At 38.7% G+C, this 72,089-nt stretch overlaps 1 pseudogene; it reads left to right on the plus strand.

Annotated features, from left to right (window-relative positions):
• Positions 1 to 12,448: 12,448 nt before the first annotated feature.
• Positions 12,449 to 41,972, plus strand: LOC141419473 (talin-1 pseudogene; annotated as a pseudogene).
• The last annotated feature ends 30,117 nt before the right edge of the window (positions 41,973 to 72,089 follow it).

Raw genomic sequence — 72,089 nt, forward strand, 5'->3', positions numbered from 1 at the left:
CATTCTGCTGAGGGGACTTCCAACTGCATTTTAATTTTGATTTATGGAGCTTTTTACTTCCAGAGATTGAATTTTTTCAGGCTTTCTATATCTTTCTTGAATTCCCCTTTCATGTCTCGTATTGTCTTCCATAGTTCACTTAGGTGTTTATTTGTACCTTCCTTGAATTCACTCAGATGTTTATTTGTAGCTTGAGTTCATTCAGTTTCTTTGCATTACCATTGAATTTATTTAGCTGTTTATTCATATTTTTTGATTTCATTGACTTGTTTTTGAAAGTCATTAGTCATCAGCATCCTTATGAAGTTGAAAATTGAGATTTCATCCCTTTCACTATCCATCAGATCCTCATTTTTTTTCGTGCTTGCTGACCATTGAAGGGTCATTCCCCATTTCTTTTCATATTTCTTATGCCTCTATTTTGAGATTTGTTCCTCTACAGTCAATTAGTTGGTTGGGGTTTTAGTCACCTGAAGTCTTTCCCTAGAGTTAATGTCTATGATCTTTCAGAACTGGTCATTGGCTAGATTGTTGTGTTACTTCTGACCACTGTGCTAGGTATATAACTTCGCATTGACAAATTTACCAATTAAATATCAAACCAGGTATTTACATGAAGTGGAATACTTTTGGTATATTATCTATATTCAGTAGGGAGTTAGAAAAATCAAAGCTGTTGGCATACAAGTTGAAATTTAGGAAGTATAAATAATGGGAGCAGGGGAGGAAATAAGGAAGAAGGAAGATGGGGGTTGGGAAGAAGTGGTGTGAAGTGTGAAGGCTGCAGGTAAGCAAGACCCTAGTGTGGAGAGATATAGTTCAATTGTTGTGGAAAAGAGTGCTATTATTATGGATTGCAGAAGGATAGAAATGTTGGGAGTAATACAAAGAGACAGACTAAACCACCAGGTAAATGGTTTGTAAATGAGAGCAGAAGAGAAGAAAATTTTTAAGAAAAAGAAGAAAACATTGCCAATATAAGATACACCATTTTTTTATTATTATTCATTTATTCACATATGCATACATTGTTTGGGGTATTTCTTCCTCCTGCCCATGCACTCAGCCCCTCTCCCATCCTCCCCCCTCCCTTCCAGGCAGAACCTGTTCTGCAGTTTTCTCCAGTTCCATTGAAGAGTAGCAATAATCAATAATAAGAAAGACATAACATTTTGCTTGTTGAGATAAGAACAGCTACACAGAGAGATTCCTAGCATTGTTTTCATGTACAAATGTGTTACAACTCAGGTTGATTCATCTCTGACTGATCTTTACACCAGTTCCTGATCCCCTTCTCATGTTGACCTCTGTCACTTTAAGGTTTCTGTGTTAATTCCTCTGGAGTGGGGATATCAAATGCTTTCTTGTTTTGAGTTTTCTATCTAAACCCGTACCTCCCGTATATGTGCTCCCCTTATCATGTAACCCAAGTGCTACAACATTGCTATATTTGCCCTAGATGTAAAGACCACATATGAGGGAGAACATATGATTTTTGGTCTTCTGGGCCTGGCTAACCTCACTGAGAATGATGTTCTCCAGTTCCATCCATTTACTTGCAAATGATAAGATTTCATTTTTTTTCATGGCTGAGTAAAATTCCAGTGTGCATAAATATCACATTTTCTTGATCCATTTGTCAGTAGCGGGGCATCTTGGTTGTTTCCATAACTCATGTATTGCAAATAGTGCTGCAATAAACATGGGTGTGTAGGTGCCTTTGGGGTAACCTGTGTCGCATTCCTTTGTTTATATCCCCAGGAATGGGATTGCGGGACCATATGGCACATCTATGTTTAGATTTTTAAGAAGCCTCCAAATGTTTTTCCAGACTGGTTGCACCAGCTTGCATTTCCACCAGCAGTTTACAAGGGTTCCTTTTCCCCCACATCCTCACCAACACCTGTTGTTGGTGGTGTTTCTATTCTAACAGGGGTGAGGTGGAATCTTAGTGTGGTTTTGATTTGCATTTCCTTTATGGCTACAGATGGTGAGAATTTTTTCATGTGTTTTTTGGCCATTTGAATTTCTTCTTTTGAGAAAGTTCTACTTAGTTCAGTTGCCCATTTTGTAATGGGTTCATTGATTTTGGGAGATTTTAGTTTCTTATGTTCCCTGTATATTCTGGTTATCAGTCCTTTGTCTGATGTTTACCTAGCAAATATTTTCTCCCACTCTCTGTGTGATCTCTTTAGTTTAGAGACCATTTCTTTTGTTGTGCAGAATCTTTTGAATTTTATGAAATCCTATTTGTCTATTCTTTCTCTTAGTTGTTGGGCTGCTGGGGTTCTATTGAGGAAGTCCTTGTCTATACCTGTTAGTTCCAGAGTGTTTCTTGCTCCTTCTTGTGCTAACTTCAGAGTTTCGGGTCTAATATTAAGGTCCCTGATTCATTTACTAGTAGAGGGTGATAGCATTGGATCTAGTTTTAGTTTCTTGCAGATGGATAACCACTTTTCCCAGAAGCATTTGTTGAAGAGGCTATCTTTTCTCCATCATATATTTTTGGCCCCTTTGTCAAAAATAAGGTGGGTATAGTTGTATGGATTCATATCGGTGTTCTCTATTCTGTTCCACTGGTCTTCATGTCTGTTTTTGTGCCAGTTCCATGCTGTTTTTATTGCTATTGCTTTGTAATATAGTTTGAAGTCAGGTATTGTGATACCGCCAGCACTGCTCTTTTTGCTGAGTATTGCCTTGGCTGTTCATGATCTCTTGTGTTTCCAAATGAACTTTAGGGTAGACTTTTCAATCTCTGTGATGAATGTCATTGGGATTTTGATGGGAATTGCATTAAACATGTACATTGCTTTTGGTAGTATAGCCATTTTTACTATGTTGATTCTTCCAATCCATGAGCATGGGAGATCTTTCCATCTTCTGTAGTCTTCCTTGATCTCTTTCTTCAGGGGTTTGTAATTCTCCTTGTAGAAGTCATTCACATCTTTTGTTAGGTTTACTCCTAGGTATTTGATTTTTTTTGAGGCTATTGTAAATGGAACTGTTTCCATGCATTCCTCCTCAGTTTGTTCATTGTTGGTGTATAGAAAAGTTAATGATTTTTGTAAGTTGATTTTGTATCCTGCCACCTTGCTATACCGGTTTATGGTGTCTAACAGTTTTTGGGTAGAATTTTTTGGGTCTTTAAGGCATAGGATCATATCATCTGCAAATAGGGATATTTTGACAGTTTCTTTACCTATTTGTATTCCTTTTATTCCCTGTTCTTGCCTAATTGCTCTGGCTAGAAATTCCAATACTGTGTTGAAAAGGAGTGGCGATAGCAGGCACCTTTGTCTCATTCCTGATTTTAGGGGAAATGGTTTCAGTTTTTCCCCATTAAGTATGATGTTGGCTATAGGTCTGTCATATATAGCCTTTACAATGTTGAGGTACTTTCCTTCTGCTCTTAGTTTTCTTAGAGCTTTTATCATGAAGTGGTGTTGGATTGGTGAAGGCTTTCTCTGCGTCCATTGAGATGATCAAGCAGTCTTTGTCTTGGCTTCTATTAATGTCCTGTATTACATGTATAGATTTGCATATGTTGAACCACCCCTGCACACTGGGGATGAAGCCAACTTGGTCGTGGTGTGTGCTCTTTCTGATGTGTTCTTGGATTCAGTTTGCCATTATTTTATTGAGGATTTTTGCATTGATATTCATTAAGGAGATTGGCCTATAGTTCTCCTTTTTGGAGGTGTCTTTGTCTGGTTTTGGGATGAGAGTAATGTTGGCTTCATAAAACAAGTTAGGCAGTGTTCCTTCCCTTTCTATTTCATGGAACCATTTAAGGAGGATTGGTATTATTTCTTCTTTAAACATCTGATAGAATTCAGCAGTGAATCCATCAGGTCCTGGACTTTTCTTTTTGAGGAGACTCTTAATTTCTGCTTCAATTTCATTTTGTATTATAGATCTATTCAGGCTCTTAATGTCCTCTTGGTTCAGGTTTGGATGTTCCTAAGTATCTAGAAATCTGTATATTTCTTCAAAATTTTCAAATTTATTACAGTATAGGCTCTCAAAGTAGTCTCTGATGATTTCCTTGGATTTCTGTGGTGTTTGTTGTTATCTCCCCTTTTGCATTTCTGATTTTACTGATTTGAGTTTTTTCTTTCCTCATTTTAGTCAGGTTTGCCAAAGGTCTGTGAATCTTATTTATTTTTTCAAAGAACCAGCTTTTTGTTTCATTAATTCTTTGTATGTTTTTTTGTGTCTATTTCATTGATTTCAGAAATATTTTTATTATTTCTGTCCTTTTCTTGTTTTGAGGTTTGCTTGTTCTTGTTTTCCTAGGAGTTTGAGCTGTAGTATTAGATCATTGATTTGAGAGCTTTCTGACCTTTTAATATATGCACTCGTGGCTATCAACTTTCCTCTTAGAACAGCCTTTGCTGTGTCCTGTAGGTCCTGATAGGTTGTGTTTTCAGTTTCATTAACTTCCAGGAACTTTTTAATTGCCTCTTTGGTTCATCAATGACCCACTGATCACTGAGCAATATGTTGTTGAGCTTCCAGTTGTTTGCATGCTTTTTACTGCTGTTTTAGTTGTTGATTTCTAGTTTTAATGCATTGTGTTCAGATAGAATGCATGGGATTATTTCCATTTTCTTATGTTTGCTGAGGCATGCTTTGTGCCCTAAGATGTGACCAATTTTAGAGAAGGTTCCATGAGATGCTGAGAAGAATGTATATTGTGCTGCGGTTGGGTGAAATGTTCTGTAGCCATCAGCTAGGTCCATTTGGTCTGTGGTGTGATTTAGTTCTAGAATTTCTTTATTGATTTTTTGTTTGGATGACCTATCTATTGGTGATAGGCGGGTATTAAGGTCTCCCACTATCACTGTGCTGGAATTTATATATGTTTTTAGATTCTTCAGAGTATGTTTGATGAAATTGGGTGCATTGACATTCGGTGCATATGGGTTGATAATTGTTGTTTCCTTTTGGTGTATTTCCCCTTTTATTAGTATAGAGTGTCCTTCTTTATCTCATTTGATCAATGTATGCTTGAAGTCTACTTTATTTGAGATAATTATTGCTTCTCTGCCCATTTATGGGGGCCTTTGGCTTGGTAGATCTTCTTCCAGCCTTTCACTCTCAGTCAGTGCTTGTTTCTTTCGATGCAGTGGGTCTCTTGTAGGCAGTAACTTGTTGGATCTTTCCTTTTAATCCAGTTTGCCAATTGGTGTCTTTTGATGGGGGAATTAAGTCCATTAATGTTTAGCATTAGTATTGATAGGTATTGCTGATATCTGTCATTTAGTTGTTTTGTTGTTTAAGGGTTTGATTGTGTGTAGCTGAATCAGTGTTACTGTCTACTTTCTTGTCTTTTCTTCTCCTGTGGTTTGATATTGCCTCCCTTTTCATGGTTTTGTTTGCTTTCACTTTCTGTGTGCAGAATTCCTAGGAGAATCTTCTGTAGTCATGGCTTGGTGGTCATAGATTTTTAGTTTCTGCTTATTATGGAGGACTTATTGCTCCATCTATTTTGAATGATAGTTTTGCTGGGTAGAGTACCCTAGGGTTGAACTTATTTTCATTTAGTGCCTGGAAGACCTCACTCCATGCTCTTCTTGCTTTGAAGGTTTCTATGGAGAAATCTACTGTGATTTTGATGGGTTTACCTTTGTACGTTATTTGTTTTTTCTCTCATACAGCCTTTAATATTCTTTCTCTTGTCTCTGTGCTTGTTGTTTAAATAATAATATGTTGTGTGCTCGTTTTATTTTGGTCAAGTCTGTTTGGTGTTCTTGAGGCTTCCTGTATCTGGATGGGCATAGTTTTCTCTAGACTTGGGAAATTTTCTGTTATTATTTTATTCAATATGTTATGCATTCCTTTTGCTTGCACCTATTCTCCTTCTTCCGTGCCCATGATTCTCAGGTTTTGGTCTTTTAATGTAGTCTGTGAGTTCTTGCATGTTTCTTTCACAGGTCTTGAGTTGTTTGACCAATAGGTCTTTTATTTTTCCTTTAATTGCCTTTTCATCTTTGAGTTCTGAGATTCTGTCTTCTGTTTTTTTTATTCTGCTGGAATGGCCTTCCGTTTTGTTTTGTACTTCTGTTTCATTATTTTTTCTGAGGTTTTCCATGTCATGGGTTACTTCCTCTTTAATGCTGTCAATTTTCATTGGTTTTTATTTAGGGCTCGTATGATTTCATTTATTTGTTTTTCTGTTTTCTCATATTCTTTATTTTTGTCCTCTTGGAATTTCTTGAGTGCCTTTTGTGTGTTTTGGTCGACCATGTCTAGTAACATCTCCATGATATTGTCAGTGACTACTTGCAGGATTTCTTCCTTCAGGATGTACTTTGGGTTCTTTGGCATAGTTTTCTTTGTTTTGTTGAAGTCTGGATCTGGGTATCTGTTTTCTTCATTTCCCTTTGAATCCTGTACTAACTTATTTTTGGGGGGAGAATTGTTTCCAATCATTTTTCGTTTTCCCATATTTCCACTTGGTGCCATTTCTGTCCCTGGACTATGTGTAATTTAGTGTCAGCTGAGTTACAATAGTGAAACTAACACAATCAAGGAAGAAGGAGAATATAGAGAAAGCAAGAGAAGTAGAAGGAAAAAAACAGAAAAAAGAAAAAAAAAGCGAGTACCAACGAAATCAGCAGGGAGAGATGGTGGACGATCAAAGAGCAAACCAGACAGCCAAACCTTTAAAGGAAGGGAAATAAAAAAAATTTTTAAATGAAAAATTATATTAAAAAATAGAAAAAAAATTCACCAATTCAGGAACAGTGGAATGTCAGTCTTAGTAGTTCTTTTCTTACTCCTTTAGCATCTAGACCTGTCTGTGTCCCCTAGGCAGGTTTGGAGCCCTCCTGTGGCAGGTGACAGGTGAGTGGGGTCCTACAGGCCTGCGGGTGGAGGCCTGTCATTGAGGTGATCTAGCAGGCCTTTGGAGCATGGGCCTGGCGTGCCTGAAGGTCACAGGCCCGGTGGAGTGGAGATTGTGCGTGCCTGTGGATCACTGGCTTAGCTGGCCTTAGGTCATGGTCCTGGCAGAGATCGTGCTGTGCCTGTGGATCGCCAGCCCACTGAAGATCATGCCGGCCTGTGCAGACGTGTGAGGCACTGCCCGGTGGAGATCGTGAATCTCTGTGGCGGAGATCATGCTGTGCCTGTGGGCACAGCCCACTGAAGATCATGCCGGCCTGTGCATACGTGTGAGGCACTGCCCGGCGGAGATCGTGAATCTCTGTGGATCTCCAGCTTGGCAGGCCTGAGGGATGCGACCAAGCGGAGATCGTGCAGGCCTGTGCAGGTGTGAGGGTCACTGCCTGGCGGAGATTTGTGAATGTCTGTAGATCACCGGCTTGGCAGGCCTGGGAGGTGCAGCCAAGTGGAGATCGTGAAATGCCTGTGGATCACCGACTTGGCAGGACTTAGGGGAGTGCCCCGGCTGAGGGGAGATCATGCATGCCAGTGGATCCCCAGCTTGGCAGGCCTTAGGGGCTTGGTCCAGTGGAGATTGTGCAGGTCTGAGGGGTGGGAGTTTGGGGGAGCGTGGCTCTGGTGGGGCTGAGGAGTGGGCCCAAAGATCGGAGATCCCACGGCCTGAGGAGCAGCAGCTCCGCAGGAATATGGGGCAGGGTTTTGCATGCAGTGCTGGCTGTTCTTTTAGTAAATTGTGGCATGGAGAAGACTTCCACGAGCTAGGGGTTCAGAGTGGTGATGTTTCAGCTCTCCTTGGTGCTTTGCCTCAGCCAAGCATGTCTCCAGTGTCTCAGCAAAGTCCTTGGTTCACGGAGCTCACGTGGGCTGCAGCTGTGTCCCAGTCACCATCTTGGATCCACCTCTAATCTTGTTTTACTTCTATTATTAAGCTTACTTTTAAAAATCTTAGATGAGAATAAAACTTTTGTGCTACAAGTTTTCCTTAAGAAACCTTTTTGGTGCATCTATGGGCAGGAGACTGGGGCTTGGAGAGGACGGGAACAGCGTGGATTCTGTTTAGTCATCCATTATCCAGGAGATCTGTCTCGGGATAGACAAATTAAATCTTTTAAAAATTCAGTATTTTCTCCATATTGAGGAGAAAATTGGATGTCTTCTGTGCTTTGTCCGTACACTGGATACTCCCCTCCAATCTCTAGTCCTCAGGTTTTTGTCTGTAGTTCTCCTGATTTATTTACTCACATGTCCCCTCAGGACCCTAGATTGCTTAGGAGTAATCTGGATTGGGGGTCTCTGAATTTGGGCAGCTGCTAGAGTGAGGTGGGGCAGTTCCAGGTGTGTGAATTAGGCATTGTGGGTTGACTGTGGTTTGTCAAAACACAGCTAGTGGGTTATATAGCACTCTACTTTTGGAGCCTTCACTTTTCCCTACTCAGGGAATTCAATGGCTGTTCTGGCATGTCCATGACAAGCTTTTTCTCTTTTTCCCAATTTCCACCCTGGCCTCCAATTAATATTTCATTTGGAGAGTGAAGGTTAATTGCTCCTGTCACTTGTTTATATGTGTATACTGCTGGGTTGATGGTAGGTTAAGGTTTCTAGCTAGCTAGCCAGCTCACCTAGGTGTACTCATTATTTTGGGTAGTCATCTGGGTGCTGAACTCCAGCCAGCAGGCCTGCTGGCTCCCCACCTCTACTTTGGATAGAGATGCTGAACTGAATGGATTCAGCACTCCCCTTTTGGTCTTGTCTGAGAGCCTTCTATCAGTCAGCTTAGCCAAAGGTTTTCTCAGAGGAGAGGTTCAGATGGATTATTTTCTGAGAGCTAAGCTGGCCTGTGCAGCAACCTGCTGGCTCCCTCTCTCTCCTATGGATAGAGATGCTGGGCTGAGTGGCTTCAACTCTGGCTGGGCCAGTCTGGAAGTGGAGCCTCCTTCAATCTGCTTAGGCAAAGGTTTTCTCAGGGGAGAAGTGTTCAGATTCAGCCTATTTAGCCACAAGATGTCTTGGGGATTGGAGAATTACCTCTTATGAGCTGAGCTGTCCTGTGCAGTAACCCTCAGGACTGAAAGCAGTTAAGTCACCTAACTCATTCACAGATCCATTTCTGTGGTATCAGAGAAAACACAAGTCAGTGGTTGGATACTGTTCCAAGGGCAAGGCTCTTTGCTCTCTATGTCATTGTTTTGCATGCAAGGTGGTTCTTGTGAGTGGGAAGCAAGTCAGGTCCAGGCAGGAAAAAAGCAAATAAAACAAAAACAACCAACAGAACTCAGGCAGGGGTGCAGGATGAAGCAGGTCTGAGTTCTGCCCATGTACCTGCAGAGGATTTGCACTTTTAGAGGCTTAGTTACAAGTTGGTAACTCTAGCTATGATCTGTTACTATATTGGCATCCTCTTTTTTTCTCAAGCATACTATTGTGCCCATCAAACCTTGAAGCCATGAACCTGAGGTTTTCTTTCAAGTTCCTGGAGAATTGGGGAAGGGGTGACTGTCAACAATCCTCTATTTTGTGTCTCCTCATGTGTTCTCTTGAAATTTATTGTTTTCTGACCTCACATGCTTGTGTCTGTCTTTCTTCCTTTTGTCTATGTGTAGGATTCCTTTAAATGTCACCTGAAATGCTGGATTAGTGGCATTTAGTTTTTGCTTACTTTGGAAAGGCCTTCTCTGTCAATTTTAAAGGATAAATTGGTGAATATAATATTCTCACTTGGCAATTATTTCCTCTTGGGGCTTGAATTACATCATTTTAGCCTTTCCTGGCTTTCAGGGTTTCTGCTCAGAGGTCTGATATAAATCTGAATTTCCCTCTGTAAGTAAGTTGGCAATTTTTCTTACAGCTTTCATTATACTTTCTTTGTTCTCTAGTTTCTGTTTTACCCTCTCATCAAGTCTATTTGAGGGATGGTAGGGAGATGGGGGCAAGATGGTGGATCGGTGGCATCTATAAATCCCTGCGGCATCTAACTACCTTGAAGAAGGAAGACACTGGATACCCCAAAGGACACCTAAGAGGTCTCATAACCAGCAAGAAGCAGACCGCTCTTTGAATCCTCAAAGAGAGAAGCAACTAACTACATGAATAAATTACTCACAGGTCAAAATTACAGATTCCTTGCCCCTGAAGTCTCTGCGGTTCCACTCCTCCATGCTTCATGGTAAGTCCTGCTTCCTAGCACACAGAGACACCCTGAGCTCACCTCCCTTGTGCTCCATGACTTGTCACACCATGCCCTCAAATGCTGAAGAAATCTCACCCCTACACAAGCAGACCCCAGAACCCTTGCTTCTCTGCAGGCACCAGAAGGCACACACATGCCAGCTTTGTTTTCCTATGTCCCACAGCAGCTGCTTTGCTCAGCACCTGGAAGCCTTCTCCCCCACACAAACAGGCACTGGCCCCTGCTGACCCACGGGTGCCAGAAGGCACACACCAGCCGGCTTTGCTGCCCTACAGGTACCTGACAACTTGCTACTCAGTGCCGGGAACCCATTGCCACATGCAAGTGTACCAACACTACACACTTTGCTACTCTGAGGGGACTAGGAGGCCTGCTTCCTCACAGTGCACAGAGGCCAGCACTCCCCACTATGCCTGCCTGAGAGGTTCCACTCCCTCCTCACTTAGTAGGAGTGTCAGCTCCTCCACTGAGGGGAGGAAAGCAGTAATCTGCACCACAAGAACCTTGTGCAGTGTAAGGTGTCCAGCATGCCTCTCTCTGAGGAGTGTTGATGGAACCCCATAAGAAAAAACTGGTGAGGTACACGTGGCTGCCTTTGAACAAAGACCTTCCTGGGCTGTGTGAACACAGGACCCTCTACAGTGAAGCCCTGCAAGGAACTGCTGATGTGGGAGTCTTCTGTCCATGAGGACACCTAGCAAAAGCTTGCCTCTGAGCATAACTATAGACTGTAAGTACTGGGGATCTGGGATAGGGGAAAGCTGTGACAGATGATGTCTTTGAGACTGGCTACTTGACAAGAGAGCCAGCTTATATCTCCAAACACCCCCTTCTCCCCGCCAACAGGCACCACACGGCTCCAGAGACAAATATCCAATTAGAGTGGACTGAAAGACCCAGTCACGAAGGAGGAGGGGCATAAGTCACTCTCAAGAGCACCAGAAAATTTGCACTCTTTTGTTTGACCTGTTAAGACTGTGATGTAGATTTTATATTCATCTACTTGTATCTTCTCATGCTGTGTACTCCAACAACAGCTATGCATTTTTGCACCCCAATTTTCTCTCAAGCCCTGTCCTTCCCCCTTCCCACTCTGGACCATCATCACAGGAGAGAATTTCAGTCACTAACCTTAAACCACACCGTCTCCCCCTTTCTATCATCCTCCCCAACTCACACTTTCCACCAAACGACAACCACGATCTCTCCTTAGGTCTTCATTTCCTCTTCTATTTTTCACTCACCCATAATCTTCCTTCACTATTAGTGGTTAAAACTGAATCCCACATCAATCTTTCAGTTTTGTTGTGTCCATATGTGTCTGTTTGTCTGTCCAACTTTCCCTATTGTTATCCCCTCCTTCTCACCAATTTCAGCATCTACTGACTCTCTTCATCATATCCCTGCCTCTTTATTCATCGCCTTCTGATACACAAGCTACCATCCTTTCCTGCTACATAAACATTTCATCTTATATAACCTTTCCCTCTGTCTCCCTCTGATCACCATCCCTACTACCTTTAGCCTTTCTGGACCATGGAGACACATACTTCCTCTAATTCACAATCAAGAGCCTGGAACAGCAGCGATAACTGATCTTCATGAGGGATTACTGTAATTTCAAGGCTGCAGTTTAACAACTGTAGCAGCTTTAATAGCTAACCCTCCCTACCCTAAGTGGAACAAGGGGTAGAGTCCAGCACCACAATAATAATAATAATAAGAGAATACTATCAAGCCTCTACCTCACCATTTACAGAAAAGAAAACACATCAGAGCTCAACCATGTCCAGTCCTGTACAATCGTTCATAAAACCCCAGCCACCAGGCACAAGTGACTGGCACCCCAATCACTTACTCATTTACCATATGAGTAAATCTCAATGCAGAAACGTGAAGCAGCAAGACAACAGCTCTCCCTCAAAAGCTAACTCTACAACTAGGGATGTAAATATCTGTGAAGAAGAAAAAATATCAAATACTGAATTCCAAAAAATAATGGTAAGAATGATTAATGAGCTCAAAGAAGAGACACAAAAACTAGTGACTGATTTCAAAGAGGAGATGAGTAAACAACTAAATGAGCTCAAAGAGAATACAAACAAACAGATGAATGAAATTAAGAAGACTATGCAGGATATGAAAGAAAAAATCAATAAAGATATGGAAGTCCTGAAAAATAATCAATCTGAAATAAACAGCACAATATCCAAAATAAAAATCTCAATAGAAAGCTTGGCAAACAGAGTGGAGCAAGTTGAAAATAGAATATGAGGAAAAGAAGACAAACTAGAGGAAGTAGATCAAACAGGAAAATGTCTCAAAAACATGCTAAGAAAATATGAACGGAACATGCAAGACATCAGAGACACCATGAAAAGAACAAACCTACGAATCATGGCTATAGAAGTAGGAGAAGAGATAGCCATCAACAGCCTATTCAATGTAATAATAGCTAAAAACTTCCCTAATCTCAAGAAAGAGAGAGTCATCCAGGTGCAGGAAGCTTACAGAACACCAAACCATCAGGGCCAAAAAAGAAATACCCCCAGACATATCATAATCAAAACACTCAACATTCAGAACAAAGAAAGAATACAGAAAGTTGCAAAAGACAAAAAACAAGTCACATACAAGGGCAAACCCATTAGAACAACAGCAGGTTTCTCAACACAAACTCTAAACACAAGAAGGTCATGGAAAGACAACCTAGAATGGTCTACCAGCAAAACTCTCCTTCCTAATTGAAGGAGAAACTAAAACCTTCCACAACAAGCAAAAACTGAGGGAATTCATGGCCAGCAAACCAGCACTGCTGAAAATACTTAATGAACTCTTACACACAGAAGAAGAAAGTAGAGTGAGACAGAAGAAAGAACAAACCCTTTGACCAAGCAGACCAGTAAGCAAGGAATAGGTAAAAAGTAAACAACAGGGGAATAACAATGACTGGAAACAGTACACACCCCTCAATACTAGCACTACATGTCAATGGTCTCAATGCCCCAATCAAAAGACATAGAATAGCAAACTGGGTTAAAAAAACAAGGCCCAACTATATGTTGCTTACAAAAGACTCATCTCGTTAAAAAAAAAAAAAAACACTGCCTTCAAGTCAAAGGGTGGAAAAAGATTTTCCAAGCAAATGGACTCCATTAAAAGGCAGGAGTGGCTATACTCATATCTCACAAAATAGACTTCAGACTAAAATCAGTCAGAAGAGACAATGTAGGTCACTTCATATTAATTAAAGGAACAATTCATCAAGAGGAAATATCAATTCTTAACATACGTGCACCTAACTTAGAGGTACTCACCTACATTTTTAAAAAACACTAATAGACCTAAGCACACAGATAGACCCAAACACAGTGATAGTGAGAGACCTGAATACCTCACTGTCACCAATAAATAGGTCATCCAGGGCAAAGATCAACAAAGAAACTTCAGAGCTATGGAACACATAAGACCAAATGGAGATAGTAGACATCTGCAGAGTATTTCACCCAACAACCAGAAAATGCACATTCTTTTATGTAGCTCATGGAAACTTCTCCAAACTAGATCATATTTTAGGGCACAAAGTAAGTCTGGAAGAATTCAAGAAAATGGAAATTACACCCTGTAACATATCAGATCATGATGGAATAAAACCAGACCTCAACAACAAAAGAAACCATAGAAAGTATTCAAACACAAGGAAACTGAACAACACACAGCTGAATGACCATTGGTTGATTAAAAAAAAAAAGTTTGAAGTCTAAAAGTGCTTAGGTTCTAATGAAAATGAAAACACAACCTACCAGAATCTGTGGGACACAGCAAAGGCTGTGTTATGGGGAAAGTTTATAGCTATAAGTGCCTACATTAAAAAAACAGAGACTTCTCAAATAAAGAACCTAATGATGCACCTTAAACTTCTAGAAAAGCAAGAACAAATCCAACCTCAAACCAGCAGATGGAGAGAAATAATAAAGATCAGGGCTGAGATCAATGAGATCAAGACCAAAAGGTATACAAAGAATCAATGAAATAAAAAGTTGGTTCTTTGAGAAGATTAACAAGATCAACAAACCCTCAGTCAACATGAGAAAACAGAGGAGGGAAAAGACACAAATCAATAAAATCAGATATGAAAAGGGTGACATAAACACAAATACTAACAAAATCCAGAGGATCATTAGAGGATACTTTGGAAACCTCTATTAAGTAAACTGGAAAATCTAGACGAAGTGGATACATTCCTAGTTGCATATAACCAACCGAAATTGAACCAAGAAGATATTAACCACCTAAATTGACCTGTTACAAGCAATGAAAGTAAAGCAGTAATAAAGAGCCTCCCAACAAAAGGAGCCCAGGACTTGGTGGACTGACAGCTGAATGTTAACAAACCTTTACAGAAGAACTAATACCAATAATCCTCAAACTTCTCCAGTAAATAGAAAGGGAAGGAGCACTACCAAACTCATTCTATCAAGCCAGCAATACGCTCATTCCCAACCCCAATAGAGATGCAACAAAAAAGAGAATTATAGACCAATATCTTTAATGAATATAGACAGAACGATTCTCAACAAAATACTGGCAACAGAATTCAACAACACATAACAGCATACAAAACAGCCAAATCAATTTCATTCCAGGGATACAAGGATGGTTCAACATATGTAAATCTATAAATGCAATACAACATATAAATAAAAGCAAAGACAAAACACATGTGATTCTTTCAATGACTGTAGATTTTCTGGATTTCAACAAAATCCAGCATCCTCTCATGATAAAAGCTCTGAAGAAACTAGGAATTGAAGGAATGCTCCTCAACATAATAAAGGCTATGACAAACCTATGGCCAACATTATACTAAAATGGAGAACAACTGAAACCATTCCCGTTAAAGTCAGGAATGAGACAGGGATGCCCAACTCCTATTCAGTATAGTTTTGGAATTCCTTGCCAGAGCAATAAGACAAGAACAAGAAATAAAACAGATTCAGATAGGGAAGGAAGAAGTCGAACTATCCCTATTTGCAGATGAGTTGATCCTAAACTTAAAAGACCCTAAAAACTCTACCAAAAATGATTAGAAATCATAAACTCTTTCGGCAAAGTAGCAGGATACAAAATTAACATACAAAAATCCGCAGCCTTCCTATACACCAACAATGAACATACTGAGAAAGAAATCAAGGAAACCATCCCATCTACAATAGACTCAAAAATAGTAAAGTAATCTGGAGTAAATATAATAAAGGAAACTGAAGACCTTTTAGATGCAAACTATAAACCACTGAGGAGAGAAATCAAAGAAGACATCAGAGGATGGAAAGATCTCCCATGTTCATAGATTGGTACAATCAACATTGTGAAAATGGTCATACTACCAAAAGCAATCTACACAATTCCAATCAAAATTCCAATGACATTCTGCACAGAAACAGACAAATCAATCCTGAAAAACGTATGGAAACACAAAAGACCTCAAATAGCCAAAGCAATTCTGAGCAAAAGGTCAGATGCTGGATGTATCACAATACCCAACTTCAAACTATACTACAGAGCCATAAAAATGAAAGCAGCATGGCATTGGCACAAGAACAGACAGCAAGACCAAAGGATTAGAAGAGAAGTCCCAGACATAAGCACACGCATCTACAGCCAACTGATCTTTGACAGAATCGCCCATAACACACAATGGAGAAAGACAGCTTCTTCAACAAACATTGCTGGGAAAACTGGATATTCACATGTACAAAACTGAAACTAGATCCATGCCTTTCACCCTGTATGAAAATCAACTCAAAGTGGATCAAGGACCTTAAGATAAAGCCTGAAACCTTGAACCAATTACAGGAAGTAGCAGGAAATACACTGGAATATATAGGCATAGGCAATGACTTCCTAAATAGAACTCTGATGGGTCAGCAACTAAGACAAAGATTGAAAAAATGGGACTGCATCAAACTAAAAAGCTTCTTCACAGAAAAAGAAACCGTCACTAAACTCAAGAGAATACCCACACAGAATGCTAAGCTGCCCAAGCATGAGTGGCCACAGAGTGACACAGCTGCCATCTGGTGAAATCAGCAACATATTAGACCACCTTGGAGCAACTGGTAGTGAGCTGAAAAGTGAGTGATCAGTAAGCTCAATTTCAGCTTGCCCTGTGGGCAGAAGGGATTGGTGACTGTTCACAAACCAGCTCCTGGCAGCACCACTTCAGGGAACCCACCTGCACCAGACAGCCCACCCCACCAATAAAAGCCTCAAACACACAGAGCCAACTCCCTCCAAAAGTATCTGATAAGGAGGGGCAACATCCATTGCCACATAGCCCAGCATACCAGCCTTAAAAAGGGACAGAGACACTGACAAAGCCCCTGTCAAAACTGTCAGCACCTGGATTTGAAATCAGAGGAAAATGTCTAGAACTTTCAGCAAACTAATTTTTTCTTTTTATTTACCATTTTTATTTTCATGGTTATTGTTTTTTACCTTTATTTTACTTTCTTCATTTTCTTACTTTTTCTACAATCTAGTGTTACCTATCTCCCTCTTCCATTCTGTCCAAACATTAATTTTCCTTAGCCCTCTCTTGCCCCACTTCCCTTTCTCTCCCCCAACTTTCTTTTTTCTTCTATTCTCTCCTCCTGTCTTCTCCTTTCCCTCTTCTCCTCCCTCTACCTTTCTCCCCACTGCCCCTACCTCCTCCACACTAACCACTCACTGAGTAGTCTACAGTACTAACTTTGCCAATTACCCACATCCTTCCTATCTCTCTGGAATCCCTGTCAATGGCACCTTCCCCTCCAATGACTGAACTACACCTTTACACACACTTGGACCTAATTACCCTACAGCCCCCACACCTCACACTTCTTTTGACCCTTGTCCCATCCCCCTTTCTGCCTCCTCTCCTAGCACTATCTTTTCAACTACCCAAGTATCTACCTCTATCCACACAGCTGTTATCTTCCCAATATCTGCTGTTGATAGACAATATTGCCAAGGCATTTCTCATGTATTATGTAAATAAAATAACTGGTTTGGCATTGAATTTGTGAATTTGTTATTGTGTAGTTATACATCCAAAATAGGGAGCAGAAATATTACGTCAAATTAGCTAACAACTATGCTATTCAGAATATAGAAATTAAGTCAAGGGAAAGAAAACAGGTGATTGAAACCCTAAACAAACTAATCAACAGCACACGAGCAAAGCATAAAGTAGTAATGTGGGGAGAAAAAGGAGAGGGGACCATGACTCCTCAAAAGGCTAATAATAACATAATAGAAGATCTAATGGAAAGAGAAGGGAATGAATCCCCAGATGCTCACCTCAAAAGAATTATGATAAGAAAGTTCAACAAGATTGAAGAGGAGCTTAAAGAAAACATGCAAAACATTCTATGACTATCAAGAGAACATGGATAAACAACTCAAGAAGGCACAAAAACAAGTAAATGAACTCAGAGAGAATTTCAACAAACTCCAAAATGAACTAAGGACACTATTAAAAAAAGGTATATGAAATAATGGAGACAACACAAGATACAAAAGAGGAGTATAACAAAGATATAGAAAGTCTCAGAAAAAAAATCAAACAGAAATCCTGGAAATAACAATCCCTTAAATCAACTAAAAAATACATTTGAAAGCCACTCCAGCAGACTGGAAAATGTAGAAGACAGAATTCAGGGCTTGAAGACAATATATATATATATATATATATATATATATATATATATATATAGCCAGAAGAATCCTTAGGTAAAATACTTGAGAGCTGTGAAAGAACACACAAGAATTCTGCAACTCCATCAAAAGAATAAACCTGCGAATCATGGGCACTGAAGAAGGAGAGGAGGTCCAAGTCAAAGGTATACATAATGTATTCAACAAGGTAATAGCAGAAAATTTCCCAAATCTTGAGAAAGAGAGGCCCATTCAGGTACAGGAGGCCCCCAGAACACCAAAATGGAACCACTCTACAGCATATTATAGTTCAAACAATTAGCACAGAGCATAAGGAAAGAATATTAAAGGCTGTAAGAGAGAAAAATCAAATAGCATATTATGGGAAACCCCTCAAAATAACAGCAGAGTTCTCCACAGAAACATTAAAAGCAAGAAGGGTATGGACTGTGGTATTTTGTGCACTGAAAGAAAACAATTTCAGTCCACTCTACCCAGCAAAGCTATCATTCAAAATTAAAGGAGAAATAAATACTTTTCATGATAAACAGAAATTAAACTGATACATGACCACTAAACCACCACTACAGAAGATTCTGAATGGAATACTATACACAGAAGATGAAAACAAACATAGCCATGAAAGGATGGGAATTATTAAACCTCAATAGAAGACCAGATAAGTAATCAGAGTAGCATACATTTAGTTACACACACACAAACCCTTACACAACAATAACAACAACAAAAAACCCAAAATGACATACCTCACAATATTAATACTGAATGTTATTGGATTCAATTCCCCTATCAAAAGACACTGATTGGCAAACTGAATTAAAAAGGAAGACCTGACTATCTGTTGTTTACAAGAAACCCACCTTACAGATAGAAACAAACATTGCCTTAGAGTGAAAGGACAGAAGAAGATTTACCAAGCCAATGGCTCCCCAAAACACGCAGGAGTAGCAATACTTACATCAGGTAAAGTAGACTTCAAACCTAAATTAGTCAGATGAGACAAAGACGGTCAATTCATACTAATAAAAGGAGCAATATATCAAGAAGAAATAACAATTGTTAACTTATGTGTCCAATGTCAGTGCATCCAACTTCATTAAACATACACTAATGGACTTAAAAACAGAGATAGACCCCAACATAGTGGTGGTGGGAGACTTCAATACTCCTCTATCGCCAATAGATAGGACAGCCAGACAAAAAAGTCAACAAAGAAACTCTAGAATCAAATGACCCCATAGATCTAATGAACCTAACAGATGTCTACAGAGTATTCCATCCTGCAACAGCACAATATACATTCTTCTCAGCACTCCAAGGGATGTTCTCCAAAATAGACCAGATTTCAGGACACAAACCAAGACTTAACAAATATAAGAAAATTGAAATAACCTGCTGCATACTGTCTGACCACAATGCAATAAAACTAGAACTCAGCAACAAAAGAAACAGCAGAAAATGCTCAGACAACTGGAGGATGAACAACACATTGATTTATGAGGAGTGGGTCATTGAAAAAATAAGGGAAGAAATAAAAAATTCCTGAAACTTAATGAGAATGAAAGTGCAACGTATCAGAACCTGTGGGACACAGCAAAGGCAGTCCTAAGGGGAAAGTTTATAGCCACGAGTCATACATTAAAAACACAAAGAGATCTCAAAAAAATGACATAATGCTACACCCCAAACTCCCAGAAAAACAAGAAGCTAAACCCAAAACAGACAGGAGAAAAAATAATAAAAACAAGGGCTGAAATCAATGAAACAGAGACCAATATGTATATATAATATATATATATATAAAGAATTAACAAAACAAAAAGCTGGTTCTTTAAAAATATAAACAAGATTGACCAATCCCTGGCAAATCTGACTAAAATGAGTAGGGAAAAGACCCAAATTAATAAAATTATTAATGAAAAAGAGGAGATAACAACAAACACCAAGGAAATCATCAGGGACATTGAAAAGCTATATTCAATTAAATTGGAAAATCTAGAAGAAATGGATAAATTTCTAGATACATATGACCATCCAAAACTGAACCAAGAGGATATTAAGCACCTAAACAGATCTATAACACATGCTGAAATCAAGGCATCAATAAAGAGTCTCCAAAAAAAGAAAAGTCAAGGAACTGACAGATTCACTGCTGAATTCTACCAGACCTTTAAAGAAGAACTAATAGCAACACTCCTTAAAAAATTTCCATGAAATAAAAAGGGAACATGGCCAAACACATTCTATGAAGCCAGTATTACACTCATCCTTAAGCCGGACAAGGAAATAACAATAAAAGAGAACTACAGGCAATCTTTTTAATGAACATAGATGCAAAAATCCTCAATAAAATATTGGCAAACTGAATTCAACAGCATATCAAAAAGATCATACACCATGAATAAGTTGTTTCATTCCAGGGATGCAGGGCTGGTTTGACATATGCAAATCATTAAATGTAATACAGCATATTAACAGAAGCAAAGACAAAAACCACTTAATGATCTCGATAGATGCAGAAAAAGCCCTCGATAAGATTCAACTTCCTTTCATGATAAAGCTGTAATGAAACTAGGGACAGAAGGAATGTACCTCAATATAATAAAGGCTATATAGGACAAGTCTATAGCCAACATCATACAAACAGGGAAAAACAGAAAACATTCCCCCTAAAGTCAAGAACAAGACAAGGGTGTTGACCCTCTTCACTCTTATTCAACATAGTCTTGGAATTCCTAGCAAGAGCAATAAGATAGGAAGAAGAAATAAAATGAATACAAATTGGAAAAGCGGTAGTCAAACTATCCCTATTTGCAGATGACATGACCTTATATCTAAAATCTCCAAAAACTCCTTTATACCATAAACAGTTTCAGCAGGGTTGCAGGATAGAAACTCAATCCACAAAAATCAGTAGGATATCTATACACCAATAATGAACAGATTGAGAAAGAATACAGGCAAATCTTTCCATTTACCGCAGCCTTGAAAGAATACCTAGCAATAAACTTAACAAAGGATGTGAAAGACCTCTACAAGAAAAACTATAAATTATTAAAGAAAGCAACTGAAGAAGACTATGGAAGGTGGAAAGATCACCCATGCACATGGATGGGAAGAATCAACATAGTGAAAATGGCTATATTACCAAAAGCAATTCACATGTGCAACACAATTCCCATCACAATCCCAATTGCATTCATCACAGAGCTAGAAAAATCAACCCCCAAAGTTCATTTGGAAGCACAAAAGATGACGAATACCCAAAGCAATACTGAGCAAAAAGAGCAGTGCTGGAGGTATCACAATACACGTCTTCACACTATACTACAGAGCCACAGCAATGAAAACAGCAGAGTACTGGCACAAAACAGACATGAATAGCAGCCATGGATAGAAGGATAGAAGATCCAGATACGGATCCACGCAGCTATGCCCACCTGATTTTTGACAAGGGTGCCAAAAATATACCATGGAGAAAAGACAGCCTCTTTAACAATGCTGTTGGGAAAACTGGATATCTGCATGAAACTATAGCCATGTTTGTCACCCTGTACAAGTACCAACTCAAAGTGCATTAAGGACCTTAATATAAGACCTGAAACTTTAAAGGTAGTGCAGGAAAGAGCAGGGAATACACTGGAATTAATAGGCATAGGCAATGACTTCCTCAATAAGATTCAAATGGCTCAGCAACTAAGGGAATGGATTGAGAAATTGGTCTATGACAAATTAAAAAGGTTCTGCCCAACAAAAGAAACGGTCTCTACATTGAAGAGGCTGCCCACAGAATGGGGGGAAGTCATTAGCAGCTGTTCATCTGACAAGGGTTTGATAACCAGAATATACAAGAAGCTCAAAAAAGTAAACTCCCCAAAATTCAATGACCCAATGAAGAAATGGGCAAAAGAACTGAACAGAACTCTCTTAAAGGAAGACGCCCAAATGGCTAAAACCCACTCGAAGAAATGCCCTCACCATCCCTGGCCATCAAGGAAATGCAATTTAAATCCATGTTAAGATTCCACCTCACTCCTGTTAGAATGGCGAGGATGTGGAGAAAACGGAACCCTCATTCACGGCTGGTCAGAATGTAAATTAGCAATCCACTATGGAAAACAGTATGGAGGCGCCTCAAAAAACTAAAAATAGAACTGCCATATGATCCAGGAATTCCATGGTTAGGGATATACCTGAAGGAATGTAAGTCAGGTTACAACAAAGGCACCTGCACACCCATGTTTATTGCAGCATTATTCACAATACCTAAGCTATGGAAACAGCCATGATGCTCCACTACTGATGAATGGATTAACAAAATGTGGTCCTTATACACAGTGGAATTCTATTCAGCCACAAAGAACAAAACTTTACCATTTCCAGGTAAATGGATGGAACTGGAGAACATCATCCTAATTGAAATTAGTCAGGCTCAGAAGGCAAAAAGTCACATGTTTTCTCTCATATGTCCAAAATAGACATAATAGAAATGCAGCAATATTATGAAAATGGACATGTGAATGGGAGGTCACACACAAGAGTGGAAGGGTATGAGAAGGAAGGTAAGGTGAATATGGTTGATGTCACGTTTATACAAGAATGAATATAGACTATTTAAAGTGGTTGAAACAACTATCGGAAAAGTACTAAAGTAGAAAGAAGAAAAATAGAGGAAATGAACCAAATTGGGCTATAATACATATATACATGGAAGTGCCACAAGGAAATTCCCTGTGTAACTATGTGAAACAAGCAAAAATGTCATTCCCTTTTTCTTTTGTTTGCAAAATTGAAAACAGGAAGGGAGACCAGGTCCTACTTGGGAGGGTTGATACCAGTGGGAAGGGGGAGGATGTGGAGAATGGGTGTAAGAGGGTCACTATGGTGGAAATACTGTCTACACATGAATGGAAATGAAAAAAGATACCTCTTGATAGTATTTATCAAGTGGGGGGAGAGGGGAGAAAAAGGCGAATGGTGGAGGGGGCAAATTCAAGTATGATACATTTGATATATTGTAAAAACCTTTGTAAATGCCACAAGGTACCACTATACAGCACAACAATAAAAATTTAAAAAGAGACTGCCCAAAGAATGGGACAGAATCTTTGCCAGCTCTTCAACAGATACAGGACTAATATCCAGAATCTATACGGAACTCAAAAAACTTAACTCCCAAAGAATCAACATCCCAATGAAGAAATGGGTACATGAATTAAACTGGGAAGTCTTAAAGGTAGAGGTACAAATGGCCAGTAAATACATGAAGAAATGTTCAACTTCACTGGTTATAAAAGAGATGCACATCAAAACTACACTATGATTTCATCTCACTCCAGTTAGAATGGCCATATTCAAGGGCAATAACAACAACAAATGCTGGCAAGGATGTGGTGAAACAGGAACCCTTATACACTGTTGGTGGGAATGCACATTAGTACAGCCATTATGGAAAGCAGTATTGACATTCCTCAAAAAGGCAATGATAGAATTGCCATATGATCCAGTAACCTCTCTTGGGCATCTACCCAAAGGAACGTAAGTCAGGATTCAATAGAGACATCTGTACATCAATGTTCATTGCAGCACTATTCACAATAGCCAAGCTATGGAAACAACCAAGATGCCACAAAATTGATGCATGGATCAAGAAATTGTGGTATACAGTAGATGCAGAAAAAGCCTTTGATAAGATCCAACACCACTTCCTGATAAAAGCGCTAAAAAAACTAAGAACAGAAGGAAAGTACCTCAACATTGTAAAGGCTATATATGACAGACCTATAGCCAACATCATACTTAATGGAGAAAAGCTGAAACCTTTTCCCTCAAAATCAGAAATGAGACAAGTGTGTCCACTATCCCCATTCCTATTCAACATAGTACTGGAATTCCTAGCCAGAACAATTAGGCAAGAAGAAGAAATAAAAGGAATACAAATAGGAAGAGAAACTGTCAAAATATCCCTATTTGCAGATGATATGATCCTACTTAAAGACCCAAAAAACTCTACCCCAAAAGTCCTAGACACCATAAACAGCTACAGCAAGGTTGCAGGACACAAAATCAACTTACAAAACTCATTAGCTTTTCTATACACCAATAATGAAAAAACTGAGAAAGAATATTTGAAAATAATTCCATTTCCAATAGACTAAAAAAAAAAATCAAATACTTAGGAGTAAACTAAACAAAGGATGTGAATGACCTCTACTGGGAGGACTACAAATCCTGAAAAAAGAGATCGAGGAAGGCTACAGAAGGTTGGAAGATCTCCTGTGCTCATGGATTGGTAGAATCAACAGAGTAAAAATGGCTATACTACCAAAAGCAATCTACATGTTTAATGCAATTCCCATAAAAATCCCAATGACATTCATCACAGAGATTGAAAAATCTACCCTAAAGTTTATTGTGAGACACAAGAGACCGTGAATATCAAAGGCAATACTCATCAAAAAGAGCAATTCTGGAGGTACCACAACACCTGACTTCAAACTATATTACAAAGCAATAGCAATAAAAACAGCATGGTACTGGTACAAAAACAGACATGAAGACCAGTGGAACAGAATAGAGGACACGGATATGAATCCACACATCTATGCCTACCTCAGTTTTGACAAAGGTGCCAAAACCATACGATGGAGAAAAGATAGTCTCTTCAACAAATGTTGCTGGGAAAAGTGGTTATCCATCTGCAGAAAACTGAAACTAGATCCATGTTTACCACCCTATACCAAGATCAACTCAAAATGGGTCAAGGACTTTAATATCAGAAGCAAAACCCTGACATTAATACTGGAAAGAGCAGGGAATAAAGGAAGTAATAGGTGTAGGCAAGGACTTCCACAGTAGAACCCAAGCAGCTCAGCAACTAAGAAAAAGGATGTACAAATGGGACTTCATAAAGTTTAAAAGCTTCTGCACAACAAAAAATAATGGTCTCTAAACTGAAGAGACCACCCACAGAGTGAGAGAAAATATTTGCCAGCTATATGTCAGACAAAGGACTGATAATCAGCATATGCAGGGAACTTAAAAAATGGAACACTCCCCAAATCAATGAACCAATAAAGAAATGGGCAGCTGAATTAAACAGAACTTTTTCAAAAGAAGAAATTCGAATGGGCAAAAAACACATGGAATAATGCTCACCAGCTCTAACCATAAAGGAAATGCAAGTCAAAACCACACTAAAATTCCACCTCACCCCATTAGAATAGCTATCATCAAAAACACCACCACCAACAGGTGTTGGCGAGGATGTGGGGACAAAGGAACCCTTGTACAGTGCTGGTGGGAATGCAAGCTTGTGCAACCACTCTGGAAAAATATATGGAGGCTTCTCAAAAATCTAAACATAGATCTGCCATATGATCCAGCAATTCCACTCCTGGGGATACACCCAAAAGAATGAGACACAGGTTACTGCAGAGGCACATGCACACCCATGTTTATTGCAGTGCTATTCACAATAGCCAAGTTATGGAAACAGCCAAGATGCCCCACAACTGATGAATGGATTAAGAAAATGTTGTACTTATATACAATGGAGTTTTACTTAGCCATGAAGAAGAATGAAATCTTATCATTCTCAAGTAAATGGATGGAACTGGAGAACGTCATTCTGAGCGAGGTTAGCCAGGCCCAGAAGACCAAAATCGTATGTTCTTCCTCATATGTGGACTTTAGATCTAGGGCAAATACAGCAATGTTTCTGGACTTGGGTCACATGCCAAAGGGAGAGCACATATGGGAGGAATGGGGATAGGTAGGCAACCCAAAACGTGAAAGTGTTTGATGTCCCCACTGCAAAGAAGATAATACAGAAACCTTAAAGCGACAGCCGTCAATATGGGAAGGTGATTAGGAACTAGTGAAAAGGTCAGGTGGAGATGGATCAGTTTGGGTTGTAACACACTTGTGCATGGAAGCAATGCTAGGAATCTCTCTGTATAGCTGTCCTTATCTCAACTAGCAAAAACGCTTTGTCTTTCTTATTATTGCTTATATCGTCTCTTCAAAAAATTTGGAGTTAAGGGAAGAACAGGTTCTGCCTGGAAGTGAGGGAGGGTGGGTGGATTGGGAAGAGGTGTGGGGCAGGCGTTAGAAATGGCCCAAACAATGTATGCACATATAAATAAATGAATAAAAAAAGAAATTGTGGTATATATACAAAATAGAGTTTTACTTAGCCATAAGGAATAATGACATGTGGTTTGAAGATAAATGGTTGCAATTGGAGGACCTCATATTAAGTGAAGTAAGGCAGGCTCAGAAAGGCAAAGACCACATGTTTTCTCTCATCCATGGAAGATAGAGCTGAAAGTAAACATATACACAAAACCAAACATGATCATATACAAACGCATATGTAGAACATGTGTGTAATAGTGGAACTACTCTATGGAACTCATGAAGGAGGGAAAGGAAAAGAGAATGATAGAACACCAACAATTTCGTAAAGCATAACATCTGTGAAGGTAGAGGATATAGGGATAGGTACTGAAAGCTATTGAAAAATGGGGGTTTGGTGGTAAAAGGGTAAGGGAGAGCAATGGAAGAGATTGAACTGACCAAAGTAAAATATACTCACAGTGGGGATACAGTGAGAAACCCCTTTGAACATATACTTAAATATTAATAACAAAAGACAGGACTGTAAAATGGGTACAGTGGGGGGATACATGTGAAAGGGGAGTGCATATAAAGGAGATTAAGGTGAGAGTATATGGTTAATGGACTTCATATACTTATTTAAAATAGTACAAAGGTACAAGGAAACCTCTCACAATTGCTTTAAGTGGGGCGGGAAGGGGGTTGAGGCGGAGACATGGTGGGGGTGATCTAACCAATGTACAATATAAGCACAACAAAGGAAACACTAGCATGCAGAGACAGCCTACAGAGGGGAGAATATCCAGGATCCAGGTATTCATTTGACAGCGAATTAATAACCATAATATATAAAGAGCTAAAAAAAAAACCACCCTAATTCCTGAAATTACTAGTAATCCAATTAAAATGGGCAAATAAATGAAGTCGGTTCTGAAAAGAAGAAGTACAAATGGCTAATACATACATGAGGAAATGTTCAGTATCCCAAGCCATGAAAAGACTACAAATCAAATTGACACTGAGATTCTATCCCTCCCCAGTAAGACTAGCTATCATCATGAAAACAAAAAACAATTGCTGCTGAGGATTCTTGGGAAAAAGAACCCTTTACAGTGGGGTAGGAATGCTAATTAGGACAACCACTATGGAAATCAGTATGGAGGTTCATCAAAAAACTAAAAATAGAACTATTGTATGATCCTGCTATACCACTCTGGGGTATATATCCAAAGGAATGCATGTCAGGATACAATACAGCCTCTGACACACATGTTTATTTCATAATTATTCACAACAACCAAGCTATGGAAACAGCCTAAGTGCCCATCAACAGATGAATGGATAAAGAAAATATGTTATGTATAGGTCAAGTATTATTGAGGCATAAGGAAGGATGATATTATGTCATTTGTAGGAAAAAATTGATGGAACTGGAGGTCACGTGTTAATCAAAATAAGCCAGGTTCAGAAACACAGTTATCACATGTTACTCTCATAATGGGAATGTAGAACCTAATTGATCGATAGATAGATAGATAAATAGATATAGAAAGATACAGGTATATGACAGAAATGTATTCAATGAAATGTGAAACGCGTTGTAGGGTAATAAGGAGTAAGGAGGAGAAGGAAAGGGGAGGGTAATGGGGTGAATAATATTGAAGAATATTACATCTGTGTATTAAAATAGCATAATGAAATGCACTGTAAAAAAAGAATAGAGGGAAGAGGGATGGTCTGGAATGGGGTAAGAAAGAGTAATAGGGTTAATTTAATCAAAGTACAATACATGCATATACTCATAGGCCTTTAAACATTGACTTAGATATTAATAATGAAAGACAGGACTGTAAAATAGGTACAGTGTGGGGGTACTAGTGGGAGGGGGAACAGTCAATGAAGGAGATTAAAGTGAGGGTATAGGGTTGATGGACATCATATACTTATATTAAATAGAACAAAGAAACCTCTTGCAATTGCTTTAAGTGGGGGCAGGGAGTGGGGTAAGTAGGAGAGAGGATGGGGTGATCTAACCAATGTACAATATGAACCTAGCCAGAATTGTCACTGGGAATCAACTCCTGTATAATGAATATATCCTAATAAAAATTATAATTTAAAAAGTCTATTTGAAGTTTCTAAATGCCTTATATATTCACATGACCATATGTTTCCCTAGATTTGTGAATTTATCTGCTATCATTTTGTCAAAAATGTTTCCTATGCCTTTAGTTTGTATCTCAGCTCCTTCCTCTACCCCATGGGTTCTTAGGTTTGATCTTTTTTATCATGTCCTAGAAACTTGTATTCATGCTTGTTTATTTTCTCTTTATTATTGTCTGAATGTAGTATTCCCTTGACTTTGACTTCAGTCCATGGTATTCTTTCATTTTGTTAAAGTATGGTTGATGATTTCCACTGTGTTTTACATTTGGTTTATTGAGTTTTTCATTTCTAACATTTCTGTTTTTTAATGCTAATCACAATTTTCTTTGCTCAATTTCTCATCCAGATTGCTGAGAATTTCTTGTCCAGGTTTTGAGTTGAGTTTCTGACTTCACTCAGCTGTTTTAATCCTCTTTGATGTCACTGCTCACTTTAAAAGTAGACTTTTGAACTCCTTATCTGGAATTTCAGTCCTTTCAATACCTCTTGATTCAGCTTTTAAAAAGTTTGAGCATTTGGAGGAGTCATTTTGCCTTGGGTTTTCACATATCTTGTGTTTCTACATTGAAATTTGCACATCTGTTGGGAAGGATGTCTGGATTTATTTATGTATTTAAGTTCTGTTTATTTACTTATTTTATTTAGTTTTGGAATCTTCTTAGGGGAGATTCTTAACTTGTAACAATCTCTACTATTGCTTAAAGGAGACAAAGCAGGCAGCAGAGGCACAAACAACTCAGAAATACATCAGATATTTAAATGCAGTTGAAAAGAATTGGGAGCATCAACTACACCCCCCCTTATTAGTCATAAAGCAAAAGAACTAGAAAAATTACAGCATACGCTAGGAGTTTACTAGAGGTATTAATAATTAAGTACTAAAAAGGAACAGAGATGGTCAAGGAAAAAGAAGAGAAAAAGCATAGTGGGGAGAACCCAAGGATCGTCTTGAGGTTGAAAGTTTTCAAATTAAACTGCGGACACCACTTGGCTACTACAACCGGAGTGAGGATGCCCACAGGTAGCATTCCCACTTCACTTTAAATGGAGTAACCAGGAGGGCTCTCGCACTGCCACCAGACGCCAGCACCCAGACCATTTGGGAAGACGCAGAGCACAAGGTGAGCTAAGTGGCATGCAGTTCTCCCACAGACAACCCTGGGCCAGATCAGTATAGCCCCCTGGACAGACTGACCCCAACCCAGGGAAAAAAGAAAAAAAACTGAATAATAAGCAGTAACAACAAAAAAGACATGTAACAAAGATGGCTGTGCACCCTGAGCTTCAAAGAGAGAGGGGGAAGGGCAATCCCTCACGGGACTGTAAATAAACAAGCCAGCCAGAGAAGGCAGGAGCAGCAGCACACGCCCAGCAACCAGGTGCGGGAAGGCTTGTAAACATGGTGGTGGGAGGAAAACTCCACAGGAGAGGGGGAAAGGCCCACTTCCCATCTGAACTGTAAATAAACATGCAGGCCTGAGAAAGCTGGTGCAGTGTCACCTCCCCCAGTGTGCTTGCAAAGGGGAAAGCTTGTAGCAGTGGTGGTCGTGCCAAGGCAAACTCTAAGTAAACAAAGCCTGAGGGGCTAGGTGAGTGTTAAGCTCACTCCTGAGATCTGAATAAATAAAGCCTCCAGCAACAGCAGGCTGACAGCAGTGGGCAGGTGAGCCACAGCCTCAGATAGCCATTCACAGAACTGTCTCGAGACTCTTTTTTCTCTCCCTTTTGATGAGACAACAACTGAACTACACCTGCATGCTGAAAAACTTCCTGAAACTGTATTGCATTTGAACATGGGACACTTTATGGTGTTTTTGTTTTGTTTTGGTTTTTTTCCCCTTTGATGAGACAATGACAGAATTACTTCTGAGACACCATCTCCAGGATTGGAGGCTGAGGGACTAACACAAAAATTATTAAGACTGAAACTTTATTGTATTTGAACTTGGAGATTTTTTTTTCAATCCCCTCTCTGTCTCTAATGCCTGTTCAGCTTACTGTTGATTAGTACACTATCTCTCCCTGTTTATATCTTTGAAACTTCTGTTTGTCGGTTAATTGCACACAGTACAGGGACAATAACAACACCAAGGGCAATGACGGGAAGACAGCAAAAACAGGGAAACCAGTTTCCCCACAGCAAAAAATTAGTACAGGAACCAGAGGGAAATGAAGAAAACAGATACTCAGATCCAGACTAATAAAATGAAGATAAACTATGCTAAAGAACCCAGTGAAGCTCACAAGAATAATCTAAAAGAAGAAATGCTACAGGTAATCAATGAGAACTTTATAGAGATGATACTGGATATGGCCAACCAAAATGTACAGGAGACACTCAAGAAATTCCTAGACAACAAAAAGAGAGAATTTGAAAAAGCACAAGAAGAAATAAAAGAAAGCATAGAAGCACTGAATAAACACCAAAGTGAATCAAAGAACATGATTAATAAAGAGATCAATGAACTCAGGATGAAAATAGACAACATTAAAGAAGGGACTCAGGATATGGAAAACCTCAGAAAGAAGAATGAAACAGAATTACAAAACAAAATGGAAGGCCAATCCAGCAGAAAAGAACAAACAGAAGACAGAATCTCAGAACTCAAAGATGAAATGGCAATTAAAGGAAAAACCTAAGAACTATTAGTTAAACAACTCAAGACCTGTGAAAAGAAAACGCAAGAACTCACTGACTCCATCAAAAGACCAAACTTGAGAATCATGGGCATTGAAGAAGGAGAAGAGGTGCAAGCAAAGGGAATGCGTAATATATTCAACAAAATAACAGAAAATTTCCCAAATCTAGAGAAATCTATTCCCATACAGATGCAAGAGGCCTCCAGAACACCAAACAGACCAGACCAAAATAGATCTACCCCACGGCGTATTATCATTAAAACAACAAATACAGAGACCTGAGAAAGAATACTGAAGACTGTAAGAGAGAAAAAACAAATAACATACAAAGGCAAACCCATCAAAATCACAGCAGACTTCTCAACAGAGACATTAAAAGCAAGAAGAGCTTGGGGTGAGACCTTCTGGGCACTGAATGAAAATAACTTCAACCCTAGAATACTCTACCAGCAAAATTATCATTCAAAATAAATGGGGCAATAAAAGTCTTCCATGATAAGCAGAAACTAAAACAATATGTGACCACAAAGCCACCACTACAAAAGATTCTTCAAGGGATTCTGCACACAGAAAGTGAAACCCAACGTAACCATGAAAGGGCAGGCAGCACCAAACTACAGGAAAAGAAAAAAATAAGAAAGTAGAGAGTAACCTCAACTTAGGTACACACAGTCAAACCTTCAAACAACTAAGACAACTAAATGACAGGAATCACCACATAACTATCAGTACTAACACTTAATGTTAATGGACTTAACACCCCATCAAAAGGCACCATTTGGTGAACTGGATTAAAAAGGAAGATCCAACAAATTTTTCCTTACAGAAGACTCATCTCACCAACAGAAATAAGCATGGGTTTAGGATGAAAGGCGAGAAGATTTCCCAAGCCAATGGCCCCTGAAAACAGACAGGAGTAGCAATACTTATCTCTGACAAAGTAGATTTCAAACCTACATTGATCAAACGAGATAAAGAAGGACATTCCATACTAATAAAAGGGGAAATAGACCAAAAGGAAATAACAATCATAAACCTAAATGCACCCAATGTCAATTTCATCCCAATTTCATCAAACATACCCTGAAGGACCTAAAAGCATATATCAACTCCAGCACAGTGGTGGTGGGAGACTTTAACACCCCATTATCATCAATAGATAGGTCATCCAAACAAAAAATCAATAAAGAAATCCTAGATCTAAAATATACCATAGATGAAACGGACCTAGTTGATGTCTACAGAACATTTCATCCAACTTCTACACAATATACATTCTGCTCAGCAGCCCACAGAACCTTCTCTAAAATAGATCATATCCTCAGGCACAAAGCAAGCCTCAGTAAATATAAGAAAATAGAAATTATACCATGCATTCTATCTGATCACTATGCAATAAAACTAGAACTCAACAACAAAATAAAGACAAAAAACATGCAAACAGCTAGAAACTGAATAACTCATTACTTAATGAACAATGGGTCATTGATGAAATAAAAGAGGAAATTAAAAAGTTCCTGGCAGTCAATGAAAATGAAAACACAATCTACTGGAACCTATGGGACACAAAAGGCAGTTCAGAGAGGAAAATTTGTAGCCATGAGTGCACATATTAAAAAGACTGAAAGATCACAAGTCAATGACCTAATGATACATCTCAAACTCCTAGAAAAACAAGAACAAGCAAATCCCAAAACAAATAGAAGGAGAGAAATATTAAAATAAGATCTGAAATCAATGAAATAGAAAACATAAAAACCATACAAAGAATTAATGAAACAAAAAGTTGGTTCTTTGAAAAAATAAACAAGATGGACAGATCCCTGGCAAACCTGACTAAAATGAGGAGAGAAAAAACCCAAATTAGTGGAATCAAGAATGCAAAAGGGGAGATCACAACAAACACCACGGAAGTCCAGGAAATCATCAGAGACTACTTCGAGAACCTATATTCAAATAAATTCAAAAATCTTAAAGAAATGGACAAATTTCTAGATACATATGATCATCCAAAACTGAACCAAGAGGATATTAATCACTGGAATAGATCTATAACACAAAATGAAATTGAAGCAGCAATCAAGAGTCTCCCCAAAAAGAAAAGTCCAGGACCTGATGGATTCTCTGCTGAATTCTATCAGACCTTTAAAGAAGAACTAATGGCAACCCTCCTTAAAATGTTCCATGAAATAGAAAGGGAAGGAAATCCACCTAACACATTTTATGAAGACAGCATTACACTTAACCCAAAACCAGGCAAAGACACCTCCAAAAAGGAGAACTATACGTCAATCTCCTTAATGAACATTGATACAAAAATCCTTAATAAAATGATGGCAAACCGAACTCAACAACACATCAAAAAGATCATTCACCACGACCAAGTAGGTTTCGTCCCAGGAATGCAGGGGTGGTTCAACGTATGAAAACCAATAAAAATAAAAAACCACATTAACAGAGCAAAGACAAAAACCACTTGATCATCTCAATAGATGCAGAAAAATCCTTTGACAAGATCCAACACCATTTCCTTATAAAAGCCCTAAGAAAACTAGGAATAGAAGGAAAGTACCTCAACATTATGAAAGCTATATATGATAAACCTATAGCCAGCATTATACTTAATGGAGAAAAACTGAAAACATTCACACTAAAAACAGGAACTAGACAGGATGCCCACTATCTCCACTCCTATTTAACATAGTACTGGAATTCCTAGCCAGAGCAATTAGGCAAGAAGAAGGAACAAAAGAATACAAATAGGTAAAGAAACTGGCAAAATATCCCTATTTGAAGATGATATGATCCTATACCTTAAAGACCCAAAAAACTCTACTCAGAAGCTCCTAGACACCATCAATAGCTATAGCAAGGTAGCAGGATATAAAATCAACATAGAAAAATCATTAGCATTTCTATACACTAATAGTGAACAAACTGAGAAAGCATATATGAAAACAATTCCATTTACAATAGCCTTTAAAAAAATCAAATACCTAGGTGTAAACCTAACAAAGGATGTGAACGACCTCTACAAGGAAAACTATAAACTTCTGAAGAAAGAGATTGAGGAAGACTATAGAAAGTGGAGAGATCTCCCATACTCATGGATTGGTAGAATCAGCATAGTAAAAATGTCTATACTCCCAAACGTAATCTACATGTTTAATGCAATTCCCATCAAAATTCCAATGACATTCATTAAAGAGATTGAAAAATCTACCTTTAAACTTATTTGGAAACACAAGAGGCCACGAGTAGCCAAGGCAATACTCAGTCAAAAGAACAATGCTGGAAGTATCACAATACCCGACTTCAAACTATATTACAAAGCAATAACAATAAAAACAGCATGGTACCTGAACAAAAACAGACATGAAGAGCAGTGGAACAGAATAGAGGGCCAAGATATGAAGCCACACAACTATAACCAACTTGTCTTTGACAAAGGAGCTAAAAATATAAGATGGAGAAAAGACAGCCTCTTCAACAAAAACTGCTGGGAAAACTGGTTAGCAGTCTGCAAAAAACTGAAACTAGATCCATGTATATCACCCTGTACCAATATTAACTCAAAATGGATGAAGGATCTTAATATCAGACCCCAAACTCTAAAGTTGATACAGGAAAGAGTAGGAAATAGTCTGGAATTAATAGGTTTAGGCAAGAACTCTCTCAATGGAAACCCAGCAGCACACCAACTAAGGGATATCATAGATAAATGGGACTTCAAAAAACTAAAAAGCTTCTGCTCAACAAAAGAAATGGTCTCCAAACTGAAGAGAACACCCACAGAGTGGGAGAAAATATTTGCCAGCTACACATCAGACAAAGGACTGATAACCAGAATATATAGGGAACTTAACAAATTAAATTCTCCCGAAATTAATGAACCAATGAAGAAATGGGCAAGTGAACTAAACAGAACTTTCTCAAAAGAAGAAATTCAAATGGCCAGAAAACGCATGAAAAAATGCTCACCATCTCTAGCAATAAAGGAAATGCAAATTAAAACCACGCTAAGATTCCACCTCACCCCTGTAAGAATAGCCATCATCAGCAACACCACCACCAACAGGTGTTGGCGAGGATGCGGGGAAAAAGGAACCCTCTTACACTGTTGGTGGAAATGTAAACTAGTACAACCACTCTGAAAAAAAATTTGGAGGCTACTTAAAAAGCTAGACATTGATCTACCATTTGATCCAGCAATACCACTCTTGGGGATATACCCAAAAGACTGTGACACAGGTTACTCCAGAGGCACCTGCACATCCATGTTTATTGCAGCACTATTCACAATAGCCAAGTTATGGAAACAGCCAAGATGCCCCACCACTGACGAATGGATTAAGAAAATGTGGTATCTATACACAATGGAATTTTATGCAGCCATGAAGAAGAACGAAATGTTATCATTTGCCGGTAAATGGATGGAAGTGGAGAACTTCATTCTGAGTGAGGTTAGCCTGGCCCAAAAGACCAAAAATCATATGTTCTCCCTCATATGTGAACATTAGATCAAGGGCAAACACAACAATGGGATTGGACTTTGAGCACATGATAAAAGCGAGAGCACACAAGGGAGGGGTGAGGATAGGTAAGACACCTAAAAAACTAGCTAGCATTTGTTGCCCTTAACGCAGAGAAACCAAAGCAGATACCTTAAAAGCAACTGAGGCCAATAGGAAAAGGGGACCAAGAACTAGAGAAAAGGTTAGATCAAAAAGAATTAACCTAGAAAGTAACACCCACGCACAGGAAATCAATGTGGGTCAATGCCCCGTATAGCTTTCCTTATCTCAACCAGCAAAAACCCTTGTTCCTTCCTATTATTGCTGATACTCTTTCTACAACAAAATTAGAAATAAGGGCAAAATAGTTTCTGCTGGTTATTGAGGAGGTGGGGGGGAGATGGAGAGGGCAGAGTGGGTGGTAATGGAGGAGGTGGGGGCAGGGGGGAGACGTGACCCAAGCCTTGTATGCACATATGAATAATAAAAGAAAAAAAAACAAAAAAAATTCTTTGTACGGTTTTTTTTTGCTTCTATTTCATTGATTTCAGCTCTTATTTCTATTATTTCTCTCCTTCTACTTGTTTTGGGATTTCCTTGTTCTTGTTTTTCTAGGAGTTTGAGATGTATCATTAGGTCATTGATTTGAGCTCTTTCAGTCTTTTTAGTATATGCACTCATGGCTCTAAACTTTCCTCTTGGACTGCCTTTGCTGTGTCTCATAGGTTCTGGTAGGTTGTGTTTTCATTTTCATTGACTTCCAGGAACCTCTTAATTTCCTCTTTTTTTCATCAATGACCCATTGTTCGTTAAGCAATGAGTTGTTCAGTTTAGCTGTTTGCATGTTTTTTTGTCTTTATTTTTGTTGTTGAGTTCTAGTTTTAATGCATTGTGATCAGATAGAATGCATGGTATAATTTCTATTTTCTTATATTTGCTGAGGCTTGCTTTGCACCCTAGGATATGATCTATTTTGGAGAAGGTTCTGTGGGCTGCTGAGAAAAATGTATATTGTGCAGAAGTTGGATGAAATGTTCTGTAGACATCAACTAGGTCCATTTGATCTATGGTATGTTTTAGTTCTAGGATCTCTTTATTGATTTTTTGTTTGGATGACCATCTATTGATGATAGTGGGGTGTTAAAGTCTCCCTCGGCCACTATGTTGGAGTTAATATATGCTTTTAGGTCCTTCAGGGTATGTTTGATGAAATTGGGTGCGTTGACATTGGGTGCATATAGGTTGATAATTGTTATTTCCTTTTGGTCTATTTCCCCTTTTATTAGTACGGAATGTCCTTCTTTATCTCATTTGATGGATGTAGGTTTGAAGTCTCCTTTGTCTGAGATAAGTAGTGCTACTCCTGCCTGTTTTCGGGGGCCACTGGCTTGGTAAATCTTCTTCCAACCTTTCATCCTAAGCCTGTGCTTATTTCAATCAATGAGATGAGTCTCCTGTAAGCAACAAATTGTTGCATCTTCCTTTTTAATCCAGTTTGTCAGATGGTGCCTTTTGATGGGGGAGTTGAGTCCGTTAGCATTAAGTGTTAGTACTGGTAGGTATGTGGTGATTCCTGTCATTTAGTTGTCTTCGTTGTTTGAGGGTTTGATTGTGTGGGTAGCTAAATCGATGTTACTGTCTACTTTCTTGCTTTTTCTTTTCCTGCAGTTTGGTACTACCTGCCCTTTCATGGTTATGTTGGATTTTACTTTCTGTGTGCAAAATCCCTTGAAGAATCTTTTGCAGTGGTGGCTTTGTGGTCATATATTGTTTTAGTTTCTGCTTATCATGGAAGACCTCTATTGCTCCATCTGTTTTGAATGATAGTTTTGCTGGTAGAGTATTCTAGGGTTGAAGTTATTTTCATTCAGTGCCTGGAAGACTTCACCCTAAGCTCTTCTTGTGCTTAATGTTTCTGTTGAGTAGTCTGCTGTGATTTTGATGGGTTTACCTTTGTATGTTATTTGGTTTTTCTCTCCTACAGCCTTCAATATTCTTTCTCAAGTCTCTGTACTTGTTTTTTAATGATAATATGCCTTGGGGTAGTTCTATTTTGGTCAGGTCTTTTTGGTTTTCTGGAGGCCTCTTGCACCTGTATGGGCATAGATTTCTCTAGATTTGGGAAATTGTCTGTTATTATTTTGTTGAATATATTACACATTCCTTTTGCTTGCACCTCTTCTCCTCTTCAATGCCCATGATTCTCAGGTTTGGTCTTTTGATGGAGTCAGTAAGTTCTTGCATTTTCTTTTCACAGGTCTTGAGTTGTTTAACTAATAGTTCTTCATTTGTTTCTTTAATTACCATTTCATCTTTGAGTTCTGAGATTCTCTCTTCCGCTTATTCTAGTCTGCTGCACTGGCCTTTCATTTTGTTTTACATTTCTGTTTCATTCTTTTTTCTGAGGTTTTCCATATCCTGAGTTGCTTCCTCTTTAATTTCATCTATTTTCATCCTGATTTCATTTATCTCTTTATTTATCGTGTACTTTGTTTCACTTTGGTGTTTATGCAGTGCTTCTATATTTTCTTTTATTTGTTCTTGTGCTTTATAAAATCTCTATTTTTGTTGTTTTGGAATTACTTGAGTGTCCCTTGTACATTTTGGTTGACCATATCCAGTATCATCTCTATAAAATTGCAGGATTTCTTCTTTCAGGGTGTTCTTGTGGGCTTCATTGGGTTCTTTGTCATAGTTTATCTATGTTTTGTTGGAGTCTGGATCTGGGCATCTCTTTTCCTCATTTCCCTCTGCTTCCTGTACCCATTTATTATTGGGGGAAAAATGGTTTCCCTCTTTCTTCCATCTTCCCATCATTGCCCTTGGTACTGTTACTGTCCCTGTACTGTGTGTAATTCAGTATTGTCTAGCTTCTAATAGTTATGATGATGATAACTAGAATGGAATGGTGAGAGGAGAGGGAAAGCAAAGAAGGTAAAGAAAAAGGGAGAAAAACAAAACAAAACAAAATATAAAAACAGAGCCGAGGAAATAAAGAGGGAGAGATAGTGTACTAATCAACAGTGAGTTAAACAGGCATTAGAAAGACAGAGAGAGGATTAAAAAAAAAATAAAATAAACATTAAAAATAAATAAGTAAATAAACTTTCCCATGTTCAAATACAATAAAGTCTCAGTCTTAATAGGTTTTGTGTTAGTCCTTCAGCTTCCAGTCCTGGTGTTGGTACCTGAGTAGTAGTTCTGACATTGTCTCATCAAAGGGAAAAAAAAAATCCCAAGTTCAAATGCAATACAGTTTCAGTCTCATCAAATGAAAAAAAAATGGAATCTGGATACAGCTTTGTGAATGTCTATCTGAGGCTGCAGCTCACCTGCCACCTACTGTCAGCCAGATGCTGCTGCAGGCTTTATTTATTGCAGATCTCAGGAATGAGGTTTACACTCACCTAGCCCTGCAGGGTTTGTTTATTTAGAGTTCTCCTGGACACATGCTCCTTTTGTCTTCTCCAGCGTACAGCCCTACCAGCCTGTTGCAATTGCAGTCCTTTTTTATTTAGAGTTCGCATGGGGAGGTGCCCACCCCCACACTCTGGTGGATCATGCCACACTTTAGCCACTGTTGGACGCCTTCTCTTCTCCAAGCATACCGGGGGAAGTGGCGCCACACCTGCCTTCTCTGGCTGGCTTGATTATTTACAGTTCACGTGGAGGAGTGCACCTCCCCCCCTCCGGTGGAGCTTTCCACAGGACAGCCACTGTTACAAGCTTTCCCTGCTCCAAGGTTGCTGGGCGGGGGCCGCCACTCCTGCCTTCTCTGCCTGGGTTGTTTATCTGTAGTTCACGTGAGGGAGTGCCTCTCCCTTCTCTCTGGAGCTCAGGGTGCCCCACCCTCTTTGTTATGTGTCTTGTTTTTCAACTGCTTGTTTATTATTCAGTTTTTTTTCTTTTTTCCCTGGGCAGGGGTCAGTCTGTCCAGGGGGCTATGCTGCTTTGTCCCAGGGAGTACCGTGTGCCACTTATTTGCTCACCTTGCGGTCTCCCAAGCAGTGTAGGAACTGGCATCTGGCAGGAGAAACCCTCCTGGTTTCTCCGTTTAATGTGGCAGGGGGATGCTATGCACAGGCTGGGGGTGTGGAGGTATCAGAGTTTTGCTTCTTCTTGGTGGTTTTTCTTGCCAGGTGTATCTCCAGCATCTCTCCAAGAGTTTACTTTAGGAAGCACGCTTTCTGCTTCCTCCCTCTAGTCGCCATCTTGGAATCCTCCGAGTATGCTTTATTAATGGAGATGAAATTTTCTTAAACCTAATCAAAAGCAAAGATTGGTAGAATAGGTTTTTTAACTGATCCAATTATATGCTATATAGAGGAAGCACACTTTACTGTCAAAGACATCAATAACATGAAGAAGCAAACAAACAAACAAACAAAGCTGGAAAACCCATGCTATATAAACAATAATGGAAAGAGATCCGTAGTGGCTCTACTAATATTCTTTAAGACAAAAATAGACTTTAAAAACATGTTGTAAGAGTAAAAATTATGTTAGAGACAGAGGACAGTTTATTATGATAAAACAACCCATCACAGACATAATAAAGGATAGATGCAGATAACAATACTGTGCCATGATGAATAAAAAACTGAAGTAATTCTCACCCAGACCATCAACCAGTGAGATGAAGGACCAATGAGTGAGCCAGAAGGTTCCTTTTTGTATTACCAGACAACCATGACACGGAGAGCCAAGGCCATTGTGGTCACTGCTCAGGAGATGGTAGCCAAGTCAAACACCGGCCCCAAGGATCTGGGCCCTCTCGCCAACCAGTTGACCAGTGACTATGGCTGATTGGCTTCAGAAAACAAGCCTGCAGCTGTGGCTGCTGAAAATGAAGATTTAGGTGCCCACATCAAGCACTGAGTATAGGAGCTGGGCCATGGCTGTGCTGCTCTGGTCACCAAGGCAGGTGCTCTGCAGTGCAGCCCCAGTGATGCCTAGACCAAGAAGGAGGTCATAGAGTGTGCCCAGAGAGTCTCAGAGAAGGTCTCCCATGTCCAGGCTGCACTCCAAGCTGGAAATGGTGATACCCAGGCCTGCATCACAGCAGCCTGTGCTGTGTCTGGTATCATCGCTGACTTGACACCACCATCATGTTTGCTACTGCTGGCACCCTCAACATTGAGGGCGCTGAAACTTTTGCAGACTGGGAGGGCATTCTGAAGACTGCAAAAGTGCCGGTGGAGGACACGAAGGTCCTGGTGCTGAATGCAGCTGGGAGCCAGGAGAAGTTGACATAGGCTGTCCAATCTTCTGTGACCACCAGTACCCACTTGTCAACGTGGTCAAGCTTGGTGCAGCCAGACTGGGAGTTGAGGACCCTGAGACCTAGGTGGTGATGCCCTGGGTGACCTCTTCATTGCGATGAACGTTGCAGCTGGCAAAGTTGGGAATGACCCTCCAGTGTGGCAGCTCAAGAACTCTGCAATGTGACCAATGTGACATCATTGCTCAAGACAACAAAGGCTGTGGAAGATGAGGCCACCAAAGGCACACGGGCCCTGGAGGCAACTACGGAACACATGTGGCAAGAAATGGGTGGTTTTCTGTTCCCCAGAGTCACCTGCCAAGACCTCTACCCCAGAAGATTTCATCCAAATGACCAAAAGTGCCACCATGGCAACATCCAAAGCTGTTGCTGCTGGCAATTCCTGTCACCAGGAAGATGGTATTGCCACAGCCAATCTGAGCCACAGTGCTATCACAGATATGATGCAGGCTTGCAAGAAAGCAGCTTACCACCCAGAAGTGGCCTGTGATGTACAGCCTTGAACCCTGCACTATGGCCGAGAATGTGCCAGTGGCTACCAGGAACTGCTGGACCATGCGCTACTGACTCTGCAGAAGCCACACCCAGAACTGAAGCAACAATTAACAGGAAACTCAAAGCTGGTGACTGGCTCAGTCACTGAGCTCATCCAGGCTGCTGAAGCTATGAAGGGAACAGACTGGGTAGATCCGGAGGACCCCACAGTCATTGCAGAGAAATGAGCTCCTGGGAGCTGTGGCTGACATTGAGGCTGCAGCCAAAAACCCAGAGCAGCTGAAGCCCTGAGCTAAACCCAAGGAGGCAGATGAGTTCTTGAACTTTGAGGAACAGATTCTGGAAGCTGCAAAGTCCATTGCACTGGTAAAGGCTGCCTCAGCTGCCCAGAGGGAATGAACTGGTGGCACAAGAGAAGGTGGAAACTGTTGGCACAAGAGAAGGTGGGTACCATTCCAGCCAATGCATTGGATGATGGACAGTGGTCCCAGGGCCTTATTTCTGGTGGCTGCAGCTACCAACAATCTGTGTGAGGCAGCCAATGCAGCTGTCCAAGGCCACACCAGCCAGAAGAAGCTCATCTCCTCAGCCAAGCAAGGAGCTAACTCCACAGCCCAACTCCCTGTGGCCTGTAAGGTCAAGGCTGACCAGGACTCTGAGGCAATGAAAGGGCTTCAGGCTGCTGGAAATGCAGTAAAAAGAGCCTCGCGGAACCTGGTGAGGGCAGCCCAGAAGGCTACAGCCTTTGAAGACCAGGAGAATGAGACAGTGGTAGTGAAGGACAAGATGGTCAGGGGCACTTCCCAGATAATTGCATCTCTTACAGGAAGAGATGTCTAGGAAGGAACGGGAATTGGAGGAGGTGCTTAAGAAACTAGCCCAGATCCTGCAGCAGCAGTACAAGTTCCTGCCTTCAGAGCTTTGAGATGAGCACTAGGGAAGCTGCTTCTATTTAATGCAGACCCAGCCCAGAGACTGTGCCTGCCACTACCAAAGCCTTCTGGGCTGTCAGGGCCAATCTACCCAACCCCAGCACTCCCCAAAGTGCCTGCCAAACCTGGAGCCTGGCCTTACCCAGTCCCACTGCACAGCCCCTGTGCCCTCCACAACTCAATTGTCTTCATGCCCTGTGGACCCTAAATGCCTGCCCTTTCAGAGTATTAATGCTCCAAGAGTATTATTGATGCCACTGTACCTGTCTGAACCTGTCAGGGCCTCGGCCCGTGCCACACTGCCAGCAGCTTCCAGCCAGTCCCCACAGCCTCATAGCTCAACTCGTCCTTTTTTGATACTATCTGTCCCTCATCCCAGCTACCAAAGGGGCTGCAGGGTTGTTAGCTCCAAACAGGTCATGCTCTAATTAATTCGATTCTACCAAAAACAAACAAACAAACAAACAAAAAAAACCCTAGAATAATTCAAGGGAGAAAGAGGCAACTCAACGAAAATAATTGGGGAATTCAACACCTCACTTTCAGTAATATTAGAACAACTAGGTAAAAGACAGAAAGGAAAGAGAGCACATTAACACCAGTATATTTTTTAAAATGAAACTGGAACTAACAGATATCTGTAGAATATTCTACCCGACAACAGCAAAATACACCTTCACCTCAATTGCACATGCTTCAAGATAGATCATGATATGCCATTCCATATGTCTCAAAAAATATTGAAAAGACTGAAATAATTCAATGTAGGGATGCAAATAGGAAAGGAAGAAGTTAAATTATCCCTCTTTGCAGATTATATGACCCTTTACTTAAAAGTAAAAACTCCACCAGAAAACTCTTCAATTTGATAAACACTTTCAGCCAAGAAGCATGATACAAAATAAACGTAGCATTTCTACATACTAATAACAAACATACGGAAACATAATGAGGAAAAATCCCATTCACAGTGCAATAGAATAGAAGATCCAGATATAAGCCCACATAGCTACAGCCATATGATATTTGACAAAGATGACCAAAATGTATGGTAGAAAAAAGACAATGTCTTCAAAAAATGGTGATAGGAAAACTGGACACTCACAAGTAGAAGACTGAAACTAGAGCCCTGTCTCTCACCTTCCATAAAAATTAATCAAATGAGTCAACGATCTAAACATAAGACCTAAAACTTTGAAGCTGCTACCATAGGAAAGCATATCTGCAAAGGAATTCCCTTGTAGATATAGGTATGGCAATGACTTTATCAATAGGACTCCATTCTCTCCACTCTTATTCACCATAGTCTTGGAAGAAGAAATGGAAGAAAATAAAAGTTGGAAAGGAAGTAGTCAAACTATCCCTACTTGCAGAGGACATGATTTTATAAGTAAAAGACCCGAAAAACTCCACCAAAATGCTCCTAGACGTCATAAACAGCTTCAGCAAAGGAGCAGGGTACAAAACTAACTTGCAAAAATCAGTAGCATTGCTATACAACAACAATGAGCAGATTGAGAAAGAATATAGAAATAAACTTAACAAAAGAAATGAAAAACCTCTACAGGAAAAACTATAAACCATTGAAGAAAGAAATCGAAGAAGACTACAGAAGATGGAAAGATCTCCCATGCTTATGGATCGGGAGAACCCACATAGTGAAAATGGCTATACTACCAAAAGCAATCTACATGTTCAACACAACTCCCATCAAAAGTCCAATGACGTTCATCGCAGAGACTGAAAAATCTACCCTACATTTCATTAGGAAGCACAAAAGACCATCAATAGCCAAGGCAATGCTGAGCAAAAAGAGCAACACTGAAAGTATCACAATACCTGACTTCAAACTATACTACAAAGCCATAACAATAAGAACAGCATGGTACTGGCACAAAAGCAGGTAGGAAGACCAATGGAACAGAATAGAAGACCCGGATATGAATTCACGCAGCTACGCCCACCTGATTTTTGCCAAATTCTCCAAAAACATAAGCTGGAGAAATGACAGCCTCTTCAACCAACATTGCTGGGAAAACAGAGCATCTGCATGAAGAAAACTGAAGTTAGATCATTACCTATATTTTAAAAGAAGAAAATTTTCAATTATCTTAATTTTCATGTTAAGACACTGGAAAAAGAAGTATAAAGCAAACCAAAACAAACAAAAAGAAAGAAATATGGAATATTAAAGTGAATGTAAGAAAATAGAAAATAATAGGGAAAGTCAATAAAACAAAAAGTTGGTTCTTTGAAAAGATTTTAAAATTTGACAAGTCTTTAGTTAGACTAAGAAAACTAGAAAAGATGTAAATCACAAAATTCAGAAATGTAAGATGGAGTATTGATACAACACTACAGAAATTTTTAAAACTTGGGGAATGGTATGAACAACTGCATGCCAACGAACTAGAAATCCTAGTTGTGATGGGCAGGTCTGTGAAAGACACAGATTTGCTGAAACTGCCTCAAGGAAAAACAGAAAATCTGATTAGGTTTATAGCAAGAAAAGGAAGGCAATGAATTAAAAAAAAATCCAACAAAGAGAAGTCCAGGCATGGCTGGTGAATCATATCAAATATGTAAAGAAGACTTAGCATCAAATTCCCACAAGCTTGCTCCACAAATAGAAGAGGAGACCATTCCTAAGTAATTTTATGAGCCTAACTTTAAGCAAATCCTAAAATCAGACAAAGCACCAGCAGAAAAAAAATTTAAATCATACATCAATATCCTTAGGAATATAACCCCCCCAAATTACACATATACTGAATCCAGCAACAAATGAAGGAGGGAGGGAGGAAGGGAAGGAGGGAAGGTGGGAGAGAGGAAGGAGGGAGGGACAGGAGAGAAAGATACAGAGCTAGAGACAAGAGAGAGAAGGATCGAGTGGGATTTACTCCAGAAATATCAGGTTGGTTCACCATGCAAAACTCAATCAAGGTAATGTACTGTATCAACTTGTATTATCATTTAAACAGACACAGAAGAAACACTTGCCAAATCAAAGAACATTTCATGATGCGTTAAAAAAAGATGAATGCTAGTGCTAGGGAAGCTGAGGCAGGAGAATTGCAAATTCAAAAGTGGCCTGAGCTACATGGAGAGTTCTAGGCCAGCCTGAGCTACATAGTGAGACCCCTCATCTCAATAAACTAACAAACAAAGAAAACAAGTAAACAAGAAAAAAAAACAATGAGGAAACTAGGAAAAGCTGGACACTTGTTCAACTTGGTAAAAATACTACTAAAAACCCACAGTTGTTATTACTCAGTAACAGTGAAAGGCTAAAAACTTTCACACTGAACAATCAACAATCTCTACTTTCACCATTTCTATTCAACATGACATTGAAACTTTATTTCATAGCTAATGTATTTCAATAGAAATAAAAGACCTCCAGTTTAGGAAAGAGTAAGGAAAATTATTTTGATTCACAGTTGACATGATCTTGTATATAGAAAACACTATGGAAGGCAGAAAAGAAAGTAATATCTAATCATTGAGTTTAGCAAGATTACAATATAAAAATACAATACTATTTCTGTACACCAGCAATGAATAACCCAAAACAGAAATTTTAAAAGCAATTCCATTTATGAAAACATCTAAATAAACAAAATACTTACAAATATATTTAATTAAAGAAGTTCAATACTTGTATACTGAGAAGTATAACACATTGTTGAAATTAATTAGAGTAAATTAAATGTAAAGGCACTATGGATTGGAAGGCTGTGGTTACAATGGTAATACTCCACTAATTGATCTACAGATACAATGTAATCTCTAATAAAATTTCCACAAGACATTGTTTTTGGCCAAACTGGCAAAATGATCCAAAAATTCCCATGGAGATGCAAGGAACCCAGAAAAGCCAAAACAATCTCGAAAAAGAGCAAAGTAGTTGGAGGACTCACACTTGCCAATATCAAAACCTACTACAAAGCTATAATAATCAAGATGTTGTACTACTGGCATTTCATATAGGCACACATATCAATGTAATAAAATTGAAATTCCAGAAATAAATCTTTGCATTTAAAGGTGAGTTTTGGCAAGTATATCAAGATAACTCAAGGCGGGAAATAATATTTAAGAAATGTTTCTGAGATAACTGGATGTGCATGTGCAAAAGAATCATCCACTATCTGTCACTATGCCTAAAACTTATACCTAAAAATTTATCTCTTAGATGAAAGTCTGTATACAGTAAGAAGAAAATAAAACCCTGAGTTAATATTCAGGACTTTGAAAGAAGAAATAGTTTATTAAATAAGGAATCAAACTGTATGTGAAAAAAAGACGCAATAAATTGTACTTCATTAAAATGAAAAAACTTTGTATTTCAAAGCCCACCATTGAATACAAGGAATACAGCCCATGGGATGGGAGAACATATTTTCAAGTCATACATCTGATATAGGACTTTATCCACAATATCCACAGATTTTCCAAATAAAAGTGGGGACAAATAATTTAATGGACATTTCTCCAGAGAAGATATATGAATGGTGAATAACCATAAGGAACATTCTCAATAGCATTAAGTCATTAAGGAAATGCAGATCAAAATCACACTAAGATATCACTTTCCATTCACTACGATGGCTGAAATAGATAAAAGATAGACACAAACAAATGTTGCCGAGGATGTAGAGACATTGGAATCTGAATATGTTTCTTATAGCATTGTGAAATAGTTAAGTCATATTGGAAAAAAGTTTAGCAGCTCTTAAAATGTTTAAACATAGAGTTAGCTTTTGGCCCCAAAATTCCACTTTAGTTATCTACCCAACATGAACTGATATTGTACAGGTAAAATACTGTACAATAGTATCCAAAACAGTCTTATTTATGATAGAAAAAAAGAGGAAATAATCCAAAAGTCTATCAATGTGCAAACAAAATGCGGTATATTCATACAATGGAATGTTATTTGGCAGTTAAAGATATGATATATAGATACATGCTACAACATTGACTAATCTAGAAAACATGCATAGTGAAAGAAGCCTGTCAAAAAAGTCACATATTGTATGGATTTATTTATATGAAATGTTCAATATGTGCAAAAGCAGAGAGCCAGAAAAGAGACTGGAGCTTCTTGGAGACTGAAGGAAAGGGAGGGATTAGACGTCACTTAAATACAAATGGTTTCTTTTTGAAATATAAAACGTTTTAAAATTACATTGCACTGAGAGTCATACAACTTTGATTGATGTTACTGTGGTAACATCTATCTTCCTAACATGAGATTTATACTCTTAAAAGTTTTATATACAGAATACAATTTACTTATGTATTTATTTATTCATTCATTCATTTACTTGCTTTGACACAGGGTCTGGCCTCAAACTCATGATCCTCTTGCCTCAGCCTCCTGAGGTCTGGGATTACTGGCATGCACTTGTCATGCCTGGCCAAAACACAATTTCCTTAACCATAGGCACAATGTTGTACAGAAGATCTCTACAAGTTATTCATCTTGCACAAGTGAAATTTTATAACCATTGAACAGCAACTCCCTATTTCCTCCTCACCCAGACCCATAGCAGCTACAAATTTTGACTATTCCAGATATCTCAAATAAATGAACTCATATAGTATTTATACTTCTATGATCAGTTAATTTCACTTAGCATTTTGTCTTCTAGATTCATCTATGTTATCTTATATGGCAATATAGACTTCTTTTAAGGCTGACTCACATTACATTGTAGGTATAAATTATATTTTCTTTGTCCATTCATTTGTCAATGGACATTTAGGTTATTTCCATAGTTTCTATATCTTGGCTATAGGAATAATGCTGCAATGAAGATGAGAACGTGTACATCTTTTCGAGATCCTGATTTTAATAGTTTTGGATATACATCTGAAAGTGGGATTGACAGATGATGTGGATATTCTATTTTTAATTGTTTGAGGAACCATCACACTGTATTCCATAGTGGTTGTACGATTTTACATTGCCACCAACAGTACACCAGGGTTGTGGTTTTTCCACATCTTCCCCAACATTTCTCATCTTTTGCTTTTTTGCATAAAGGTCATCCTAAGCAGAGGGAGGTGATGCCTCATTGCGTTTTTGTTTTTGTTTTTTTCTTGCATTTCCCTGATGATTAGTGATAATGAGCACCTTTTAATATACCTGATATCCATTTGTGTGTCTTCTTTGGAGAAATGTCTATTCAAGTTTTTTGCCAATTATTAAAATCACTCTTTGGTGTTATTTTACTACTGAGTTATAGAACTTACTTGCATATTGTGGATATTAATTCATATATATATTTACATATGTCATTTGAAAATATTTTTTTCCATAAAACTAGCAGAAAACATAGGTGAAAGTTTTCATGAAATCATGCGTGGCAATGAATTCTTGGATATGACAGAAAAGCACAAACAAGAAAAGTAAAATCAGGCAAGAGGGACTACATCAAACTAAGAAGCTTTTGCAGTGTAGCTCAATGATAGAGTGCTTGCAAGCACTGCAAAAACAAAGCAACAAACAAAAACTTCTGCAAAGCAAATAAATTATACAGCACAGTGAAAAAAGGCATCCTGCAGAATGAGAATTCCACAGCTCTTGAAATATACTAAGAACTACTAGACTGCACACTAAATGAATGAGTTTTGTGATACTTGAGTTACACCTCACTAAAGCTGTTTTTTAATGAAGGGAAAAGAATATAAATGAATACAAAATGTTCACAATTCATTCTTACATTAACATGCATGCACAACATGCAAAATTATTGGCATCTAAATTAGATAACATCTTTGAATTGTTATTAAGCAAATAAATATGGAGACTTCTACTTGGAAATTAAATATGGCAGGAGGCTACAACATCACCCTTCATCAGAGTAACAAACAACATTGCAAATGATGATGCTAAAATAAGACTATTTCTTAGGCATGATATTCATGATTATTTTTATCTCCCAGACTCCCAGGGAACCTGTTTGCTTTCCAAACCTGATTACACAAATCCTGTTATTTACTTCATGTGCAATTTGATGTCCTTGCATTAGGATTGTTTATAGTTGAGCAATCCTAAATCTTTTTCTGTTGTTTGCAACCAAGCACACTGATTGACAGAGGAGATAGCAAATGTAGATGTTATTTACAATCATAGGGGAGAAAGAACTTTCTTAGAGTAAAAAAAAATGTAGAAAAGAAGGAAATGAGACCCCAAGGTCACAGCATGGAGCACATGAACATGGAGAAAAGTTTGGAGGAAAAATGCCACAAGAGGATGTACTTGTGGAATCTACAAGACAGAAGAAATGGTGAACATAGTCAATGCTACTTAGAGGATAAGCAAGTCAAAGCATTGTTAATTTGATTTCACATCACATGATTATTAGCCATCATGAAAAAAGAATTTCTGAAGGCTAGAAGTTGGTGTAATATAATAGAATTGGAGATGGAGATAAGAAAGTGGTGACAACTCATTAGACAACTCTATCAGAAAAAGTTTTCCATGACGGGTAGTGAATATACAAAATACTAACTAACAGAGAAGTAGATATTTGTTTAAAGTGAAAGGACAATAAAACATAATGTCAGGCTGCTGGCAATAAGCAGAGAAGGATAATTTGAAGATACAAGAAAAACACAGGTTACATTAAGAAGTTCAAATTTTTAATTGCAAATAAAGCAAGGCAGAGATGCCCAGAGAATGAGTGAATGTTTGAAGCCCATGAGATCCACAGTGAGTAATGGAGGTGGATCTAGATTGAAGAAATCAGATTTAGAGAAATGTATTGGTTAGGGATCCTGTGTGTGTGTGTGTGTGTGTGTGTGTGTGTGTGTGTGTTTCTACATGCTCGGGGGAGGTGGAGATGTGCGTAGATTCCATTATCAAGAAAAAAAAGGATATCCTTACAATGAAGAGATTGATGGACGAGGCTTTCTCTTCTGCAGGGAAACCAAAGGCAAGTTCTCTAGACAGAGAAGAAAAGCTTTGAATGGGGCTAACTCAAAACGGAATCTCCCCACAGGGCTTAAACTTTTTTTGTAAAGTTGAGTGATTCTTCCCAGACTCTAGAAACATACATCTGTACAGATGGCATCCTACTAGTTTTGTTCCACATTGTAATCCTCCCTTATCACGTTTCCCTGTTCATTGTGGTCTATTACTCACAAATAGTAAACAACACTAAGGTAATAACCAACCAGACCATACTTTGAACAGGACTGTTTAGTTATTATACATACTTTTGCCCTCTGTCCAATTCTATTTAAACCTAAAGTTCAGGTCGTATTCTAAAGATGACTCAAGATGAGCTGAAGTGTTTATGTTGCTTCTTCCCATAGCTGTCCCTGCAGTATTCTGTAATTAATTGCACCTCAGAGGTTAATCTATTAAAGTGAACTGTAATCTGATGGTCCTCTTTCTGACAAAAAGAGAATTTTGAAACTGAAATGCTGAAAAATAAAGAATGGAAAGAGAAAAATAGGACAGAGAACCTAAGATCTGTTGGATAATATTGATATTCACAGCTGGAATCCTGAAAAAAAAAAGGAGATATAGGATACATTTCAACAAATAACAGCTCAGAATTTCCCAAACTTAATGACAGACAAAAATCCCTCACAGATCCAAAATGTTCAGAAAATAGCAAGGTAAAACCATATCAAGTCATATCATTTTCTAATTTAGGGGAATGAGAGGAAAAATCCAGATGGTCTTGAAGATAGTCAATGGATGGCACATTTTTTTTACAAAGAAAATATAGTAATAATTAAAGTATACTTCTTGTCAGAAATCATACAAACCAGAGCAGACTTTAGTGGCATATTTGAATGGTCAAGAGGAAACAATCATCCTTTTTGTCCCAAAATTTTAGCAAAAATGAAGATATACGTCAAAGGTAAAAGAACTAAAGGTTTTCTCAGAAAAATGAAAACTAACAGCCTGCAGACTATTTGTAAAAATGTTAAAAGAAAATCTTCATTACAAAGGAAAATGACATAGTTTAGAATCCTGCATGTACACAAAGAAATGTAGAACATTGAAAATGAAGCTGGATGTGGTAGAACACACTTGCAATCCCAGCTACTGGGGAAGTCGAAGCAGGAGGATCACAAGTTTGAGACCCACCTGGGCAAATCCAAAACAGGGAGTGTCTGGGGGCGTAGCTCAGTGATAGAGCACTTGCTTTATACTGTGTGGCCCTGGGCTCAATACCCAGTACTGGCAAAAGAAAAACTAGGCAGGGGGAGGGAAGGAAGGAAGGAAGGAAGGAAGGAAGGAAGGAAGGAAGAAAGGAAGGATGGAAGGAAGGAAAATTCAGACCAAGTACTTCTTAATTAGAGGTTTCCATTCTTCCTTGGTTTCAATCATTTGCAAGAGTAGTTCACAATACTCAGGAAAGTGTTCACTGATTTACTTATGTTTATTTGTTTATCATAAATGACATTACAAGTGATATTGATGAACAGTAAGATGGAAGAGATGTATAGGACATATAGGACAAAGTATGGAGGAAGGGGCATGGAGTTTTTGTGCCCTCTCAGGATATGCTACGCAACTATCAACTCCATATGTTCAGATACCTGGAGGCTCTCTGAATCCAATCCACTTGGGGGTTTTTGGAGGCTTCATTATATAGGCATGGGTGATTAAATCAGTGGCCACTGATGATCAACTCAATCTGCAGCCTCTTGCCTCTTTCCAGAGGTCAGGGAATGGGGCTGAAAAATTAAATCCAAATCACAAAGTTGGTTCTCCTGGAAACCAGTTCCCATCCTGAGGCTTTCCTGGAATCTCTAGTCATTAATCTTCTCATGACATATAAAAATGCTTATCATTTCAGAGACTCCAAGGGTTTTAGGAGTTCTGTATATATGAAATTATAGTATAACCTATGACCTCACAAATCCTGAGATCATAATTGAATTAAACTAGAAATCAATAACAAAAGTAAAGAAAGTGCCCAAATTTTGGGAAGGTAAGTAAGAAATTTCTAAATAAGACATGAGTCAGAAAACAAAGCTCAGTAGAAAAAAGACTTGCATAGAAAGTTCTCCACAAAAGACATACAAATGGCCAACATGAAAAGATGCTCACCATTACTAATCACCATGGAAATTCAAGTCAAAACCAGAATGGGGTATCACTTCATATCTGTTAGAATCAACATGATCAAAGTGTTGACAAGAATGCAGAAGAAATTGGAACCACTAGGCAAAGGTGCTATGGACATCAGTATGCCAATTCCTCAAGGAATTAGAAGTAGAGGAGTTGGACGTGGCGGCTCATGCCTATAATCCCAGCCTCTCAGGAGGTGGAGATCCGGAGGATTTGGGTTTGATGCCAGTCCAGGAAAAATGGTGGCAAGACCCCATCTCAACCAATAGCTGGGCATGGTGGTATCCACCTGTCATCCCAGCTAGGGGAGCATCAAGGTCCAGGCCAGCCCAGGCAAAAACATGAGACTCCATCCCCAAAACAAGTACAAAAATAGCAAAAGCACAATGGGTTAGAGGTGTGGCTCAAGTGGTAGAGCACCTGCCTAGCAAGCGTAAGGCCCTGAGTTTATCCCCAGTACCACCAAAAAAAAAATAAGTAAATAAAAGTAGAATTTCTATACGAAACCACAATCTTATTCCTGGGTATTTACCTGAAAGATTTGAAGGTATTAGTCAGACTTTTCCAGAGAAATAGAATCAACACATATTGATTGATTGATTGGTTGATTGATTGTAAGAATGGATTGGGCAATTATAGAAGCTAAGAATTTCCACAATCTGTCATCTGCAAGGTGGAGAACCAGAAAAGCTGATGGTATAATTCAGTTTGGGTCCAAATGCCTGAAAACCAAGAGTGCTGTTGTCTGAGTGGCACTCTGTACCAGGTCAGAGAGTAAAATTTTACCGTTCCTCTACCTATTTGTTCTATTTAAGCCCTCAGCTGTTTGGATGATGAACACACACATCGCTGAGGATAACCTTTTTATTCAGTCTACCAATTCAATCTAATGCTGATCTCTTCTGGAAACACCCTCAGAGGCACACCTATAAATAATGTTTTACCAGCTATCTGGCATGCCCTAGTCCATTTGAGTAGAAACATAAAATTAACCCTCACAAATCTGCCCCTTATCAACCTGTTGTGCATGTGAACCTCCTTAAATTATTCTTAATCTCCAAATAAGTACAATAACAATGATACAAGTATCCTAACCTCAATGGAAAATGTACAAATCCCTGCACCAGAAGAGATGCTAAAGTCCTTGTGTGGTGTTTACTCTTCTCCGGATATCCTCAGCTTAAACACTGCCTAGTAGAAATTCATACTTAAATACTGACATAAAGTCAATACACCGAATATTACAAAGAGACTAAAAGAGAACAGAAAATGAAGATATTCACTTTATGTGTGTATATGTATATATACAAACATACATACATACGTACATACATACATAACAACATTCATAACAAAATACAGAGGAAAGACCCATGACAATTACTGTCCTCATTTCTGTAACTGGTCATGTTGTCATAGCTGGTATTTATAACTACCTTCTATTGCCCTTTCTGTATTCCCTTTGCCCTCAGCAAATCCCTCAGCTGGTTGTGTTTCTCTATATGGTGGGGTGACTCAAATCTTCATTTCTGAAGTGTCTGGGTCATTCATAGTCTTATCTGAATTGGCTTGTAGTTTTCCATTGACCTTAATCACAGGGCATGGTAGTACTAAGACACATCCTAAGGGATGATATGGGATTTCAGAAAACTCTTCCTTATCCTCATTGTGGAGCAGTAGTCCAATTTCCCCTTGGCAGTCTGGATAAATAACCCTGGGCAACACTGAAACTCTCTTCTTGGCCTCTTGATTCAGAGGCACAAGAAACTCAAAATGGCTGGGTGAGATTCTTAACTTTCATTTCCATGGAATCATTATGTCTTCTGGTAGAAGCATTGATATGTCTTCTGGAACTAAGACCTCTAGGCCAGCAGAGCATAAAGTTGCAGGAAGAGGAAGAAAAATTTTGCTTGGTGGCTCAGATAACATCCAGTTGATAATGGGCAGCTCAGAGTGCATGGTAACTCAATGGTCCATGGTCAAACATTCAGTTTCTACTAATGCTCAATAACAGACCAAGAGCTATTTGTTTGAAAAGGAGAGGTTATCTGTGGATGATGACAGGGCCTTGCTCCTAAATCCTGAAGGCCCGTATGTGATTCACCTAAAGAAATCTGCCACATGCTCCAAATAGCTTATTAATCTACCACTGACACCATAACCACGGTGAATATGAAGGATCGTATGACCCAAGAGACAGAACAGCCTGCACGGCAGCTTGATCTTGTTGCAGAGCCTTCTCTCATTCTGGGCTCCACTCCAAACTCACAGATTTTGGAGTCACTCAGAAAGTAGGCTGAATCATATGATAGTTCTATTTTTAGTTTTCTGAGGAATTTCCATACTGTTGTCCGTAGTGGTAATACTAATTAAAAATATTCCAGGAATGGAGGGGGAAGATAAAAGAGAATGGTTGAGTTCAAGTATGATATATTTGATACATTGTAAGAACTTTTGTAAATGCCACAATGTACCCTGACCCAGGACAACAATAATAATTTTAAAAAACAATACTACATTGCTGGGGGATTGCAATGATTAGGGTCCCCATCAAGAACTTGAAAAATACAAAGGCTGTGATTTCCACCATGTCCCCATTCAAATCTCCTATTTGGCCTTTGCAGAAAACATGTGGAATTTGCAGAATGAAAGTTGGATTATTCTGTTTGACCAAGTGATGTGACGTGATTTCATTGTTTGAGCAAATTAGCACACCTCTTTCCACCTGATTTTCAGGGATTCTTTTTTTGTTTGCTTGTTTGTTTTTGCAGTACTGGAGTTTTAACTCAGGGGCTACACCTTAAAGCCATTCCACCAGCCCTTTTTTTTGTGAAGGTGTTTTTTCGAGATATGGCCTTGCAAACTATTTGCCTGGGCTGGCTTCGAACTGCGATCCTCCTGATCTCTGCCTCCTGAGCACCTAGGATTATAGGCGTGAGCCACTGGCACTCAGCGATTTTCAGCTATTGATGTGGAAAGTGCTTTTTTCTTCATACTTGTCCACAAGAACCCCCAGGAATAGTTTGCTTCCAGCTGTCAAGGTCAGCAATACAATCTCACTCCCCTGTTTCAGGGCCATATCACCTCCCTGAGCCCACTGTCACAGTATAGTTTGCACGGATCTTGACAGCCTTTCCCTTCCACAAGATATTTCACTGGCCCATTAGGTTGATGTCATCATGTTGATTGGACCCAGTGAGCCTGAACTAGCAACTATTTTAGATACATTTGGAAGAGGTTTTCACATGAGAAAGTGGAAAAGAACTATCACTAAAACTCAGTGGCTTTCTACATCAATGAAATTTCTAGGGGTGCAGTAAAGGATCAATTATTGCCTATGGGAGCCCCTAACAGCCCAAGAGAAAGTCGCAATATCTTGGGCCTGTTTGGATTTTGGAAACAAATTATTCCTCATTTGGGGTATTACTTCAACCCATTTTCTTTTTGTTTTCCTGAGGAGATATTTAATGAATATCCAGTTAATGATGTTTACATGCATTTTTAAGAGACAAATGGGAAAATGAATTTATTTAGAGTTTGGGCCAAAAGTCTAGAGTGAGATTTTTTTTTTTAATCGTTGTAACTGGGGGTACATTGTGACATTTACAAAAGTGCATATAATATATCATACTTGAATTCATCCCCTCCATCATTCTCCTTTATCCTCCCTCCCCCATTCCTGGAATAGTTTCAACAGGTCTCATTGTTCCATTTACATGCATGTGTACATAATATTTCCACCACATCCACCCTCCTTCACCCTTTCCTTATATCTTCCCTCTGCCCACTGGCACCTAACCCCAACCAAGACATGTTTTGCCTTCCTGTTCTCTGTTTTGTTTAAAAAAATGATATTTTGTTTAAGATAGCTATACAGGGTGTTTCATTGTGACATTTCCTTGTATATATGTATTATAACCCGAATTGGTTCATCCCCCATATTTTCCCCTTTCTACTTTACTCCCCTTCTTATGGTGATTTCAATGGGATTAAAAATTCTATATTCATTCTTGTATAGGAAGTACATCAACCATATTCCCCTTATTAACTTCCTTCTTTTACCCTCCCTCTCTCGTATGTGACCACCTCTTAGAGTTTTTCATAATACTGTTTTTCATAATACTGCTTGTATTTGTATTGAGTCTATATTCCACAGAAGAGAGAAAGCAGGCAGCCTTTGGCTTTCTGAACCTGGCTAACTTCACTTAAGATGATGCTTTACAGTTCCATCCATTTACCTTCAAATAACAAAATTTCATTCTTCCTTATGGCTGAATAAAATTCCAATGTATATAAATACCATGTTTTCTTAATCCATTCATCAGTTGTGGGGCATCTTGCCTGTTTGCATAGCTTAGGTATTGTGAATAATGCTGCAACAAACATGGGTGTGCAGGTGCCTTTATTGTAACCTGACTTACATTCCTTTGGGTGTATCCCTAGGCTAGCTCATATGGCAGTTTTATTTTTAGTTCTTTGACGAGCCTCCATACTGTTTTCCATAGTGGTTTGCTAATTTGCATTCAGACCAGCAGTGTATGAGGGTTCCGTTTTCTCCACATCCTTGCCAACGTTTGTGATTGTTTGTGTTCTTAATGGTAGCCATTCTAACAGGAGTGAGGTGGAATCTTAACATGGATTTAATTTGCATTTCCTTTATGGCCAGGGATGTTGAGCATTCCTTCATATGTTTTTTAGCCATTTGGACGTCGTCTTCCTTTAAGAGAGTTCTGTTCGGTTCTTTTGCCCATTTCTTCATTGGATCATTGAATTTTGGGGAGTTTACTTTTTTGAGCTTCCTGTATATTCTGGTTTTCAAACTCTTGTCAGATGTACAGCTGCCAATGATGTTTCCCTCACTCTGTGGGCAGCCTCTTCAATTTAGAGACCGTTTCTTTTGTTGGGCAGAACCTTTTTAATTTCTCATAGACCGATTTCTCAGTCCGTTCCCTTCGTTGCTGAGCCATTTAAATTCTATTGAGGAAGTCATTGCCTATGCCTATTAATTCTAGTGTATTCCCTGCTCTTTCCTGCACTACCTTTAAAGATTCAGGTCTTATATTAAGGTCCTTAATCCACTTTGAACTGATAATGGTACAGGGTGAAACCTGTGGATCTAGTTTCAGTTTTATGGAGACAGATATCCAGTTTTCCCAGCAGCATTTGTTAAAGAGGCTGTCTTTTCTCCATGGTATATTTTTGGCGCCTTTGTAAAAATCAGGTGGGTGTAGCCACGTGGATTCATATCTGGGTCTTCCATTCTGTTCCACTGGTCTTCATGTCTATTTTTGTGCCAGTACCATGCTGCTTTTATTGCTATGACTCTGTAGTATAGTTTGTAGATGGGTATTGTGGTACCTCCAGAGTTGCTCTTTTTGCTCAGTATTGCCTTGGCTATTCGTCATCTTTTGTGCCTCCAAATGAGCTGTAGTGTTGATTTTTTCCATCTCTGTGATAAATGCCATTGTTATTTTGATGAGAGTTGTGTTGAGCATGTACATTATAATATAATATAATATAATAAATGGCATTGTTATTTTGATGAGAGTTGTGTTGAGCATGTACATTATAATATAATATAATATATATTATAATGTACATGCTCAACACAATATATATAATATATAATATATATAATATAATATAATATTTCTAGGATCTGTTATTTTTCATTTCTCTAATTGTCTTTATGTCAATCTCACATTGTCTTTATTACTATAATTTCATAGCAAGTCCTGAAGTAGATTAATGTAATTGGTCTTTTAAAAGAATATTTTGACTCTAGATCTTTTGCTTCTCTTTGTAAATTTCAGAAGCACTTTGTCAATTTCTTTAAAAAGGTCACTGCAATTTTGATAGAAGTCACAATTATTGGACTAGGGATAAGTGTCACAAAAATATTGAGCCTTTCAATCCAAGAATGTGGCACCACTGCATTTATTAGGTCTTTTAAATTTTCTCTTAGTGACATTTTATAGTTGGGCTGTAGAAATTTCATACACATACTGGATTTATTATTCACCATATGATTTTTATGCTATTATAAATGAGATTTCAAAAATTTCCCCAAGTGTTAGTTATTCATATACAGAAACATGGTTGTTACATTTATTGACCCTTTACTCTTCAACTTTGTTAAACTTGCTTGCTATTTGGAACAATTTGTTGTAGACTGAACATGATTTGTCTGAACAAAATCATTTATTCTCTCACTAATCATAATTTTACTTATTTTCCAATCTTTTGATTTTTATTTTACTTTTTCTTGCCTTATTCCTTTGACTAGGATCTTATGGGGTTAAGCATGTAGGCTTTGCCACCGAGTATAATGTTACACATAGGCTTTAATTTTTAATTTTTTTATTCCTTTGGTTTTTCTGAGACAAGGTTTTTGTTCTGTTGCCTGGGATGGCCTTGAACTTGTCATCCTCCTGCCTCAACCTTCAGAGTACTGGGATTGTGGGAATGTTACTACCACACCTGATACACAAAGGTTTTTAATATCTGTCCCTTAAAAGGTTGGGGAAGTTGCTAAAGTTATGTTAAATCATGTATGTAGGTCAAATTATTTCAAAAGCTTTTCTGTATCCATTGAGATGGTCATACTATCTTTGTCTTTGTTCTGTTGATGAGATCCATCACACGACTTGATTTGGAAATGTTTAAGAAACCTCCTATTTTGTCTGGTTGATGCCAGTCATGTAGAATGACTTGGGAACTTTTCAGTTCCATTCAATTTTCTGAAAGAATTTGTGTAGAACTAGCATTATTTCCTCCTTAAATATTCAAGAGAATATACGAATGAAGCTAATCTGGGTGGAGTATGACTTATAGGAAGGATTTAATTAATAATTCCCTATGGGACAATTTACATATTCTATCTTTTCATGTGTCAGTTTGGTAAATTGCAATTTTCAAGGAATTTTGTTCATTTGATCTATGTTTTCCAAATTGTTACTATGAAGTTTTTATGGTATCCTTTTGCTTTCTTTTAAAAGACAGATGGTCTATAGTCATTTCCTCTTTTGTATTCCTTATTTTGGTATTTTGAGTCTCATCTCTTTTGCTTTTATTCTAGCTGGCTAGGGTTATATAAACATTACTATTTTTAGAAGATGATCTTTTGAAATGGCTGACTTTCTCCATTTTTTTCCGTTTTTTTTTTTGATGATTTCTAGCGTTTGTTTTTTTTTCATTTCTTCCCTTTAGTGACTTTGTACAAAAATTTCTGTTTTTTTTTCTTGAGAGTCTTAAATCATAAGATCATTGCTTTGAGACCTACCCCACACCTTTGATTTTAGTTCCCCTTAAAATATTTCATAAATTCCTCATGCTTTCTTCTTGAATCCATTGGTTATTTAGAAGTACGTTGCTTAATTTCCAAATAGATATTTTTATATATTTTTATTATAGGTAGGTCATTTAATAATGATCTGATAAGTGAATATAATCAGAACAATTTCAGTCCTCTAACATTTATTGAGGCATGTCTTATGGTCCACAATATGTATGTACTCACAAAGAATATGTTTTCTGAAGGTGTCAGATATTATGCTCTATAACCCCTTATCAGATATATGGATTACAAATATTTCCTCCCATTACATAGGTTGTCTTTTCACTGTCAGTTGTATCCTTTGCTATGTAGAAACTTTTTCGTTAGATGTAGCTGGACTTGCCTATTTTGGGGTTTGTAGCCTCAAACAATGCTCAAAACAGGAAAGGCCTTCTGGGGAGACTCCACATTGAGTTAATCCCTGTTCATAGTTTTTCTTCTCTATCTTGAGAACTGACACCTTTCTTCTTCTGCAAAGGAGAAAGAGCCCTCCATTAATTTACTTCACTGCAACAATTTCTTTTCTACTTAACAATGAAGTCTGTCCACGTATTCTCATATCTCTTATAGATTCCACAAAATAATGGTTTCTATTATGGCATTTTCCTACATGCATACAAAATATTTTGATGATATTCAACTGCCCATTACCCTCTCTTGTCCTACCCCGCTCCTGTTGGTCTCCACCCCCTCCTCCCACCCACCCACCCACCCACCCCCCCCCCCCCACACACACACATTCCTGCTGTAAGGTTTCTGTCTTGTTTGTTTTTCAACTCTAGCTTCCACATCTGAGAGAAAGCATGAGATATTTGTCTTTCTGAGTCTGGCTTATTTCTAATAACATCTAAGGATGTTATTTGGCTGTGATCTCCAGTTCCATCCATTTTCCTGTAAATGGCATAGTTTCATTCTTCTTTATGGCTGAATTATTATTTTTATATATATACCATGATTATCCATTTATCTGTTGATGGGCACACAGGCTGATAATAACTTGGCTACTGTGAAGAGTGTTGCAATAAACATGGGTGTGCACGTATCTCTATTGTATGCTGACTTTGACTCCTTTGGGTATAAACCCAGGAATAGCAGGTTCCATGCAGTAGCTCCATTTTTATTTTTTTGAGGAACTTCCATGCTGATTTCCATAGCGGTTGCACTATGTTACATTCCCACCAACAGGGCACAGCGTTCCTTTCTCACCGCATCCTAGCCAGTATTTGTTGTTGTTTGTTTGCTTGATGATAGCCATTCTGACTGGGGTGAGACAGAATCTCAATGGCATTTATATTTGCATTTTCTAAGGATGTTGAACATTTCTTCAGGAATTTATTGGCTATTTGTACTTCTTCTTTTGAGAACTGTCTGTACATTTCATCTCCTCATTAATTGATTGGATTATTTGTTCTTCCAGTGTTTAATTTTCTGAGTACTTTATATATTCTGGATATGAATCCCTCATCAGATAAATAGCTAGCAAGGATTCTTTTTCCCATTCTGTAGGCTATCTCTACATTCTGGTAATTGTTTCCTTTGCCCCCCAGAAGCTTTTAAATTTGGTGCAATTCCAGTTGTCAGTTCTTCTTCTTATTTCCTGAGCTATTGCAGTCCTATTTAGAAAGTCGCACATCTCTACATCTAACAGATGAAGACATACAGACACTCCCACACAAATTCCCCCTCAGACTCTGGGAACACACATGTGTACAGAGCACTTCCTACTAGTTTTGTTCCACATTATAATTACCCATGCTCACTTTCCCTGATCATTGAGGTCTCTTACTGACACACATTCTACAGTCATAGGAGTGGTGTTTTGAGCAATTTAAGGAACAGAGCAGTCAAAGTAAGCATTGCCTTCATGCATTACCATTCCTCTCTGGCTCTTCTTCAAGGGAAACATCCTAGAAACCCAGGCAGAGATCAGTGGCCTCTTGGATCTGGAATACCCTCAGAGGATATGAAGCACAGAGGAGTCATTGGCAGGCAGATACACAAGAGCACATTCAAGGCAAATGCCCATTACGAACACAGAGTTGATGCCTCACAAAGACCCTGGAGGTCAGGACGGTGGCAAATATTTATGTGGCTCCCTCCAGTGTCAGGCATAGCTATGAGTTGCTCAACTAGAGGGAAGATGTAAGTTTTGGATTAAGGAAATCTAGGACATCAGAGATGGTGAGCAGCTGAGTATCAGGAAATGAGAACATGTCCAGAGAAGTGAAATTCCAGAGGTACACTGGAATAACGAGAGTGAAGGGAGTGGGTGTTGGTGACCTATGCCCAGCAATTGTCTTTTGTGACAAATTCATGCTTTGGGACCTCATGTTCTACCTGACATCATGATGTGTGGTCCAGCCTCCTCCAAAATGAGGATCAAAGAAAAAAGGAGGTAATTGTCTACTCAGGAAAAAGGGGACAGGGAGGAGGCCCTGAATCAGTTGGTCTGTTTTCCAGAAGCAGGAGACAAGCAGGAATCTCCCGCCCCTTGTCTCCCCAAAACCTAAGAGAACAGGGGTGGGAGGGAAGTTGGAGCCTTGCAAATTGGTCCCAGCACCTTGGCAGAGGTCTTTCAGGCCACAGAGGAGAAAAGAGGGTGGTTTTTCCCATGTGACTCCTCTGGTGAAGATTTTAGAACTTCTCTGGTGGCAAAATTTCTGAAATTGTACTGGAGCTCTGTTTTGTGCCATAAAATTGTGGTTACTTGGAAAGCCCTGCAATGTGACAGAGGCTAGAGGTTGGAGAACAGGGGAAGTGACTTTTGGCATAGCAAGAAAGAAGCCTGGATGCCATGGGCATGGTTTGGAGGTTAAAAAAAAAAAAACATGTTGATAAGAAGGTGGTTAGGAGACAAGGAGGCCTCAGTCTCCACACCATGGTGGTATAATGTGGGGATGTAAAAATTCACTTTAGATCCCTTTACTTTTCTGTCCTCCTCTACCAAACAATGAGGGGAGTTTGGGGAACAATTAAATCGAATGTCCCTTTTTAATCCCCGAGTAGGGGTTTGTGTACCTCAGAGGGGCACAGAGCACATGCGTTTCTCTGTGCTTCCCTTTGTCTCATCCTTAGCCCATAGACCATTTTCCCCAGTTGCTATGGGAACTAAAGCTGAATGTCTGGTGCATTCATTGGGCTGTGAGAGAAAAGCAGATCTGGTCCTCGAAATGCAGGCCTTTTGGAGAGAAATGTTAGCAATGTACTCCCATGGAAAGAATTTGTGATTTCCACAGATACACTGATCCCTGAGGCTATTATTACACACACACACACACACACACAAACACCACCCTTGTGTACAGCATCTTTACCTTGAATAGCTGTCTATAGGGCATACCACTGGTTGGCCCATAGGATGCATGTGGGTGAAGCTGTGCTATGACAATAGACTTAAAATATTGGAAGGTAGAAAGTGGGGGGATGAGTGGTATTTGATTAGCTGATGCAAGAATGTTGGATCTTCAGCCAGAAGTCAGGAAAGCCCCAAAAGCAAGAGTCTTGAATGTCCCTTCCCAGGTGTGGTTGGCATGAACACCAACCAGCATGTTGGGGTGGAGTAAAAATTGCAAATACAGTTGAATTGCATTTAGACATTCAGATCCTTTGTGCACTCCATGTAACTTGGAAAACTGCTCTTGCTCAACTCTGGGAGTGTGAGAACAAGCTTATCCTTTGCAGGGGATGAACCAGCAGATTTACTGACATGGAGCCTCAGGCTCAGTTGAAGGAATACTCCTGTAGCTACACTCCACACAAGGATTTCAAATAATGTCTGCAGAGTTCTTCAATCCATAGCCTTATCAGAAACTTGGTGTTCAGGTTGCTGGCATCTTGCCTGTTCTCACAGATGCAGGATATTCTTTCTTGGGTAATCTAACCTTCTAAAGAAAGGCCACTTTGTGATATGGGCAGGTAAAGCTTCCCAAGTTGTCTTTATTGGCCAGTTTAAAGTATTTTGTAGTAACCATGTGACTTTTTTGTAGAGCCATGGGCTATGCAGGAGGATATTTCCAAATTAGAGAAAAGTTTGTTTGTTTGTTTGTTTTTTGTCATATACCAATATGGCAAAGGAGCCCTTGAGAACAAGCCACAAATCCTGACTTAGGTGATTTTCTTCTTTAAACCATGAATCTCAGATGCTTCAAAGTGAAAAATAAAGACTGTTAATAACAAAAACTAAACAAATAAATAAAGCATATGGACCATTTCCTAATTATCTTTGTTACTAATTTTTACATTCATGGCTTTGCGGTCAGACCATATACAAACTGCAGGAGAACCAATTCTTTGTGACAGTCCCGGGATTGTATTTATTTACATATCATTCTGTGAATTTTAATGGAATGCATTACAAAAATGGATTTGCACATTTGCACTTGAATTTACTACGCAGTCAATTATTGTGACATCAGACATATGTCAGTGACTTCAATCTGCATTATGAAACCGAGTATTGCAGGCAACCCAAAGGCACACTCGTGCTTTCCTCAGTCACCACCATCAGGCTCCTCAGCAATTTAACTTTGAACACTTTAATTCTGCTTCTTTGTGAAGCTGATTACAAATAACCAGTATAATCATTGCAGTCCATGTCTTATAAAGTGGTTCTCTTTTGGCAATATCATCCTTTATTTGTTAATATTCATTTTTTGTTGTTGTGTGTAGCTGTACTTAATTTATGTTAATTACTGAATTGTTATGTTAATTATACTGAATTGTGTTCAGTTGTATGAACACAATTTATTAGGTAATTTATTGCAGCAGTTTCCAGTAATGGAGTATGACTGTTGCTATGGTGGTGAACATTCACATACATGTGTTTTGGTTAAGACATGTGCACATTGAAGACTGTAGTCCCTGGATCACTTTTATTACTTTTTCTTCCCTTCTTATACAGTAAACGGTGACAGTGGATATATTCAAGACTTCTTCCTGATCTCAGAGGGATGGTTTTCAACATTTCTCCATTAAGCATGATGTTGGTTCTATAGTCTTTAAAGGTACTCTGATTAGATTAAGATTGCTCCCTTGCAATAAATACATTGAGTGGATATACAAACACCCACACTAGGGAGAAGTTCTGCAAACACTGATGAAGCCAATTTCAAGTCCAGCTTCATCAGGAAGGGGCAAGGCTCCACAAAGCAGACACCCTCTGGATGTCCAGAGTGCAGAGATGGCTTTGGTCAAAGATTTAAGATGCTGAAGGAGGTAGACACTCAGGCCGAGAAAACTTCTCTACCATTCCACTGTCCACTCTGAAACTCTGGCCCACAAATCATTGGATCCCTGCAGCTGGACCCAGGATGCTTGCTCTTCCTGCTTTAGATCTTCCCTAGTGTGTACTGGTAACTTATAAAGGTAAATAAAGGATTTCAGGGTCAAAAAAAAAGAAAAAAGAAAAAGAAGAAACATAGTTCCCTTATAAATCTAGTTGCCTGAGAGGTTTGACCAAAAGTGATTGTTGATTTTTTTTTAACAACCAATACTCTCCCTGCTTCTTATAGGGAATATTTTAATTCTTTCTCCTTTAATACATTACTTCTGTGATATTCATTGATTTCTCAGTGATTGAATCCTTTCATTTGTAGAGTTTTCTTGACTTGCTTGTGACATATTTTCCTTTAAAAACATATAACAGGCTTTGCTTTAGCAATACTTTATTCAAGACCCTTCTGGGGAGATTCCAAGATGGCAGCCAGAGGGAGGAAGCAGAAAGCGTGTCTCCTAAAGTGAAATCTTGGAGAGATGCTGGAGACACACCTTGCAGGCAAGGCCACCGAGAAGAGGCAAAACTTTGACCCCTCCACAACTCCAGCCTGCGCAGAGCATCTCCACTTCACGCTGAACGGAGAAATCAGGAGGGCCCCGGGGCCACTGCCAGATGCCAGCACCCAGACGGCTTGGGAAGACACAGACAAGCTTATGGTTGATTAGTACACTGTCTGTCCCTGTTTTTATCTTTGAAACTATTTTGTTTGTTTCTTTGTTCTGTTATTTTTCTACTTCTTTATTTGTTTTTCCCTTTTCCTTTAACTTCTTTGCTTTCCATCTTCTCCCACCCTTCCATTCTAAATATCACTAGTGCTATTATTACAAGCCAGAAAATACCTACCGCACACAGTACAGGGACAATAACAACACCAAGGGCAATGATGGGAAGACAGAAAAAACAGGGAAACCAGTTTCCCCACAGCAAAAAAATTAGTACAGGAACCAGAGGGAAATGAAGAAAACAGACACTCGGATCCAGACACCAACAAAATGAAGATAAACTATGCCAAAGAACCCAACGAAGCTCACAAGAATAATCTAAAAGAAGAAATACTACAGGTACTCAATGAGAATTTTATAGAGATGATACTGGATAGGGTCAACCAAAATGTACAGGAGACACTCAAGAAATTCCAAGACAACAAAAATAGAGAATTTGAAAAAGCAAAAGAAGAAATAAAGGAAACCATAGAAGCACTGTATAAACACCAAAGTGAAACAGAGAATATGATTAATAAAGAGATAAATGAACTCAGGACAAAAATAGACAACCTTAAAGAGGAAACGACCAAGGATATGGAAAACCTCAGAAAAAAGAACGAAACAGAATTGCAAAACAAAACGGAAGGCCAATCCAGCAGAATAGAACAAACAGAAGACAGAATCTCACAACTCGAAGGTGAAATGGTAAAGGAAAAACCAAAGAACTATTAGTTAAACAACTCAAGACCTGTGAAAAGAAAATGCAAGAACTCGCCGACTCCATCAAAAGACCAAACCTGAGAATCATGGGCATCAAAGAAGGAGAAGAGGTGCAAGCAAAGGGAATGTGTAATATATTCAACAAAATAATAACAGAAAATTTCCCAAATCTAGAGAAAGTTACTCCCATACAGATGCAAGAGGCCTCCAGAACACCAAACAGACCAGATCAAAATAGAACTACCCCATGACATATCATCATTAAAGCAACAAGTTCAGAAACTAGGGAAAGAATATTGAAGGCTGTAAGAGAGAAAAAACAAATAACATACAAAGGTAAATCCATCAAAATCACAGCAGACTTCTCAACAGAAACATTAAAAGCAAGAAGAGCATGGGGCGAGATCTTCCGGGCACTGAATGAAAATAACTTCAACCCCAGGATACTCTACCCAGCAAAACTATCATTCAAAATAGATGGAGCAATAATAGTCTTCCATGATAAGCAGAAACTAAAACAATATGTGACCACAAAGCCACCACTACAAAAGATTCTTCAAGGGATTGTGCACACAGAAAGTGAAACCCAACATAATCATGAAAGGACAGGCAGTACCAAACTACAGGAAAAGAAAAAGCAGGAAAGTAGAGAGTAACCTCAACTTAGGTATACACAATCAAACCTTCAAACAACTAAGACAACTAAATGACAGGAATCACCACATACCTATCAGTACTAACACTTAATGTTAACGGACTTAATTCCCCCATCAAAAGGCACCATTTGATGAAATGGATTAAAAAGGAAGATCCAACAATTTGTTGCTTACAGGAGACCCATCTCACCGACAGAAGTAAGCATAGGCTTAGGATGAAAGGCTGGAAGAAGATTTACCAAGCCAATGGCAGGAGTAGCAATACTTATCTCTGACAAAGTAGACTTCAAACCTACGTTGATCAAACGAGACAAAGAAGGACATTCCATACTAATAAAAGGGGAAATAGACCAAAAGGAAATAATAATTATCAACCTATATGCACCCAATGTCAACACACCCAATTTCATCAAACATACCCTGAAAGACCTAAAAGCATATATTAACTCCAACACAGTGGTTGTGGGAGACTTTAACACCCCATTATCATCAATAGATAGGTCATCCAAACAAAACATCAATAAAGAAATTCAAGATCTAAAATATACCATAGATCAAATGGACCTAGTTGATGTCTACAGAACATTTCACCCAACTTCTACACAATATACATTCTTCTCAGCAGCCCATGGAACCGTCTCCAAAATAGATCATATCCTAAGGCACAAAGCAAGCCTCAGCAAGTATAAGAAAATAGAAATTATACCGTGCATACTATGTGATCACAATGCAATAAAACTAGAACTCAACAACAAAAGTAAAGACATAAAACATTTAAACAGCTGTAAACTGAATAACTCATTACTCAATGAACAATGGGTCACTGTTGAAATAAAAGAAGACTGAAAGATCCCAAATCAATGACCTAATGATACATCTCAAACTCCTAGAAAAACAAGAACAAGCAAATCCCAAAACAAATAGAAGAGAAATAATAAAAATAAGAGCTGAAATCAACGAAATAGAAACCAAAAAAACCATACAAAGAATTAATGAAACAAAAAGTTGGTTCTTTGAAAAAATAAACAAGATCGACAGACCCTTGGCCAAACCTGACTAAAATGAGGAGAGAAAAAACTCAAATTAGTAGAATCAGGAATGCAAAAGGGGAGATAACAACAAACACCACGGAAGTCCAGGAAATCATCAGAGACGACTTCGAGAACCTATATTCAAATAAATTTGAAAATCTTAAAGAAATGGGCAGATTTCTAGATACATACGATCATCCAAAAAAGAACCAAGAGGAAATTAATCAGCTGAATAGATCTATAACACAAAACGAAATTGAAGCAGCAATCAAGAGTCTCCCCAAAAAGAAAAGTCCAGGACCTGATGGATTCTCTGCTGAATTCTATCAGACCTTTAAAGAAGAACTGGTATCCACACTCCTTAAAATGTTCCACAAAATAGAAAGGGAAGGAAAACTGCCTAACACATTTTATGAAGCCAGTATTACACTTATCCCAAAACCAGGCAAAGACACCTCCAAAAAGGAGAACTATAGGCCAATCTCCTTAACGAACATTGATGCAAAAATCCTTAACAAAACAATGGCAAACCAAATTCAACAACACATCAAAAAGATTATTCACAACGACCAAGTTGGCTTCATCCCAGGAATGCAGGGGTGGTTCAACATATGAAAATCAATAAACGTAAAAAACCACATTAACAGAAGCAAAGACAAAAACCACTTGATCATCTCAATAGCTGCAGAAAAAGCCTTTGATAAGATCCAACACCATTTCACGATAAAAGCCCTAAGAAAACTAGGAATAGAAGGAAAGTACCTCAACATTATAAAAGCTATATATGACAAACCTACAGCCAGCATTATACTTAATGGAGAAAAACTGAAACCATTCCCTCTAAAATCAGGAACGAGACAAGGATGCCCACTTTCTCCACTCCTACTCAACATAGTACTGGAATTCCTAGCCAGAGCAATTAGGCAAGAAGAAGGAATAAAAGGAATACAAATAGGTAAAGAAACTGTCAAAATATGCCTATTGGCAGATGACATGATGCTATACCTTAAAGCCCTAAAAAACTCTACTCAGAAGCTCTTAGACACCATCAATAGCTACAGCAAGGTAGCAGGATATATAATCAACATAGACAAATCATTAGCATTTCTATACACTATTAATGAACAAACTGAAAAAGAATGTATGAAAACAATTCCATTTACAATAGCCTCAAAAAAATCAAATACCTAGGTGTAAACCTAACAAAAGATGTGAACAACCTCTACAAGGAAAACCATAGACTTCTGAAGAAAGAGATTGAGGAAGACTATAGAAAGTGGAGAGATCTCCCATGCTCATGGATTGGTAGAATCAACATAGTAAAAATGTCTATACTCCCAAAAGTAATCTACATGTTTAATGCAATTCCCATCAAAATTCCAATGACATTCATTAAAGAGATCGAAAAATCTACCGTTAAATTTATATGGAAACACAAGAGGCCACGAATAGCCAAGGGAATACTCAGTGAAAAGAACAATGCTGGAGGCATCACGATACCTGACTTCAAACGATATTACAAAGCAATAACAATAAAAACAGCATGGTACTGGCACAAAAACAGATATGAAGACCAGTGGAACAGAATAGAGGACCCAGATATGAAGCCACACAACTATAACTAATCTTGTCTTTGACAAAGATGCTAAAAATATACGATGGAGAAAAAGCAGCCTCTTCAACAAAAACTGCTGGGAAAACTGGTTAGCAGTCTGCAAAAAGCTGAAACTAGATCCATGTATATCACCCTATACCAATATTACCTCAAAATGGATCAAGGATGTTAATATCAGACCCCGAACTCTAAAGTTGGTACAGGAAAGAGTAGGAAATAGTCTGGAATTAATAGGTATAGGTAAGAACTTTCTCAATGGAACCCCAGCTGCACAGCAACTAAGAGATAGCATAGATAAATGGGACTTCATAAAACTAAAACGCTTCTGCTCAACAAAAGAAATGGTCCCAGACAAAGGACTGATAACCAGAATATATAGGGAACTCAAAAAATTAAATTCTCCCAAAATTAATGAGCCAATAAAGAAATGGGCAGGTGAACTAAACAGAACTTTCTCAAAAGAAGAAATTCAAAAGGCCAAAAAACACATGAAAAAATGCTCACCATCTCTAGCAATAAAGGAAATGCAAATTAAAACCACGCTAAGATTCCACCTCACCCCTGTTAGAATAGCCATCATAAGCAACACCACCAACAACAGGTGTTGGCGAGGATGCGGGGAAAAAGGAACCCTCTTACACTGTTGGTGGGAATGTAAACTAGAACAACCACTCTGGAAAAACATTTGGAGGCTACATAAAAAGCTAAACATTGATCTACCACTTGATCCAGCAATACCACTCTTGGGGATACACCCAAAAGAAAGCGACTCAGGTTACACCAGAGGCGCCTGCACACCCCCGTTTATTGCAGCACTATTCACAATAGCCAAGTTATGGAAACAGCCAAGATGCACCACTACTGACAAATGGATCAAGAATACGAGGCATCTATACACAATGGAATTTTGTGCAGCCATGAAGAAGAACGAAATGTTATCATTCGCTGGTAAATGGATGGAATTGGAGAACATCATTCTGAGTGAGGTTAGCCTGGCCCAAAAGACCAAAAATTGTATGTTCTCCCTCATATGCGAACGTTAGATCACAACGTGAACTAACACAACAAGGTGACTGAACTTTGATCACAAGATAAAAGCGAGAGCCCACAAGAGAGATATGAGGATGGGTAAGACACCTAAAAAATTAGCTAGCATTTGTTGCCCTCAACGCAGAGAAACTAAAGCAGATACCTTAAAAGCAACTGAGGCCAATAGGAGAAGGGGACCAGAAACTGGAGAAATGGTTAGATCAAAAAGAATTAACCTAGAAGGTAACACACACGCACAGGAAATCAATGTGAGTCAATGCCCTGTATAGCTATCCTTATCTCAACCAGCAAAACCCCTTGTTCCTTCCTATTATTGCTTATACTCTCTCTACAACAAAATTAGAGATAAGGGCAAAATAGTTTCTGCTGGGTATCCAGGGGGTAGGGGGGAGAGGCAGGGGGCGGGGTGGGTGGTAAGGGAGGGGGTGGTGGCAGAGGGGAGAAATGACCCAAGCATTGTATGCACATATGAATAATAAAAAAATTTAAAACTTAGAAAAAAAAGACCCTTCCCTCTGTGCTTAATATTGGCTGTGTTTCATTTCTTGTCATGATCTTACAAGGTTTTGTCTTCATAAAAAGGGGAGGGAACTGTTATCCTTCTTTATATATACATATAAAGGATATAATGTATATGAATATATATATTTACACACACACACACACATATATATATAAAACATGTATAGGGAGAATGTAAGTGTCACATCCTTTCTACCTGAAATGTTTTGTAGGATTGAACTGTGAAGCTGCCAGGGTCTGGAGACTGTTTTTGTTGTTGTGCCTGTGGCTTTTGGTTTATTTGTTTTTCAGACAGGGTCTCACTGGATTGTATAGGCTGGCCTCAAATTTGCTCTGTAGTCCAGACTATCCTCAAATTCATGATCCTCCTGCCTCAGCCTCCCAGTGGCTTGGATTGCAAATGTGCACCACCACGCCTGGTGCCTTTGGCTTCCTTCAGACTCTACTCATTCAGTATTTATAGGACCATTCTGATGTTTTGTTTGATTTTGCTTTGTCATTTTGGTGTGTTTACTTGAAATTTATATATTCTATCTAAATTTTCAAATTTTTATGCATACAAATGTTAAGGATTTTCACTTGTGAACTTTTAAATATCTTATTATCCACAACCATATCTCCTCATTCACTCCAGACATTGGTTATTTCATGATTTCTCCTTGTTTTCTGCAGATGCATACAAGGTAAATCTCGATCATATCCTTATCACAAAGAACCAATTTCGGCTGTGTTGTTTTATCATTAACTGATTCACAAATTTATCCTCATTTCATTTCCTCTGTTTTCTTTAGCTCTTTTTGTTTGTTTTGGTGATACTGGAGTTTGCACTCAGGGCCTCACACTTGCTAGCCAGGAGCTCTGCCCCCAGACCTATGCTTTCTTTAATCTTTATCTACTTTCTTCTTCTCAATTTTGATAGAGGATGTATGTGTCATTAACTTTCTCTCTCCTTTTTTATGCAATATAGACATGTGATAAGTATTCTTTAAGTTTTCATTACTATTGAGTTCAAAAGACTTTGTAATTTCATTGATGACTTCTTGTTTCAGTGGTGGGTTTGGTTTTTTTCTTTTTTTAATGAAGATATCTCTTAACCTAAGAACATATA

The sequence above is a fragment of the Castor canadensis genome, chromosome X (assembly GCF_047511655.1).
Source record: "Castor canadensis chromosome X, mCasCan1.hap1v2, whole genome shotgun sequence".
Classification (NCBI taxonomy): domain Eukaryota; kingdom Metazoa; phylum Chordata; class Mammalia; order Rodentia; family Castoridae; genus Castor; species Castor canadensis.